A 60,948-nucleotide genomic window follows, 5' to 3' on the forward strand; every position below is an offset into this window, starting at 1 on the left:
ATAACAAACTTCTCTGAGCTAAAGGAGGATGTTCGAACTCATCGCAAGGAAGCTAAAAACCTTGAAAAAGGATTAGGCTCATGGCTAACTAGAATCAACAGTGTAGAGAAGACCTTAAATGACCTGATGGAGCTGAAAACCATGGCATGAGAACTACGTGATGCATGTACAAGCTTCAGTAACTGATTCGATCAAGTGGAAGAAAGGGTATCAGTGATTGAAGATCAAATTAATGAAATGAACCAAGAAAAGAAGTTTAGAGAAAAAAGAATAAAAAGAAATGAATGGTGCCTCCAAGAAATATGGGACTATGTGAAAAGACTAAATCTACATTTGATTGGTGTACCTGAAAGTGATGGGGAGAATGGAACCAAACTGGAAAACACTGTTCAGGATATTATCCAGGAGAACTTCCCCAACTTAGAAAGGCAGGCCAACATTCAAATTCAGGAAATGTAGAGAACACCACAAAGATACTCCTCGAGAAGAGCAACCTCAAGACACATAATTATCAGATTCACCAAGGTTGAAATGAAGGAAAAAATGTTAAGGGCAGCCAGAGAGAAAGGTCAGGTTGCCCACAAAGGGAAGCCCGTCAAACTAATAGTGTATCTCTCAGAAGAAACTCTACAAGCTAGAAGAGAGTGGGGACCAATATTCAACATTCTTAAAGAAAAGAATTTTCAACCCAGAATTTCATATCCAGCCAAACTAAGCTTCATAAGTGAGTGAGAAATAAAATCCTTTACAGACAAGCAAATGCTGAGAGATTTTGTCACCACCAAGCCTGCCTTACAAGAGCTCCTGAAGGAAGCAGCAAACATGGAAAGGAACAACTGGTACCAGCCACCACAAAACATGCCAAATTGTAAAGATCAGCAATGCTAGGAAGAAACTGCATCAACTAATGGGCAAAATAACCAGCTAACATCATAACGACAGGATAAAATTCACACATAATTAACCTTAAATGTAAATATTAATGATATTAACCTTAAATGTAAATGGGCTAAATGCCCTAATTAGAAGACACAGACTGGAAAATTGGATAAAGAGTCAAGACCCATCTGTGTGCTGTATTCAGGAGACCCATTACACATGCAGAGACACACATAGGCTCAAAATAAAGGGATGGAGGAAGATCTACCAACAAGTGGAAAGCAAAAAAAAAAAAAAAAAAAAAAAACAGGGATTGCAATTCTATTCTCTGATAAAACAGACTTTAAACCAACATAGATCTAAAGAGACAAAGAAGGCCATTACATAGTGGTAAAGGGATCAATTCAACAAGAAGAGCTAACTATCCTAAATATATGTGCACCCAATACAGGAGCACCCAAATTCATAAAGCAAGTTCTTAGAGACCTACAAAGAGACTTAGACTCCCACACAATAATAATGGGAGACTTTAACACCCCACTGTCAACGTTAGACAGATCAATGAGACAGAAGGTTAACAAGGATATCCAGGACTTGAATTGAGCTCTGCACCGAGTGGACCTAACAGACATCTACAGAACTCTCCACCCCAAATCAACAGAATATACATTCTCCTTAGCACCACATCACACTTATTCCAAAATTGACCACATAGTTGGAAGTAAAGCACTCCTCAGCAAATGTAAAAGAACATAAATCACAACAAACTGTCTCTCAGACCACAGTGCAATCAAATTAGAACTCAGGACTAAGAAACTCACTCAAAACTGCACAACTACATGGAAACTGAACAACCTGCTCCTGAATGACTACTGGGTACATAACAAAATGAAGGCAGAAATAAAGATGTTCTTTAAAACCAGTGAGAACAAAGACACAAGGTACTGGAATCTCTGGGACACATTTAAGGCAGTATGTAGAGGGAAATGTATAGTGCTAAATGCCCACAAGAGAAAACAGGAAAGATCTAAAATCTGCACCCTAACATCACAATTAAAAGAACTAGAGAAGCAAGAGTAAACACATTCAAAAGCTAGCAGAAGACAAGAAATAACAAAGATCAAAGCAGAACTGAAGGAGATAGAGACACAAAAAAACGTTCAAAAAATCAATGAATCCAGGAGCTGGTTTTTTGAAAAGATCAACAAAATTGATAGACCACTAGCAAGACTAATAAAGAAGAAAAGAGAGAAGAATCAAATAGATGCAATAAAAAAATGATAAAGGGGATATCACCACTGATCCCACAGAAATACAAACTACCATCAGAGAATACTATAAACACCTCTACACAAATAAACTAGAAAATCTAGAAGAAATGGATAAATTCCTGGACACATACACCCTCCCAAGACTAAACCACGAAGAAGTTGAATCCCTGAATAGACCAATAACAGGCTCTGAAATTGAGACAATAATTAATAACCTGTCAACCAAAAAAAAAAGTCCAGGACCAGACGGATTCACAGTTGAATTCTACCAGAGGTACAAAGAGGAGCTGGTACCATTTCTTCTGAAATTATTCCAATCAATAGAAAAAGAGGGAATCCTCCCTAACTCATTTTATGAGGCCAGCATCATCCTGATACCACAGCCTTGCAGAGACACAACAAAACAAGAGAATTTTAGACCAGTATCTCTGATGAGCATTGATGCAAAAATCCTCAATAAAATACTGGCATTCTGAATTCAGCAGCACATCAAAAAGCTTATCCACCAAGATTAAGTTGGTGTGATCCCTGGGATGCAAGGCTGGTTCAACATATGCAAATCAATAAATGTAATCCATCATATAAACAGAACCAAAGACAAAAACCACAGGATTATTTCAATAGATGCAGAAAAGGCCTTCAATAAAATTCAACAGCCCTTCATGCTAAAAACTCTCAATAAACTAGGTATTGATGGAACATATCTCAAAATAATAAGAGTTATTTATGACAAATCCACAGCCAATATCATACTGAATTGGCAAAAACTGGAAGCATTCCCTTTGAAAACTGGCACCAGACTGGGGTGCCCTCTCTCATCACTCCTATTAAACATAGTGTTGGAAGTTCTGGCCAGGGCAATCAGGCAAGAGAAAGAAATAAAGTGTATTAAATTAGGAAAAGAGGAAGTCAAATTGTCCCTCTTTGCAGATGACATGATTGTATATTTAGAAAACCCCATCATCTCAGTCCATAATCTCCTTAAGTTGATAAGCAACTTCAGCAAAATCTTAGGGTACCAAATCAATGTGAAAAATCACAAGCATACCTATACACCAATAATAGACAAACAGACAGCCAAATCATGAGTGAACTCCCATTCACGGTTGCTACAAAGGAATAAAATACCCAGGAGTCCAACTTACAAGGGATGTGAAGGACCTCTTCAAGGAGAACTACAAACCGCTGCTCAACGAAATTAAAGAGGACACAAACAAATGGAAGAACATTCCATCTCATGGATAGGAAGAATCAATATTGTGAAAATGGCCATACTGCCCAAGGTAATTTATAGATTCAATGCCATTCCCATCAAGCTACCAATGACTTTCTTCACAGGATTGGAAAAAACTACTTTAAAGTTCATATGGAACCAAAAAAAACAAAACAAAACAAAACAAAACAAAAAGGCTGCATTGCCAAGACAATCCTAAGCCAAAAGAACAAAGCTGGAGGCATAACACTATCTGACTTCAAACTATACTACAAGGCTACAGTAATCAAAACAGCATGGTACTGGTACCAAAACAGAGATATAGACCAATGGAACAAAACAGAGCCCTCAGAAATAACATCACACATCTACAACCATCCGATCTTTGAGAAACCTGACAAAAACAAGAAATGGGGAAAGGATTCCCTATTTAATAAATGGTGCTGGCCATTCAGAGGGGTCTGAGTAGGAGGGTAACCTGATTTAGCAGGATGACTTTGGCTGTGGTGAGGATATATTGAAGACTGCCAAGAGCAGAAGCCGAGAGACCAAAGAGGAGACTTGCAGCCAGCCAGGGGATGCTAGTGGCTTAGATAAGGATGAAAGCAGTAGGGTGTGAATGGTGGTCAGGTTAGATTATTTTGAAGGTGAGGCTGACTTACTCATTCACTTACTCCTATTTTTAAGTGATAGCTTTTTCTTTTAGATGGAGTCTTGCTCTGTCACCCAGGCTGGAGTGAAGTGGCATGATCTTGGCTCGGCTCACTGCAAGCTCTGCCTCCTGGGTTCATGCCATTCTCCTGCCTCACCCTCCCGAGGTAGCTGGGACTACAGGCGACTGCCACCAAGTCTGGCTAAATTTTTGTATTTTTAATAGAGACAGAGTTTCACTCCACAGGTGATCCACCTGCCTCGGTCTCCCAAAGTGTTGGGATTACAGGCATGAGCCACTGCGCTTGGCCCATACCTTTTTTTTTTTTTTTTTGAGAGAATTTCACTTCTGTCCTCCAGGCTGAAGTGCAATGTTGCAATCTTGGCTCACTGCAACCTCCACCTCCTGGGTACAAGCGTTTCTCCTGCCTCAGCCTCCCAAGGTAGCCGGGACTACAGGCGCCCGCCACCACGACTGGCTAAGTTTTTGTATTTTTGGTAGAGACGGGGTTTCACCATGTTGGTCAGACTGGTCTCGAGTTCCTGACCTCAGGTGATCCACTCGCCTTGGCCTCCCAAAGTGCTGGGATTACAGGCGTGAGCCACTGTGCCTGGCCTTAAGTGATATCTGATATATAACCCTCCAAATCATTATTAAACCTTCTTCTCTTTTCTTAAAATCTAATTAATTAATTAATTTATTTATTTTGAGATGGAGCCTCACTCTGTCAACCAGGCTGGAGTGCAGTGGTGTGATCTCAGCTCACCGCAACCTCAGCCTCCCAGGTTCAAGTGATTCTCCTGCCTCAGCCTCCTGAGTAGCTGGGATTACAGACACCCACCACTGCGTTCAGCTAATTTTCATATTTTTAGTAGAGATGGTGTTTCACCATATTGGCCAAGCTAATCTCAAGTTCCTGACCTTGCGATCTGCCCGCCTCTGCCTCCCAAAGTGCTAGAATTACAGGCTTGAGCCACTGCGCCCAGCCTTATTTATTTATTTTCGAGATGGAGTCTCCCTCTGTTGCCCAAGCTGGAGTGCAGTGGCACAATCTCAGCTCACTGTGAACCTCCGCCTCCTGGGTTCAAGCAATTCTCCTGCCTTGGCCTCCCAAGTTGCTGGGATTACAGGTGCCCACCATCACACCTGGCTAATTTTTGTATTTTTAGTAGAGATGGGGTTTTACCATGTTGGTCAGGCTGATCTCGAACTTCTAACCTCAAGTTATCCTCTGGCCTTGGCGCCACCAGGCCTGGCCTAAAATTTTATTTTTAAAAATTTTTTTGTAGAGATGGGGTCTCTATTAACTCAAATTAAATTTAAAAGAGTTTAATTGAGCAGCGAATGATTCATGAGTCTGTTTCCCAGACTGGTCTCATACTCCTGGGCTCAAGCAATCCTCCTGCCTTGGCCTACCAGAGTATTGGGACTACAGGTGCCCAGGCCCTTCTTTCTCTTTGTGTGACATAATCTTAAATTTTATCCCTTGTTAAATCAAGTTTAGTCTACAGCTGCCTCCTTGCATACTTTATTTTGGCCTAAAGGTTTCTCTGTACATCACGAACTATGGCCTAAATGGAAGTATAAACAAACTATAGTCTACTCTTGTGCCAATCACTAAGTTTTGGTCAATCAAATGCGGCTAAATGTTCAAATTAGGCAAATGCCAAGCTATAACCAATGCAGCTGTTTCTGTACATCACTTTGATTTTCCATATGTCACCTTCCTTTTTCTGTTCATGAATCTTCCACCATATGGCTCTGCTGGAGTCTCTGAGTCTACCCTGGCTCAGAAGGCTGCCCTTCAATCGTTCACTGCTCAATTAAACTCTCTTAAATTTAATTTGGCTGAAGTTTTTCTTTTATCAGATGGTGTCAGAAGTGGGATCTGAAGTACAACTTCTCACAACCCCAAGGAATGCTGAGTGACCAAGCAGGGATCGTGGGTAAGTTCTCTCTCAGAATCTCTCAGATTCCGAAGCTCCATAGATTTGTGTTTTGAGCTGTCTGAATTCTCTGAGCAAATTTCTGATCCAAACTTGGTTCGAAAGTATAACAGAAGACTGGGTCCAGACCAGATTGGATTCAGTAATGAACTGATTAACTGGCTTGGATCTAGTTAGAAGCCTCTTACATTTGACTGGGTCAGAAAGAAACGGGCAGTAAATGGCAGTATTCAGGGGTGTAAAACTTGGCTTTTAGAAATTTGCATGGATTTTTGTGCTCGACCCCTTTGCTTTTCTTGTCTGGCTCTGTTGCACAGGTTGGGGTGCAGTGGCACACACTCCAGTGGCTTGCAGTGAACCTGCCTCCCAGACTCAAGGGATTCTCCTGCCTCAGCCTCTTGAGTAGCTGGGATTACAGGCACCCACCACCACATGTGGCTAATTTTTGTATTTTTGTAGAGATGGGGTTTCATTATGTTGGTCAGGCTGGTCTCAAACTCCTGATCTTAGGCAATCTGCCTGCCTCAACCTCCCAAAGTGCTGGAGTTACAGGCGTGGGTGACTTGAGAGACCAGGTGTGCAGCTTGACCTCTTAACTCAGAGTTTTATAGGTTGGCATACTTCTGGGATCTTGTGTTACTTCTCCCCCAACCTGAGATCTTACTGGGAAGCTGCTGATTAGTTTCAGGTGTTTTGTGTCTATTAGGAGACTGCTGTTCCCTGGCACCAGCTGTGAACAATTACTACTTTAACGAAACAGTTAACAACTGCCTGACCATCACCTGATGGTCGCCCAGCACTCCTAGTGTGTCTGGAATTGGTGGGTTCTTGGTCTCACTGACTTCAAGAATGAAGTTGCGGACCCTCATGGTGAGTGTTCTTAAAGATGGTGTGTCTGGAGTTTGTTCCTTCTGATGTTCGGACGTGTCTGGAGTTTCTTCCTTCTGGTGGGTTTGTGGTCTTGCTGGCTTCAGGAGTGCAGCTGCAGACCTTCATGGTGAGTGTTGCAGTTCATAAAAGCTGTGCCTCTGGAGTTGTTCATTCCTCCCAGTGGGTTCACGGCCTTGCTGGCTTCAGGAGTGAAGCTGCAGACCTTCCTGGTGAATGTTACAGGTCATAAGGGTGGCACAGACCCAAAGCCTGAGCAGCAGCAAGATTTACTGCGAAAAGCAAAAGAACAAACTTTCCACAGCGTGCAAGGGGACCCCAGGGGGTTGCCACTGCTGGATAGGGCAGTCTGCTTGTATTCCCTTATCTGACCCCACTCACATCCTGCCGACGGGTCCATTTTACAGAGAGCTGATTGGTCCATTTTACAGGGAGCTGATTGGTCCGTTTTACAGAGAGCTGATTGGTCCGTTTTGACAGAGTGCTGATTGGTGCATTTACAATCCTTTAGCTAGACACAAAAGTTCTCCAAGTCCTCACTAGATTAGCTAGACACAGAGCACTGATTGGTGCATTTACAATCCTTTCCCTAGACATAAAATTCTCCAAGTCCCCACCCCACTCAGGAGCCCAGCTGGCTTGCCTAGTGGATCCTGCCAGTACCGTGCTGTGCGCCCGCACTCCTCAGCCCTTCCAGGGTGGATGGGACCGGGTGCCTAGGAGGAGGGGGTGGTGCCCATCAGGGAGGCTTGGGCCTCATGGGAGCCCACAGGTGGCAGGGTGGTTCGGGCATGGTGAGCTGCAGGTCTCGAGTCCTGCCCTGAGGGGCAGGGTGCAGGGGGGCACGGCTGAGGCCCCTGAGAATCTGAGAGCAGCACTGACCAGCCGGCACTGCTGGGGGATCCAGCACATCCTCTGCAGCTGCTGGCCGGGGTGCTAACCCCCTCACTGCCCAGGGCTGGTGGCACCAGCTGGCTGCTCTGAGTGTGGGGCCCGCCAAGCCTGCGCCCACCTGGAACTCACGCTGGCCTGCGAGTGCCTTGCGTAGTTTTCCTGCCCACACCTCTCCCTCCACACCTCCCTGCAAGCAGAGAGAGCCGGCTCTGGCCTTGGCCAGCCCAGAGAGGGGCTTCCACAGTGCAGCAGTGGGCTGAAGGGCTCCTCAAGCATGGCCGGAGTGGGTGCCTAGGCCCAGGAGGCACGGAGAGTGAGCGAGGGCTGCCAGCATGCTGTCACCTTTCACTAGTGTGTGTGCATGTGTGTGTGTCTGTGTGTATGTGTATGTGTGTGTATCTGTGTGTGGGGAGCCCTCTCCTGCCCTGCTCATACCTAACTAGCTACCCACTGTTGCAACACTTTTTGGTTTGATATCTGTGTGACTTTTGCCATTTATTGATTCTCTTTCCCTCCATGAACAACTTCTGACTTCCTGTCTTGAATTTTCTTTTCTCTGAGCACTGGGAATGTTGCCTTTGGTAAAGTTCAAAGATAAGAAATATTTGCTGCTTGTTCTGGCTATAGTCTTATAATAAGATATTTGGTTCAAAGTCAACTGAATTAAAAGCAGATATTCGAGCTATAGGTATATTGACAAGACCTTTATATATATATTATTTTTTATTGTTATTGTTTTTGTTTTTCTTTTTCTTTCTCTTTCTGGATCTTCTGGATCTTGTTTTTCTGGGGAAAAAAAAAAGATTTTTATCTGTTCAGACAACTGAATTGATTTTCTCCATTTTGTCTTCTTGCCACTCTTGATGCACACATGAGAGGACCTAAGATCATTTCTTTCTTTTTTTTTTTTTGGGAAGGAATTTAATGCCCAGGCTGGAGTGCGATGGTGCGATCTTGGCTCACTGCAACCTCTGACTCCCAGGTTTAAGCAATTCTTGTGCCTCAGCCTCCCAAATAGCTGGGATTACAGGCATGCGCTACCACGCCTGGCTAATTTTTGTATTTAGTAGCGACGGGGTTTCACTATGTTGGTCAGGCTGGGCTCAACCTCCTGACCTCAGGTGATCCACCTGCCTGAGTCTCTCAAAGTGCTGGGATTACAGGCATGCATCACCATGCCCGGACAGATTTAAGATAATTTCTTTTTTCTTTTTTTTGTTTTTTTTGAGATGGAGTCTTGCTCTGTCGCCCAGGCTGGAGTGCAGTGGTGTGATCTCGGTTCACTACAACCTCTGCCTTGTGGGTTCAAGTGATTCTTGTGCCTCAGCCCCCTGAGTAGTTGGGACTACAGGCATGCACCACCACACCCAGCTAATTTTTGTATTTTCAGTAGAGACAGGGGTTTCACCAGGTTGGCCAGGATGGTCTCGAGCTCCTGACCTTGTGATCTGCCCTCCTCGGCCTCCCAAAGTGCTGGGATTACAGGTGTGAAGACCTAAGATAATTTCTAACAGCCCAGACTCTTTGGGAAAATCAGAGGAAGTGCCACAGACCCCATTTTGGGAAAAATCTTTTTTCCTCATGAAACCCCAGGAATTGAAAGTAGATAAATCCCTTGTATTAGTCCATTTTCATGCTGCTGATAAAGACATACCTGAGACTGGACAATTTACAAAAGAAAGAGGTTTATTGGACTTACAGTTCCACGTGACTGGGGAGGCCTCACAATCAAGGCAGAAGGCAAGGAGAAACAAGTCACATCTTATGTGGATGGCAGCAGGCAAAGACAGAATGAGAGCCAAGCAAAATGGCTTTCCCCTTATCAAACCATCAGATCTCATGAGACTTATTCACTATCATGAGAACAGCATGGGAAAGACCTGTCTGCACGATTCAATTACCTCCCACTGTGTCCCTCCCACACCACATGGGAATTCAAGATGATATTTGGGTGAGGACAGAGCCAAAACATACCATTCTTCTCAAAACATAAAGCTAAATACACTAGCCTAGGAGCTTGGCGTCCCAGGCTCCACACCTAGTTGGGTGTCCTCCTACCCCCACTGAAAGGTAAGACTCCCATGGGGGATGAACTGATCAAAAATGGGTTGATTGGCTTTGGGTTGCTTTGCAATGAAATGTACAGTAAAATCATTGCACTGTCTTGTTCCACACCATTTCTTTTTTGGGGATCCAGAATCCGGCATAAAAATGGGACCCTGAATTTTTGGAGATCTGTTTGCTTTCCATCTGTGCTTGCTTATTAGGCCCTAGAAATTGCATGTTTTCCTAGCCCTGTTCCTCAAAGGACTCCACCCTGAATCCAGTAATCCAATTAAGAATCTCAAAAACTGACAAATGAAAAATCTTACAACTACTGGATCTTCTTCTGTCTATATATTTATGTGTTGTGTGTGATGTTTATATGAAAAAGTTCTGATTAATTGGGTTAATAATAAGAAGCACTTAAATCAAATATTTTGTCAGAAAAATTGTTTTCATCCGTTTTCATGCTGCTGATAAAGACCTGAGATTGGATAATTTATAAAGAAAGGCCGGATGTGGTGGCTTACACCTGTAATCCTAGCACTTTGGGAGGCCAAGGCAGGTGAATTACCTGAGGTCAGGAGTTTTAAACCAGCCTGGCCAATATGGTGAAGCCCCGTCTCTTCTAAAAATACAAAAATTAGCTGGACATGGTGGTACATGCCTGTAATCCCAGCTGCCCAGGAGACTGAGACAGGAGAATTGTTTGAATCCAGGAGGCGGAGGTGAGCCAAATTGTGCCACTCTACTCCAGCTTGGGTGAAAGCGATGAGACTTTGTCTCAAAAAAAAAAAATTATAAAGAAAAATATGTTTAATGGACTCACAGTTTCATATGGTTGGGGAGGCCTCACAATCGTGGCAGAAGGTGAAAGGCACATCTTACATGGCAGTGGGCAAGAGAGAATGAGAATAAAGTGATAGGGTTTCCCGTTATACAACTATCAGATCTTGTGAGACATATTCACTACCATGAGAACAGTGTGGGGGAAACTGCCCCCATAATTCAATTATCTCCCACTGAGTCCCTCCCACAACACATGGGAATTATGGGAGCTACAATTCAATTGAGATTTGGGTGGGGACAAGCCGAGCCATATCATTTCACCCCTGGCCACTCGCAAATCTCATGTCTTCAGATTTCAAAACCAATCATGCCTTCCCATCAGTGCCCCAAAGTCTTGAGTCATTTTAGCATTAACTCAAAATTCCACAGCCCAAAGTCTCATCTGAGACAAGGCATGTCCCTTCCACCTATGAGCCTGTAAAATCAAAACCAAGTTAGTTACTTTCTAGCTACAATGGGGGTACAGGCATTGGATTAGTACACCCATTCCAAATTGGAGAAATTGACTAAAAAGAAGGGGCTAAAGGCCCCATGCAATTCCAAAATCCAGCAGGGCAGTCGAATCTTAAAGTACCAAATGATCTCCTTTGACTTTGTGTCTCAAATCCAGGTCATGCTGATGCAAGAGGTGAGTTCCTATGGTCTTGGGCAGCTATGTCCTTGTGGCTTTACAGGGTACAGCCTCCTTCCTGGCCGTTTTCACAGGCTGGTGTTGAGTGCCTGTGGCTTTTCCAGGTGGATGGTGAAAGCTGCTGGTGATACCATTCTGGGGTCTGGAGGATGGTGGCTCTCTTCTCACAGCTCCACTAAGCAGTGCCCCAGTGGGGACTTTGTGTGCGGGCTTCAACCCCACATTTCCCTTCCCTAGCAGAGATGCTCCATAAGGACCCCACCCTGGGAGCAAACTTTTGCCTGAACATCGAGGTGTTTTTGTACATCCTCTGAAATCTACATGGAGGTTCCCAAACCTCAATTCTTGACTTCTGTACACCTGCAGGCTCAACACATGGAAGTTGCCAAGGATTGGGGCTTACACTCTCTGAAATCATGGCCTGAGCTGTACCTTGGCACATTTAGCCATGGCTAGAGTGGCTGGGATGCAGGGCACCAAGTCTCTAGACTGCACACAGCAGGGGTCCCCTGTGTCCTGCGCATGAAACCATTGTTTCCTCCTAGGCCTTAGGGCCTGTGATGGGAGGGGCTGCTTCAAAGGTCTCTGACATGCTCTGGAGATATTTTCCCCGTTGTCTTGGTGATGAACCTGTGGCTCCTGATTACTTAGACCAATTTCTGCAGCTGGCTTGAATTTCTCCTCAGAAAATGGGTTTTTCTTTCCTTTTCTTTTTTGAGATGGAGTCTCAGAAAAGTCTCAGATGTCGCCCAGGCTGGAGTGCAGTGGTGCAATCTTGGCTCACTGCAACCTCCACCTCCTGGGTTCAAGGAATTCTCCTGCCTCAGCCTCCCAAGTAGCTGGGACTACAGGTGTACGCCACCACAACTGGCTAATTTCTTTTGTATTTTAGTAGAGATGGGGTTTCACCATGTTGACCAGGCTGGTCTCAAACTCCTGAGCTCAGGCAATCAGCCCACCTAGGCCTCCCAAAGTGTTAGGATTACAGGCATGAGCCACTGTGCCTGGCCAGGTTTTTCTTTTCTATTAGATCATTGGACTGCAAATTTTCTGAACTTTTAGGCTCTGTTTCCCTTTTTAAATTGAATGTTTTTAACAGCACCCAAGTTACTTCTTGAATGCTTCACTACTTAGAAATTTCTTCCACCAGATACCCTAAATCATCTCCCTCAAATTCAAAGTTCCACAAATCTCTAGGTCAGGGGAAAAATGCTGCCAGTCTCTTTGCTAAACGTAACAAGAATCACCTTTACTCTAGTTCCCAACAAGTTCCTCATCTCCATCTGACACCACCTCAGCCTGGGTTTCATTGTCCATCCATGTCATTATCAGCATTTTGGTCAAAGCCATTCAACAAGTCTCTAGGAAGTTCCAAACTTTCTCACATTTTCCTGTCATCTTCTGAGCCCTCCAAACTGTTCCAGCCTCTGCCTGCTATGCAGTTCCAAAGTAGTTTTCACATTTTTGGGTATCTTTACAGCAGTGCCCCACTCCTGGTTCAATTTACTATATTAGTTCATTTTTACATTGCTGATAAAGACATACCCAAGACTGGGTAATTTGTAAAGAAAAAGAGGTTTAATGGACTCACAGTTCTGCGTGGCTGGGGAGGCCTCATAATCATGGCAGAAGGTGAAAGGCATGTCTTACATGGTGGTGGACAAGGACAAAATGAAAGGGGTTTTCCCTCATAAAACCATCAGATCTCATGAGATATATTCACTACCCTGAGAACATTATGGGGGAAACCACCTCCATGATTCAGTTATTTCCCACCTAGTCCCTCCTATAGCACATGGAATTTATGGGAGCTACAATTCAAGATAAGATTTGGGTGGGGACACAGCTGAACCATATCAAAAATAAAAACTGTAATTAATGCCTTTTAGTTAATGTAACTTTGAGAAATGAAGAGTTTTAAATATTATTGGCAAAATAAAGCTATTTGGTCTAAATTATGCAGGTCAGGTATTAGGTTTGCTAAATGCTTTAAGGTCATAAACTGCTTTGTCTTCTGAAAATTGTTCAACTTACTTGCTTTGGAGCCATTACATTCTAGGTAAGCCCTGGGGACATGTGGAATTAGCCATGCCCCCTGGCTATGCTGGAATAAATCAGACTTTATCTGCATTTCTTTCTGGTGTCCTAGCCTCCACACCTAGTACATAATTAAAGTAACTTACCAGGTTTTTCACCAAAGATAAAAATTGCTAAGAGTTAACATTGTATGACATAATTGAGACTACTGAAAAAACAGTTTTACATGCAAGGTGTGTGAGGAAAGTAAAATGCAATTTTGGCAAAAGATTATAAGAAGGCATGGGAATGTGGGTTTTTGTGTATGCCTAAATTAAATGATTAAAGGATTGTTTTAAGTTAGATAGGATAAAGCTTGAGCAAGTTGTGGAAGGTTTATAAAACATTAATATTGTAAAAGAAATTCTGTGTGGGAGCATATCAGCTAAATTTAAAGGGGTATTATTTGATTTTTCCATAAATTGAACATTGGAATAAGCACAACAGGGTTTTCTTAGGAACTGATCTGCTCTTTAACAAAAATTTGTAAAGGGTTTTAAGAGGCTTATGAGACTCTTACGTTATGGTCAAACTGATTAAGATTAGATAGATTTGTCTATAAGGTTTTATTAAAAATTGATGTTGACATTAATAGTACACTAATGCAAGGGTGAAATTTGACTTTCTCACACATATGTGCACTTATGTTTATTGCAGCACTATTTACAATAGCAAAGACTTAGAACCAACCCAAATGCCCTTCAGTGATAGACTGGATAAAGAAAATGTGGCACATATACACTATAGAATACTATGCAGCCATAAAAAAGAATGAGTTTGTGTCCTTTACAGGGACATGGATGAAGCTGGAAACCATCATCCTCAGCAAACTAACACAGGAACAGAAAACAAAACACTGCATGTTCTTACTCATAAGTGGGAGCTGAACAATGAGAACACATGGACAGAGAGAGGGGAACATCACACACCAGGGTCTGTTGGGGGGTGGGGGAAAAGGGGAGGGACAGCATTAGGACAAATACCTAATACATGCGTGGCTTAAAACAGATGATGGCTTGATAGGTGCAGCAAACCACCATGGCACATGTATACCTATGTAACAAATCTGCACATTCAACACATGTATCCCAGAATTTAAAATAAAAAATTAAAGAAATAAAAGAAACTTGGCTTTTCTCTTGAGTAAGATTTTCATGTATATTAAAGAATAATGAAAGTTTTTTTTTTTTTTTTTTTTTTTGGGAGATGCGGTCTTGCTTTGTCACCCAGGCTGGAATGCAGTGGCACAATCTCAGCTCTCTGCAATCTCTGCCTCCCAGGTTCAAGCAATTTTCCTGCCTTGGCCTCCTGAGTAGCTGGGATTAGAGGTGTGTGCCACCACATTTGGTTAATTTTTGTATTTTAGTAGAGATGGGGTTTCACTGTGTTGCCCAGGCTGGTCTTGAACTCCTGAGCTCAGGCAATCCACCCACCTCAGCTTCCCAAAGTGCTGGGATTACAGGTGTGAGACACCACGGCTGGCCATGAAAGATTTTTGTTTGTCTTTTGAATAAACTATAGGAAAGGGAAGGGAAAGGCAAGACACAGAGTTTGGGGAACTAAATCTTCCCTCTATCAATGAGTAGAGGTTTTTGCCTTTTAAAAATTGTTGAGTTACCATTTTGGCAAAATGAATGACTTACAGTGACCTTGATATGGTTTGGCTCTGTGTCCCCACCCAAATCTCATCTTGTAGCTCCCATAATTCCCACCCACGTGTGGTGGGAGGGACTCGATGGGAAGTAATTGAATCATGTGGGCCGTTCTTTTCTGTGCTGTTCTTGTGTTAGTGAATAAGTCTCATGACATCTGTTGGCTTTAAAAACTGGAGTTTAATTCCAGCATTTTGGGAGACCAAGGCAGGTGGATCATGAGGCTAGGAGTTTGAGACCAGCCTAGCCAAGATGGTAAAACCCTGTCTCTACCAAACATACAAAAATTAGTTGGGAGTGGTGGAGGGCATCTGTATTCCCAGCTACTCAGGAGGCTGAGGCAGGAAAATCACCTGAACCTGGAAGGCAGAGGTGGCAGTGAGTTGAGATCATGCCACTGCCTGTAGCTTGGGTGGGAGAGCAAGACTCTGTCTCAAAACAACAACAACAAAAACAGCAACAAAACCAAAAACCAAAAAAAAAAAAAAAAAAAAAAAAAAGGGGAGTTCGCCTGCACAAGTTCTCTGTCTTTGCCTGCTGCCATCCATGTAAAATGTGACTTGCTCTTCCTTGCCTTCTGCCATGACTGTGAGACTTCCTCAGCCACATGGAAATGTGGGTTCTCCATTAAACCTCTTTCCTTTGTAAAGTGCCCAGTCTCAGGTATGTCTTTATCAGCAGTGTGAAAATGGATAAATACAGACCTGTAATTCTATTTTGTAACATTAAGTCTTTTAAAACTTTAACATATTTGACAGGCTTCCCAAAATCAAACTTTAGCTTCAAAATTAAGTATTTTTTAACCTCTAACTTTGGGATGCTATAGAGTACCCCTGAAGCATCCAAAAGAGAGGAAAACAGAATTGTTTAGTTACATGGGAAGCATTGTTAAAACAAGAAATAATGTCTATCTTTCTTCATCTTATATTTTAGTGAATGTTATTAATACATGTTCCCAATTCATATGGGATTTCTAAAATTCTAATATATCTGAGTATATGCTATCAATAATAATTATGGCTATTATATTAAGATATTGTAGACCACAGAAATTTCCCTGTCAATTTTGTCTTTAAGAAAATTTAAAGTCATTTCCATAGTTAATTGCTTAATTCTGATGCAGTTTCTGAAAGCTTCATAAGCAGGCAAAATCCTAGAATATAGTGTCTTTTAGGAGGTTTGTGAAAGGATGAAAGGAGCCTGAAAAGCTCTCTTGAATACAGGTTTCTGATGACTTTAGAAGCATATCATTTGGACTGAGTAAGAATTCCTGGATCTTTAATGAAAAGATTGACTGGTTTATAAAATTGCTAACCCAAGTAGAACAAAAAATATTTGAAAACCAAAAGAATACTTTGTCAGATTTTCATGCTAAATCAGCCAATACTGAAATAGTTTAAATATACAATTTGAATGAATTCCATGATCTAAGTCAAATTACTTTCGATAACCCATCAGTTATCAGTGCTATGCCCCTAAATTGGAAAAACAACTAGTATTCAAGAGGATGTAAGTCCAGTTAAGCAGGCACTCACGGAGAACGGGGACGTCTGCCTTGTCCTTTCTGAGTCCTTAAAGCTTTTGTTATTAAAAGCTCTTCATTCTATGACTCATTATGGAAAAGATAAAATGATCCAAATTAAATACATATTGGTGTGGTGTCTTGTAAATTGCTAAAATAGTTTATGACCAATGTTTGGTTTGTCAAACCCACATCCCGGAAGACAATCAAACCTTCAAGTACATTCTGCTACCTGACGGGCCATTTAAACATTTATAGAGAGAATTCATTCAATTGTCATTTTCAATGCATGTTTCCTGGTTGTATAAGAGCTTTCCCACGGAAGAAGGCTGATATTCTAACAGTAGATTATTATGCCACTGGTAAAGAAAGCCTTTTATAAGGACAATCAAACCCTTCAAATTCTAAAACCTGAAGATTGGATGTTCTGAGAACAACAGAGAAAGACTGCCCTTGCCTTTCACACTGCAGCAAAACTTTGGGACTACGAATCTCAGGTTCACAATCTTGCAACTGAGAAGGGTCCCTCCACACTCTTGTAGAGCCATTGGAAAGCTTAAGGTAAAGCCAATCAGGGAAGTTTCTCCCCAGAAGAAGATGACATGCTTGATGTGAACAGCTTTTTCCTAAGACCACAGATCCAGACCTCTCTACTATCATGTGACTCGTTGAATATTTTTTTCCCTTGCTTATGCCTCTATGAACAACAGAAGTGAAAAGGGCGGCTGGGCATGGTGGCTCATCCCTGTAATCCCAGCACTTTGGGAGGCCAATGAGGGCAGATCACTTGAGGTCAGGAGTTCAAGACTAACCTTACTAACATGGTGAAACCCTGTCTCTACTAAAAATACAAAAACTAGCCAGGTGTGGTGACACACGCCTGTAGTCGCAGCTACTCAGGAGGCTGAGGAGGAGAATCACTTGAACCCAGGAGGCAGAGGTTGCAGTGAGCCGAGATCATGCCATTGCATTCCAGTCTGGAATGGTGACAGAGAAAGACTCTGTCTCAAAAAAAAAAAAAAAAAAAAAAAAAAAAAAAGGGGGGGGATCTGTTAGTATACTCTTACCTGTGAAGGATTTTGTAGTGAGCCTTATACATGGATGACCTTATACCTTGAAAGATGGAAGATGAAGGCCCAATGTAGGTGAGAAATTTTAGTGGCATATATGTTACTTCATAATCAGTCAGAAACAGAACCTTGGTTCACCTATCCCCTCTTAATCTACATCATGGGTTAAAGAGAACGTTGCCAGGAGGTCTTCACTCTTCTAGAAAAGGGCTCATTCATTAGGTCCTTTTTTCCATGGTTTGGAGTAAAAGAGGCATTGATTAGAAATGTATCCCTCATGATAGACTCTACATAAGATTCTACTGTAACAGATATGATTACACAACAGACTTTAAATTATCTCATGAAAGTTATGCTAAGTAATAGAATTGCTTTAGATTACTTACTGGCTAAACAGAGAAATACCTGTGCAACTGCTGACACTTTGTAGCGTAAGGAGAAATACCTTGTCTTGGGTATGATAGAGATTCAGTTGTAGGGGATTAATGAAGAGGCTGCTTAGTTAAGCAAGTAGACTGTATATCTAGCTCATTTTTTGATCTATTTGATTTTAGGAGTTGGTTTATGGGGACCCTGAGTAAAGAACGTACTGCAAACTCTTGGTATTATCCTCATGATTGTCATAAGAGTAGTCTCCCTGGTGTGCTGTATTCTCTCAAAAGTTTTAAATGTTTGCATGCAGCCATCACTAAAATGTCAAATGGTCTTGCTTCAATGGAATGACAAGGGCTCAAAGAAATGTGTGACCACAGGCCAGGCATGGTGGCTCATGCTTGTAATCCCAGTACTTTGGGAGGCCAAGGCGGGCAGTTGCCTTGAGTCCAGGAGTTCGAGACCAGCCTGGGCAACATGGCGAAACCCCGTCTCTACAAAAAGTACAAAAATTAGCTGGGTGTGGTGCTGCACACCTGTAGTCCCAGTTACTCAGGAGGCAGAAGTGGGAGGATCACTTGAGCCTAGGAGGTGGAGGTTGAAATGAGCCGAGATCACTCCACTGCACCCCAGCCTGGGTGACAGTGTAAGACCCTCTCTCCAAAAAAAAAAAATTTTTTTTTGACCACGAGGGCACCATAACCTGTGAATGACATACTGATACTGGAAATCCAAAATGATGGCAACTGAGAGTGATGCTAAGTTTTGATCCTACTCTCACCTAAGCGAGGACCAAATGGGGAAATTTTTAAACAAAATTATGGAAAGCCATTGTTTTGGACTGAGCTCATGCACTAGGCCCAAACAGACCAGACCAAAGCAAAATGAAGTAACTTGTTCTAAATGTGACAAAATCAAATTAAGACTTTAAGGAAACACATAGATCCCAGAAGAGACCAGGTTTTGTTTTTTCTCCTGTAAACAGAACATCTCAGCATAAGGAAGTACCCTCTACCCTAACCCTTAAAAAAAAAACCCCAAAGTCCTTGTTCCCACCTTGCAAAACCCACTGTTCTACTGTTTCCCAGTGGGTCTCAAGACCAAATAAGCACTTTTACGATGGTGATTGTGACATCAATGACTAAAGTTTCAGTAAATGTCTCAAAATTGAGAGGATGACTAAAACGGGGGAATTGTTAAATCAAGTTTAGCTTAAAGCAGCTTCCTTACATATTTTAAGTTCAGCTTAAAGGTTTCATTATGAGCTATAGCCTAAATGGAAATGTAAACAAACTGTAGTCTATTCTTGTGCCAATCACTAAGTTTTGACCAATCAAATGTGGCTAAATGTTCGCCATGCTGTAACCAATGCAGCTGTTTTTGTACCTCACTTCCATTTTCTGTATGTCACTTTCCTTTTCTGTCAGTAAATCTTTCACCATGTGGCTGGGCTGGAGTCTCTGAGCCTACTCTGGTTTGGGAGGCTGCCAGTTTCGGGAACCGTTCATTGCTCAATTAAACTTTAGAAGATTTAATTCAGGCCAGGCACAGTGGCTCACACCTGTAATCTCAGCACTTTGGGAGGCTGAGGCGGATGGATCATTTGAGGTCAGGTGTTCAAGACCAGCATGGCCAACATGGTGAATCCTTGTCTCTACTAAAAATACAAAAATTAGCTGGTCATGGTGGTAGGTGCCTGTAATCTCAGCTATTTGGAAGGCTGAGACAGGAGAATTGCTTGAACCCCAGAGGTGGTGGTTGCAGTGAGCCAAGATTGTGCCACTGCACTACAGCCTGGCCAATGGAGTGAGAAAAAAAAAGTAATTTGGCTGACGTTTTTTAAAAATCACCCTTCTGCCCATATTTCTTAATTTTTTTTTTTTTTTTTGAGATGGAGTCTTGCTCTGCCGCCCAGGCTGGAGTGCAGTGGCCGGATCTCAGCTCAGCTCACTGCAAGCTCCGCCTTCTGGGTTTACGGCATTCTCCTGCCTCAGCCTCCCGAGTAGCTGGGACTACAGGCGCCGCCACCACGCCCGGCTAGTTTTTTGTATTTTTTAGTAGAGACAGGGTTTCACCGTGTTAGCCAGGATGGTCTCGATCTCCTGACCTCGTGATCTGCCCGTCTCGGCCTCCCAAAGTGCTGGGATTACAGGCTTGAGCCACCGCACCCGGCCTATTTCTTAATTTTTTAAAAAAGCAGTTTACCCACCAAAGTAGAAAAAAAGGGTGAGTTCATATATCTATTTCAATCTATGATAGCAATACATCTGTAGTGAGAAAGGCCTGCATTTATGCTGGAGTGGTTATTTTCTGAGGACGATTATTATTGGCCATTTTGTGCAGATACTGTTTCATGCACATCATATCAGTTTAACTAAAGAGCTTGAAACAAATTCACTATTTTCCCATCCTGTCCTAACTTTCATTTTTGTTGTCTCATCAACATCAGCTTCCTTAATGCCATCAAAATAAAGTCTCTGAATTTTCTTTTGGTAGCAGTGGGCTTTAAAAACATTTTTTAGGCTGGGCACGGTGGCTCATACCTGTAATTCCAGCACTTTGGGAGGCTGAGGCGGGTGGGTCACCTGAGGTCAGGAGTTTGAGATCAGCCTGGCCAACATGGTGAAACCCCATAACTACTAAAAAAATACAAAAATTAACTGGGTGTGGTGGTGTGCACCTGTAATCTCAGCTGCTTGGGAGGCTGAGGCAGGAGAATCAGTTGAACCAAGGAGGTGCAGGTTGCAGAGAGCTGATATCACATCACTGCACTTCAGCCTGGGCAACAGAGTGAGACTCTGACTCCAAAAAATTTTTTAAAAAAAAATTTTATTTAAAAAATTGAGATGGTGTCTTGCTCTTTTGCCCAGGCTGGACTCAAACTCCTGGACTTAAGCAGTCTTCCCATCTCAGCCTTCAGAGTAGCTGGGATTGCAGTTCTGGCCACCATACCTGGCTCAGCAGTGGGCTTTTGAAGGAAGAGTTGTGCTTTTTCTTTCATTAACCATGCTGGGCTGCATGACTGGAGGATGTATTCCTGGTTTCAGGAGTCCTCTGTGAACCTCTGTTTAGCCTTTGGTTCCTCTGCAAGGCTTCCTGGACTCCAAGGTTAGTGCCTGAGAAGGGCTGTCACAAAGCTTCACAAAGAGTTCCAGGCCTACATTTATTTTGATTGCTCTAATTTTCTAGACATTTTCCTTATTTTTCTTCCTTTTTATTTTGAAAATGTTCAAATCTATGGAAAAGGGTATGGAAGGCAGAATAATCATCCCCCAAAGAGGTCCACATTCTAATTTCTGGCACCTGTGGATACGTTATCTTAGATGGCAAAAGGGACTTTGCAGATGTGGTTAAGTTAAGGATTTTGAGATGAGAAGAGTGTCCCGGATTATCCAGGTGGGCCCGGTATAATCTCATGAGTTCTTTAAAGGCAGGCAAAGGGTCAGACAGGGGTACAGAAGGCAGGCAGAGGATACAGAAAAGAAAATGTGATGATCAGAGCAGAGGTTAGAGTGATGTGTTTTGAAGATAGAGGAAGGAGTCACGAGTTAAGGAGTGTGGGTGGTGTTTGAATCTGGAAAAGGAAACATTCTTCCCTGAGCCCTGAGAAGAAACATAGCTCTTCCAACCCCTCTCATCTCCACAAGGCTCATTTTGAATTTCTGACTTCTACAACTTTACAACAAATGTGTGTTCTAAGACACCACGTTTGTGGTAATTTGTTAAGAGCAGAACAAGAAACAAAGTCTGCAGCTTGTAGCTGCAGCGAACGCCGAGAATGAAGTACTCAGACAACTCCAGCTGAGCGGGGTAGGTAGCGGCTCTTCTGAAAGGGTGCTGCTTTAAGCTCTGTCAGCCAAGTATTTATTGAGAGGGCTTGTTAAACTACAATTTAGACAAGCAAGAGACATCCGCTAGGTAAAGATTTGCGGTCTGGTCATGACGCACATACAGCCTTGTGTGTTACATCTAAAAGCACTCAGACCACATTCCTAGGAGGATTTCAGCCCTCCTTACCACACAACTCCTTATCACACAGCTCCTTATCACACATTCCGTTTCTTGATCTGTTTTCAGGATTAAGGAATTTCAGTCTCATGCACAAACAACATACACACAGTGCCTCAGTATTTTTCCATGCCTCAACCTCAAATGCCTTATACATAAGCTTGAATATGTTGCTGTGCACCCCCCACATCTACTCCTTCTTTAATTCTTAAAGCATGCTGGTTATGTAATGCAGTCGTAGATGCGGGGGGCGGGGGGGGGGGAGGGGGCAGCACAGAGCCATTTGCAGATGCCTAGCAAACAGATACAGAAAAGAATAAGTATAGTGACCATCACCCAAATGCGTATGTTTAACTCAGACAACTAAATGTTCAGGTTCAACCATTGAAAACCTTGTAATTGCTGAAGGATATTTGTTTGTAATTACTGTGATCATTCTTTAAGTTGTTTCTTTAACTCACACTCAAGAGTAGAAATTTGAGAGGGTAAGTGGTCCTGATAAGCCCTTTGTAGGTGTGCCTTTACTCTCTCCCAAGTATATTGGGAGCTAGTATATGGCAGAGGTGTGACACAGATGGAATTATATTGCCAATCACAATGTAAATTTTGACGAGTAATGAATACCTGCTGCTGATCCTCCAGCCATTCAACAGTGGCTTTAAGAGCCTCCAGGTGAAACAAAATAGTTTTATCAATGTTTACTTATTCTTGAAATCCAAAGGTTACTTTGTATACCATGTGGTTCACTACTGAGGCTGTATGAATAGATTCTGTCAGAGAAACAGCTGTGGTAGCAGCAGTTGCTAGTATTGAGAGGTGAAGCTGGATGGGCTGGGTCAGGTGGGGACTTGGAGAACTTTTCTGTCTAGCTAAAGGATTGTAAACACACCAATCAGCACTCTGTGTCTAGCTAAAAGTTTGTAAATGCACCAATCAGCACTCTGTAAAATGGACCAATCAGCACTCTGTAAAATGGAACCATCAGCAGGATGTGGGCAGGGCCAAATAAGGAAATAAAAGCTGGTCACCGGAGCCAGCAGCCACAAGCACTTGGGTCCCCATCTATGGCATGGAAGTGTTCTGTCCCTTTTCAAAATAAATCTTGCTGCTGCTCACTCTTTTGGTTTGCACTACCTTTATGAGCTGTAACACTCACCACGAGGGTCTGTGGCTTCACTCCTGACGTCAGCAAGACCAGGAACCCACCGAGAAGAATAGACAACTCTGGATGCACCACCTTTAAGAGCTGTAACACTCACGGAAAAGGTCTGCGGCTTCACTCCTGAAGTCAGTGAGACCACGAACTCACCAGAAGGAAGAAACTCCGGACACATCTGAACATCTGAAGGAACAAACTCTGGACACACCATCTTTAAGAACTGTAACACTCACCTTGAGGGTTCCTGGCTTCATTCTTGAAATCAGCGAGGCCAAGAACCCACCAGAAGGAACCAATTCCAGACACAGTATAATAATAGCTGAGACAAAAAAGGCAATTAAAGTGGCCAAAAATCTTTTTTTCGAGTATGAGATAGTTCTTTTCTAAATAACTGTAGGGTGGAATCCCCTTCCCAGCTCTGGTTAAATTTACAGGGAGCCACAATTCTACATGCCATTTTAGGATCATGACATAGGTTATATTTAACTATGTAACATTTTGATGAGACAAACATGTAGCATACCAACTACTGGAAGAGAAAGTAATACTGTAAAAGGATTGATTCTGTTCTATGTTAGGAATACCCTGCCCAGACAAAACTATATAGGGGTGTGTAGTACAAATCAGGACTGTATCAGTAACATTATTGTACAAGAAGAGGGTGTAGTTGCCACTGCTATAAATGTAATCACCATGCAAAAGAACTCATTCAAAAAAGGGAAGACCTAGTCTCCAAATTTGGGTAATAGCAGGGCTTAAAGCTTGCTTCTCTTTTAGTTGTAATATTGGTCCTGAAAGCCCATACTCTGACCAGGTGATGGAACTATTGGAGGGACTCCCAAATCCAATAGTCTGATTTGCAGACATAAGACTACCGTGGCGACCCCAATCAAGTAAGGTGCCATTATTAAACAGAGGCCCTTGTCGTGGCGCAGGTTGTCTGCAGGCGGATCACACTGGACAGCCTCAAGCTTATATTGCCAGTCCCTTCTCAAATAGCATATAAGAAGATCAGGCACTTGTGTAGCTTCATTAGAGACCATAGTGAGATTAATGGTAACAGCAGAAATAAAGGTCAAGTTTGCCAGCTTGGCATTCCTTTTGAGCTGGAAGTAAAGATACTCCAGAGGAATGAGAGTAATGTGCTTATCGTGTGATATTGTAGAAAAACAAAGAAGGGGGTTGCTAGACAATAAAGTCAAGGAGTCATTGAGTTTAATCCATCCCAAATTTTCAGTTAAGGGGTAGGACAGGGGCATCTATCGACCTCTCATCCAAGAAGTATCCTTAGATGACAAAGGTAGATCAGCATCCCACCGTGTAATAACATTTAAAACAGGGGGATTCAGAATATGATTCCAATAAATATGTTCTTGAGCTGATCCCACTTGGCAAAGGACAAGAAACACCAGCCACCCCAGCATCCATGTCTGTCTTAGTTTCTCAGAAGCTTCCCCAATTACCACCAGATACATAAGAAGCCAATTCTCTGCAATTCCAGGGACTCCCATGGCAACAAGCCGGATAGTTGCCTGTTGATCCAATTTCTTTAGCTGTCCTCAGGTAATGTCAGGTGTCTTCTGCGTCATCACCCTCATTGCTGGTCGATTCTCCAACGACAGGTCTTTCATCATCGAGAGGGGGTTGTTCAGTGGTCTCTTATCTGTTCTCGAGGAGAAAGCCCCATAAGCCCCCTTTTTTGTTTATTAAGATATACTTTAAGAGTTTGATGAGCTCACTCAACATTGACCTGACTGGTTGAGTTATAAGGAATGCCAGTCTTGTGTTGTATGTGCTAAGGTTGTAAATGCATATGTAAATCGAGCACTAAGATGGCAACGTCTATTATCAGTTTTTATAGTTTGTGGAAGGCCTAAAGTCATAAAAGATTTAAAAAGATGAGCAATTTCATCTTTAGTTTTCTCTATAGTCAGGGCAGTAGCATATTTCAGGCCTCTATAAAGTGTCTACAGTAACATGTAGAAATTTGAGGCATCTAAAGGGTGGATGCTGAGTAATCAGTTTGCCAGATAGCATTAGGCACCAAACCTCGTGGGTTGGCACCAAATTCTAATGCAAAAGGGGAGAGAGAATGCCATTGGCAATCAGGACAGGTTTTAAAAATCATGCGAGCTTGAGTGAGTGCCAAAAAAAACTGTTGTTTAAGACTGTGGTTGTTCGGATAAAAAACGGAATGATCAGCTTGAGCTTGCAAAAATGTAGGAGAGTCTCACATCACTGAGCTTAATGTTAATATGTGACTTTAGACAACAATGTTTTTATATTTTAGGAAGCTTGAAGCTAACTTAATATATTATTTAAGACAATGATCTCTTTATAATTTACAATAAAATAAAGTGAAAGTTTATATTTTATATTTTTCAAAACATAAGAAGGTTTTAGTTGAAAAGACTTTTAAAAAAATATGAAAACTTTCTCTTAGGGTAAGAATTACATAATTGTATTGCCCAAGTAATACAGTGATGGAAACAAGACAATCTTTTATCTTTCTTTTCTTCAGTTGAATGCTAATTGACAATAGTCTTTTGCTTAGCTAGGAGCCTAAACACTGTTTGGGAGAAATGGGATATTTATTAGTGGGTTGCAGGGAATAAATGAAATCACCTTAGTAGAGGATGCTGCTATACTTTTATCATTGTCCACTGACATTGCTTTGAAAGTGGAAATATTTTGTGTAAAGGCCTGGGGATTTTTCACCTATATCTTAAGTATTTCTCTGGGCTGGCATCCCCTTAATCTACTCAGAAAAGTAAAATATAGGTTACAAGATATTTTAAAAATTTATTTTGACTAATGAGTTTGTTTCTAGTTGATTCACCTAATTAGAGACATTATAAATCATTTTATATGAATAAACACATGTGACTGTTGTTTTCCTGGAGACTAGGTTTCATTATAAGCATTCTAATTTGGGCCCCATTGAAGTTTTACTTTGTCTAGCGCTTCTAAACTAAGCTTTTTGGAACTCACTCACAAGTTGTATGAATTTTGAGGCTTTTATTTTGTTTACCTTCTGATTTATTCCGTGTGCAATGGATTTGAATAGATTTTTTTTTATAGCTCTGCTGATGTGATGTTGGTCACTACGTGCAGCTTGCAATCAGTTGATAAAATCAGTGTATGTTTCTGTGGTACTCTTGTTTAACTGTTATAAAGGAACACTGGGAGTGTCCCATGGGTATCCTCTTCTATGCCTGTATTGCTAGCTGCAAGTATTGTGGAAATAGGTGGCTGTTTATTTGAGCTTGAGCCTGAGCTCAAACAAAAGGCCCTGTTCCCAATAGCATATCAAGCTGCACTGGGATATTATTATCCAAATTTTGCAAGGGCTGCTGCATGGATAGATCACTGTACTCACTCTACCACACAGTGTATTCTGCAGCTGAAACCAAAACTTTATTACTAAAGTTTTCCAATCATGCAGAGTCATCTTATAGCCATTTCCCAGAGCATCAATCATCCCCTGGGTAAATGGTGAATGTACACCATTTTTGAGAGGTGACAATGTGCTAGCAGTCATCACTCTCCGTGCTCCTCAGCCTGGGCATCCACTCTGGTGGTGCTTGAGGAGCGCTTCAGCCTGCCACCGCACTGTGGGAGCCCCTTTCTGGGCTGTTGGAGGCCGGAGCCGGCTCCCTCTGCTTGCGGGGAGGTGTGGAGGGAGAGGCACGGGCGGGAACCCGGGCTGTGCACTGCGCTCACAGGCCAGCACGAGGTCCGGCGGGCGCGGACGCCAGCTCGGTGGGCCCCGCACTCGGAGCGGCTGGCCGGTGCCGCTGGCCCAGGGCAGTGAGGGGCTTAGTACCTGGGCCAGCAGCTGCGGAGGTTGCGCAGGGTCCCCCACCACTGTTGGCCCGCATGCACCATGCTTGAATTCTTGCGGGCCTCAGCCACCTCCCCACAGGGCAGGGCTAGGGACCTGCAGCCTGCCACAGCTCTGCCGTGGGATCCCTCGCGGCCCAAGCCTCCCAGATGGGCACCACCCCCTGCTTCGTGGCACCAGGTCCCATGGACCGCCCAAGGGCTGAGGAATGCAGGCACCGCTCAGGACTGGCTGTTAGCTTGCCGGCATCCCCAGTGTGGGATCCACTAGGTGAAGTCAGCTGGTCTCCTGAATCTAGTGATGACTTGGAGAACTTTTATGTCTAGCTAGAGGATTGTAAATGCAGGGATCAGCACTCTGTGTCTAGCTCAGGGATTGTAAATGCACCAATCAGTACCCTGTCAAAATGGTCCAATCAGCTCTCTAAAATGGACCAATCAGCTCTCTGTAAAATGGACCAATCAGCTCTCTGTAAAATAGACCAATCATCTCTCTGTAAAATGGACCAATCAGCAGGATGTGGGTGGGGTCAGATAAGGGAATTAAAGGAGGCTGCCCAGCCAGGCAGTGACAACCTGCTTGGGTCCCCTTACACGGTGTGGAAGCTTTGTTCTTTTGCTCTTTGCAATAAATCTTGCTGATGCTCACTCTTTGGGTCCATGCTGCCTTTATGAGCTGTGACACTCACCGGGAAGGTTTGTGGCTTCACTCTTGAAGCCAGCGAGACCACAAACTCACCAGAAGGAAGAAACTTTGAACACGTCCAAACATCAGAAGGAACAAATTCCAAACCCAGCATCTTTAATAACTGCAACACTCACTGCGTGGGTCTGTGACTTCATTCTTGAAGTCAGTGAGACCAAGAACCCACCAATTCCAGACACATTTCATGCGGAGTCATCTTACAGCCATTTCCCAGAGCCTCAATCATCCCCTGGGTAAAGGGTGAATGAATGTACACCATTTTCACGGATACTTTCCTTTATCTCTTTAAAAACAGTTCAAGGCAAACTCTCATGCTGTCTCCTATTGTTTTGAAAAATGACAAGGAATGCGCCAAAAAGTGCCTCAGAATCTCCCTTCCTAAGCCCCTCCTGGAGGCACCCCTCTACTAGGGAAGTTTGATGAGGAGTTATCACTGAGAACGTGTTCACCTGATCATATATGTCAGGCCTCTGAGCCCAAGCTAAGCCATCATATCCCCTGTGACCTGCACGTATACGTCCAGATGGCCTGAAGCAACTGAAGAGCCACGAAAGAAGTGGAAATAGGCTTAACTGATGACATTCCACCATTGTGTTTTGTTCCTGCCCCACTCTAACTGATATGATATATTCTCCCCTGCCCTTAAGAAGATACTTTGTAATATTCTCCCCTGCCCTTAAGAAGGTACTTTGTAATATTCTCCCCACCCTTGAGAATGTACTTTGTACGCCTATCCCAAACCTATAAGGACTTATGATAATCCCACCACCCTTTGCTGAGTCTCATCTCAGACTCGGCCCACCTGCACCTAGGTGATTAAAAAGCTTTATTGCTGACATAAGCCTGTTTGGTGGTCTCTTCACATGGATGCACATGACAATATAGATGTTCACGGACAGGGGGGTCTTATCCAAGAACCGTCCCTTGGGTGGCCTCCAATCTCCTGCAGGGGGATGGGAGGTGCTGTTGCCTGAACAGGGCCAATAGATGCAGATTTTTTTAGGGGTGGAGGAAAGGAGGGCAATGACTTTTCTGTTGGGGGAAGAAAAAGCTCTGGTCTGTCCTCATCATCACTGGAAAGTGTCCTCCTTATGCTCTACAGAAGGGAATGAAGTAGGGAGAGGAGCCCCTCCCTGTTGTTCTGTTCCTGTTTTTCTTTAAATCTTCTGAATTCCCTTCAGGTGGAGATAATAGGCAGTCTGAGTCACCACAATCTGGCTTATAAAGAGGGTACAACGCAGAGCGTACCAGAGCCCAGGTGGTCAAAATGGTAACATTAGTAAAATGGCCCTGCTTAAATCCTCTTTTCAGACAGTGACCCACCTGCTTCCGTAACTCTAAGTCTAATGTTCCTTGATCAGGGAACCAAGGGCATTCCTGCCGAATAAAAAGCATAAGCTGATGCAAAGCTTCGGAGTCTAAGGTGCAGTGGATAGCCTTAATTGTTGCACCGTTTTAAAAAATACTTTCTGCTCTTTGGTCAATTCCTGACCCATGATAACTCAACCCCTGGTATTATATGCATCAGTCCCATCCTCCTGAAACGGGTTGTGACTGTCCTTTACTGGTATTCCCCAAAGATTGATGAGTTTTCCTACTCCATGCGTAATTTCAACGCAGTTATGTTGGGGTCACCACTTGCAGCTTGTAGCTACAGCGAACGCTGAGAATGAAGTACTCAGAGAATTCCAGCTGAGTGGGGCAGGGATTAGCACTTCTGAGAGAGTACCACTCTAAGATCTGTCTGCCAAGTATTTATTGAGAGGGCAACAAGCCCTCTCTAAATTGTAGTTCTAATTGTAATTGTAGTTGTAGTTGTAATCTAAATTGTAATTGTACAAGAACTACAATTTAGACCACTAAGAGACATCCACGAGGTAACGATTTGCAGCTGGGTCATGAGGCACATACAGCCTTGTTTATTACATCTAAAATCACTCAGACCACATTCTCAGGAGGCTGTTTTCAGTGCTCCTTATCACACAACTCCTTATCACACAGCTCCTAATCAGACATTCTGTTCCTTGCCCTGTTTTCAGGGTCAAGGAATTTCAGTCTCATGCACAAACAACATGCACAGAATGCTTCAGTATTTTTCCATGCCTCGACCTCAAATGCCTTGTAGAGAAACTTGAATATGTTGCCATGCATCCCCAACAAGGTGCAAAAGATTGGCAATGAACTAGACATTTTGCTACATTTGTTTTCTCTCTCTCTCTCTCACTATGGTTTGTTGAAGAACTTAGAAATGAGTTGCAAGTGTAACCCTTTTTTTTTTTTTTTGACAGAGTCTCCCTCTGTCGCCCAGGCTGGAGTGCATTGGTGCCATCTTGGCTCACTGCAACCTCTGACTCCTGGGTTCAAGTAAGTCTTACGCCTCAGTCTCCCAATAGCTGGGATTACAGGAGCCTGCCACCATGCCTGACTAATTTTTTGTATTTTTAGTGGAGACGGGGTTTCAGCATATTGGCCAGGCTGGTCTTGAATTCCCGACCTCAGGTGATCTGCCCACCTCTGCCTCCCAAAGTGTTGGGATTACAGGCATGAGCCACTTCGCCCAGCCTGTGACACTTTACCTTTAATTATTTAAACATTAATCTCCTACACAATACAAATATAATTCAAGAAGTTTTACACTAATAAAATACTAGTACTTAATAGTAGCTCATATTACATTTCACTAATTATTTCAATAATGTTCTTTATAGCTTTTTTTTTGATCCAGAATCCAACCAGGGATTATGAATTGCACTTATTTGTCATGTGTACCTAGGCTTCTTTAATCTAGACTAGTAACTGAGATTATTTTTGGTCTTTAATGATATTATCATTTTTGAAGAGTCTGGGGGGTCAACTATTTTGCAGAATGTTCCTAAATTTGGGTTTGTCTGGCTGCTTCCTTCAGGTTATTAGTTCCAGGCTAAACATCTCTGGCAGGAATATATGTTGTTGCTGTTATGTCTTTCTCAGAGCATCTAGGGGATAGACAATGTTGGCTTGTCAACCCTGGTACGGTAGGACCTTACCTAGGACATGCTCTGTACTGGAAGAAGAAGGGCTGCCTGGTTAAGGAGAAAAAGTGTGTGCATTATACAGAGGAGTCTTGGGGCAGTAACTGAAGTTTCAAATTCTTTGATTTTCTTTTTTTTTTTTTTTTTTTAAGGTGTTCTCCCTGCCAACGTGTCAGCAGCACAAAAAGATTGACTTAGCAATGTCATTTGAGCATCAGCAACCTTTGTACCTCCATAGGCTTGTTTATACAAATAGTACCCCCTTATTCACAGTTTTGTTTCCTATAATTTCTTTTCTTCTTTTTTCTTTATTTCTTTTCTTTCTCTTTTTGAGACGGAGTCTCACTCTGTTCCCCAGATGAGTACAATGGCGCCATCTTGGCTCACTGAAACCTCTGCCTCCCAGGTTCAAGTCATTCTCCTGCCTCAGCCTCCTAAGTAGCTGGGACTACACCTAAGCTACACCTAAGTAGCTGCCACCACACCCTGCTAATTTTTGTATTTTTGGTAGAAAGGGGGTTTCACTATGTTGGCCAGGCTGGTCTCGAACTCCTGACCTCAAGTGTTCTGCCCCCACTATGGCACCCCAAAGTACTGGGATTACAGGCATGAGCCACCATGCCTGGCCTTGTTTTCTATAATTTCGATTACCTGAGGTCAACCACGGTGTGAAAATAGGTGAGTACAGTGCAATAAGGTAATAGAGAGAGAGAGAAACCACATTTATGTAACTTTCATTACAATATGTTGTTATAATTGTTCTATTTTATTATTATTTTTTGCTGATAATCTCTTAGTGTGTAATTTATTTTTTATTTTTATTTTTAATTTAATTATTATTATTATTTTTTTGTGATACAGGGTCTCACTCTGTTGCCTTGGCTGGAGTGCAGTGGCGCAATTTTGGCTCACTGCAACCTTTACCTACTGGGCTCAGGCAATCCTTCTGCCTTAGCCTTCTGAGTAGCTGGGACTGCGGGTGCAAGCCACAATGTTAGGCTAATTTTATTTAGTTTTTGTAGCAACGAGTTCTGATTGTGTTCCTTAGGATGGTCTTGGACTCCTGGGCTCAAACAATGTGTCCACCTTGGCCTCTCAAAGTGCTGGGATTTCAGGTATAGAGCCACTGTACCTGGCCTCTGTGCCTAATTTATAAATTAAACTTTATCATTGGTATGTGTGTATAGGAAAAACACACTACATATAGTGTTGGTACTATCATTGGTTTTTGGGTATCCACTGGGGTATTGGAACATATACCCTGAAGATAAGAGGGAATGACTATATTTCTTCTTTTTCTAAAATGAGAAATAAGAATAAAATTATGATATTGGCTGGTGTGGTGGCTTATATCTGTAATCCTAGCACTTTAGGGGGACCAAGTGGGAGGATTCCTTGAGCCCAGGAGTTTGAGACCAGTCTGGGCTGCATAGTGAGACTTCATCTCTACAAAAACCTAAAAACATTAGGCGTGGTGGGGTGTGCCTGTAGTCCCAGCTGCTTGGAAGGTTGAGGTGGCAGGATTGCTTGAGCCCAGGAGTTTGAGGCTGCAGTGAACCATGATCACACCACTACACTCCAGCCTGGGCAACAGAGTGAGGCTCTGTCTCAAGAACAACAACAAAAAATTATGATATTCACTTTGGCAGAAGATTAAGATGTATAACAAAGTACAATTGCATCACACTTTTGTCTAGTTTTTCATAAAATTTTGACTGGAAATATTGTCAATATGGGGTTCCTTTGAGATGATTTTTTCTTGTGGTCAAGAATTTTAGATCTCTCTCTCTCTCTCTCTCTCTCTCTCTCTCTCTCTCTCTCTCTCTCTCTCTCTCTCTCTCATACACACACACACACACACACTTCATTGAAGCAGAAAGGAATTTATTTAAGAATCTCAGAACTATTCTAGAATCAGTGTAAAGTGGGAAGCCTGGCATGGCATCCTAGGCTTGGAAAATGGTCTGGACCTCAAAGGAGAGTGAACTTCAGGGAACACAACAGTGGTTGGTCGCAGCTCCAATTTTTTCAGGATGCTGCTGCTGGCTCGATGTCTGTCAGTCTCTCTGAGGCTGCTCTGGGCTGCTGATGCTGCCACTCCTGTGGTCGTTACCAAACTGACTCTCTGACTTTGTTTGTCTGTCTCAAGATTTAGAATTCTGGGCTGCAACTCCAACTGACAAAGCCTAGGTCATCAGTCTGCATCATGAACTGTCCGGAGCGGTACAAGGGAGAATCAGGACCTTCAGCTTCCTTAGTTAGAGGTGGGGCTCTGCCTCCTTCCAAGTCTTACATTTTACAGGGTGTGAGAGAGATTCCTCCAAAAGAAGAAAGGTGTTCTGGTGTGGGGTAGCCAGAAAAGGCACGAAGGTCCACTCTACTCAGCCTCCAAAGGAGAAGGGTGTAGGCTTTTCCATGAAGAAAGTAATTCTTAATAGTGTCTCCAGATAAAGGATCTCTGGCTGTGGGAAAACTGCAAATGAATAGTGAACATAAAACATGTGCCATGTCACTATTCTACCAGTAAGTGGGCATTAAAACAGAAAGATGCCCTAAGAGGATTTTGAACAGGGGATGGATGTAGCCAGAACGCTAGCTTTCCAAGGGAGAGCCCCTTCGTTCAAGTCAAACTTTAACGAAGCATATAACCTATTTGTAATGTCTCAACTTGTAAGTGATGTGGATTACAAAATAAGAAAGTGCTGAAGTAATGGAATTTTTATTTTCAATTTAATTAATTAATTTTTTTTTAGCCAAAAGTTTTATTTTTTATTTTTATTTTTAATTTTTATTTTAGATTCAGGGGTACATGTGCAGATTTCACGTGTAGGTAAATTGCATGTTGTAGGGGTTTGGCGTACAGATTATTTTGTTACCCATGTAATAAGTATAGTACCGGATAGATAGTTTTTTGGTCCTCACCCTCCTCCTACCCTCCACCCTCCAGTAAGCTGTCGTGTCTGTTTTTCCATTCTTTGTGTCCATGTGTACTTGATGTTTAGCTCCCATTTATAAGTGAGAAAATGTGATATTTGGTTTTCTGTTCCAGTGTTAGTTTGCTTAGGACAATGGCCTCCAGTTCCATCTATGTTGCTACAAAGGACATGATCTTTTTCCTTTTTGTGGACTGCACAGTATTCCATGGTGTGTATGGGCCACATTTTCTTTATCCAGTCTACTGTTGATGGGCATTTAGGTTAATTCTATGTCTTTGCTATTGTGAATAGTGCTGCAGTGAACATATGTGTGCATGTGTCTTTAGTAGTACCATTGATTTTCCTTTGAGTATGTACCCAATAATAGAATTGCTGGGTTGAATGGTAGTTCTGTTTTAAGTTCTTTGAGAAATTGCCAAATTGCTTTTCACAGTGGCTGAAAAGCAATTTCCAAATTGCTTTTCACATTCCCATCAGCAATGTATAAGCATTCGCTTTTCTCCACAACCTCAACTACATCTATTATTTTTTGCTCCTTAGTTATAGCCATTCTGATTGGTGTGAGATGGTATCTCATTGTGCATTTCTTTAATGATTAGTGATATTGAGCATTTTTTCATGTTTGTTGGCCACATGTATGTCTCTTTTTGAAAAGTGCCTTTTACATCCTTGCCCACTTTTTTGTGTGTGAAGTTAAGAGAGATTTTATTCTTTGAAAGAGAAGAAATACACTTGAATTCCAGTATAGCTCAGTAAATATCAAGTCACTACCTTCAAGCCCACCACAGGTTTCTTTTCTTTTCTTTTTTTTTTTAATACTTTAAGTTCTAGGGTACATGTGCACAACATGCAGGTTTGTTACATATGTGAACATGTGCCATGTTGGTGTGCTGTACCCGTTAACTCATCATTTACATTAGGTATTTCTCCTAATGCTATCCCTCCCACCTCTCCCCACCCAATGATAGGCCCCAGTGTGTGATTTTCACCACCTTGTGTCCAAGTGTTCCCATTATTCAATTCCCACCTATGAGTGAGAACATGCGATGTTTGGTTTTCTGTCCTTGTGATAGTTTGCTGAGAATGATGGTTTCCAGCATCACCCATGTCCCTACAAAGGACATGAACTCATCCTTTTTTATGGCTGCATAGTATTTCATGGTGTATATTTGCCACATTTTCTTAATCCAGTCTGTCATTGATGAACATTTGGGTTGGTTCCAAGTCTTTGCTATTGTGAATAGTGCCGCAAAAAACATACGTGTGTATGTGTCTTTATAGCAGCATGATTTATAATCCTTTGGGTATATACCCAGTAATGTGATGGCTGGGTCAAATGGTATTTCTAGTTCTAGATCCTTGAGGAATTGCCACACTGTCTTCCACAATGATTGAACTAGTTTACAGTCCCACCAACAGTGTAAAACTGTTCCTATTTCTCCACATCCTCTCCAGCACCTGTTGCTTCCTGACTTTTTAATGATTGCCATTCTAACTGGTGTGAGATGCTATCTCATTGTGGTTTTGATTTGCATTTCTCCGATGGCGAGTGATTATGAGCATTTTTTCATGTGTCTGTTTGCTGCATAAATGTCTTCTTTTGAGAAGTGTATGTTCATATCCTTTGCCCACTTTCTGATGAAGTTGTTTGATTTTTTCTTGTAAATTTGTTTAAGTTCTTTGTAGATTCTGGATATTAGCCCTTACTCAGATGGGTAGATTGTAAAAATTTTCTCCCATTCTGTAGGTTCCCCATTCACTCTGGTAGTTTCTTTTGCTCTGCAGAAGTTCTTTAGTTTAATTAGATCCCATGTGTCAATTTTGGCTTTTGTTGCCATTGCTTTGGATGTTTTAGTCATGAAGTCCTTGCCCATGCCTATGGCCTGAATGGTATTGCCTAGGTTTTCTTCTAGGGTTTTTATGGTTTTAGGTGTAACATTTAAGTCTTTAATACATCTTGAATTAATTTTTGTGTAAGGTGTAAGGAAGGGATCCAGTTTCAGCTTTCTACATATGGCTAGCCAGTTTTCACAGTACCATTTCTTAAAAAGGGAATCATTTCCCCATTTCTTGTTTTTGTCAGGTTCATCAGAGATCAGATGGTTGTAGATGTGTGGTATTATTTCTGAGGGCTCTGTTCTGCTCCATTGGTCTATATCTCTGTTTTGGTACCAGTATCATGCTGTTTTGGTTACTATAGCCTTGTAGTATAGTTGGAAATCAGGGAGTGTGATGCCTCCAGCTTTGTTCTTTTGGCTTAGGATTGCTTTGGCAATATGGGCTCTTTTTTGGGTCCATATGAACTTTAAAGTAGTTTTTTCCAATTCTGTGAAGAAAGTCATTGGTAGCTTGGTGGAGATGGCATTGAATTTATAAATTACCTTGGGCAGTATGGCCATGTTCACGATATTGATTCTTCCTATCCATGAACATGGAATGTTCTTCCATTTGTTTGTGTCCTCTTTAATTTCGTTGAGCAGTGGTTTGTAGTTCTCCTTGAAGAGGTCCTTCACATCACTTGTAAATTGGATTTCTAGGTATTTTATTCTCTTTGAAGCAATTGCGAATGGGAGTTCACTCATGATTTGGCTCTCTGTTTGTCTGTTATCAGTATATAGGAATGCTTGTGATTTTTGCAGATTGATGTTTTATCCTGAGACTTTGCTGAAGTTGCTTATCAGCTTAAGAAGATTTTGGATGAGATGATGGAGTTTTCTAAATATACAATCATGTCATCTTCAAAGAGGGACAATTTGACTTCCTCTATTTCTTTCTCTTGCCTAATTGCCCTGGACAGAACTTCCAATACTATGTTGAATAGGAGTGGTGAGAGAGGGGATCCCTAACTTGTGCTATTTTTCAAAGAGAATGCTTCCAGCTTTTGCCCATTCAGTATGATATTGGCTGTGGTTTGTCACAAATAACTCTTATTATTTTGATATACGTCCTATCAGTATCTAGTTTATTGAGAGTTTTTAGCATGAAGGGTTGTTGAATTTTGTCAAAGGCCTTTTCTGCATCTACTGAGATAATCATGTGGTTTTTGTCTTTGATTCTGTTTATATGATGGATTACGTTTATTGATTTGCATATGTTTAACCAGCCTTGCATCCCAAGGATGAAGCCCACTTGATCATGGTGGATAAGCTTTTTGATGTGCTGCTGGATTTGGTTTACCAGTATTTCATTGAGGATTTTTGCATCAGTGTTCATCAGGGATATTCATCTACAATTATCTTTTTTTGTTGTGTCTCTGCCAGACTCTGGTATCAGAATGATGCTGGCCTTAGTAAAATGAGTTAGGGAGGACTTCCTCTTTTTCTATTGATTAGAATAGTTTCAGAAAGAATGCTTCCACCTCCTCTTTGTACCTCTGGTAGAATTTGGCTGTGAATCTAACTGCTCCTGGACTTGTTTTGGTTGGTGGGCTATTAATTATTGTCTCAATTTCAGAGCCTGTTATTGGTTTATTCAGGGATTCAACTTCTTTCTGGTTTAGTCTTTGGAGGCTGTATGCATCCAGGAATTTATCCATTTCTTCTAGATTTTCTAGTTTATTTGCGTTTATTTCTAGTTTATTTGCGTAGAGGTGTTTATAGTATTCTCTGGTGGTAGTCTGTATTTCTGTGGGATCAGTAGTGATATCCCCTTTATCATTTTTTTATTGCATCTATTTGATTCTTCTCTCTTTTCTTCTTTATTAGTCTTGCCAGCAGTCTATCAATTTTGTTGATCTTTTCAAAAAACCAGCTCCTGGATTCATTGGTTTTTTGAAGGGTTTTTTGTGTCTTTGTCTCCTTCAGTTCTGCTCTGATCTTAGTTATTTCTTGCCTTCTGTTAGCTTTGGAATGTGTGTGTTCTTGCTTCTCTAGTTCTTTTAATTGTGATGTTAGGGTGTCAATTTTAGATCTTTCCTGCTTTCTCTTGTGCTACAAATTTCCCTCTACACACTGCTTTAAATGTATCCCAGAGTTTCTGGTATGTGTGTCTTTGTTCCTATTGGTTTCAAAGAACATCTTTATTTCTGCTTTCATTTTTTTATGTACCCAGTAGTCATTCAGGAGTAGGTTGTTCAGTTTCCATGTAGTTGTGCAGTTTTGAGTGAGTTTCTTAATACTGAGTTCTAGTTTGATTACACTGTGGTCTGAGAGACAGTTTGTTATAATTTCTGTTCTTTTGCATTTGCTGAGGAGTGCTTTACTTCCACCTACGTGGTCAATTTTGGAATAAGTGTGATGTGGTGCTGAGAAGAATGTATATTCTGTTGATTTGGGATGGAGAGTTGTGTAGATGTCTATTAGGTCCGCTTGGTGCAGAGCTGAGTTGAAGTCCTGGATATCCTTGTTAACTTTCTGTCTTGTGGATCTGTCTAATGTTGACAGTGGGGTGTTAAAGTCTCCCATTATTATTGTGTGGGAGTCTAAGTCTCTTTGTAGTCTCTAAGGACTTGCTTTATGTATCTGGGTATTTCTGTATTGGGTGCATATATATTTGGGATAGTTAGCTCTTCTTATTGAATTGATCCCTTTACCATTATGTAATGGCCTTCTTTGTCTCTTTTGATCTTTATTGGTTTAAAGTCTGTTTTATCAGAGACTAGGATTGCAACCCCTACTTTTTCTTTGTTTTCCATTTGCTTGGTACATCTTCTTCCATCCCTTTATTTTGATCCTATGTGTGTCTCTGAACATGAGATGGGTCTCCTGAATACAGCACACTGATGGGTCTTGACTCTTTATCCAATTTGCCAGTTTGTGTCTTTTAATTGGAGCATTTAGCCCATTTACATTTAAGGTTAATATTGTTATGTGTGAATTTGATCCTGTCATTATGAATGTTAGCTGGTTAGTTTGCTCTTTAGTTGACGCAGTTTCTTCGTAGCATTGACGGTCTTAACAATTTGGCATGTTTTTGCAGTGGGTGGTACCAGTTGTTGCTTTCCATGGTTAGTGCTTCCTTCTGGAGCTCTTGTAAGTCAGGCCTGGTGGTGACAAAATCTCTCAGAATTTGCGTGTCTGTAAAGGATTTTATTTCTCCTTCACTTATGAAGCTTAGTTTAGCTGGATATGAAATTCTGGGTTGAAAAGTCTTTTCTTTAAAAGTGTTGAATATTGGGTCCCACTCTCTTCTGGCTTGTAGTGTTACTGCTGAGAGTTCCTCTGTTAGTCTGATGGGCTTCCCTTTGTGGGTAACACAACCTTTCTCTCTGGCTGCCCTTAACATCTTTTCCTTCATTTCAACTTTTGTGAATCTGACAATTATGTGTCTTGAAGTTGTTCTTCTCAAAGAGTATCTTTGTGGTGTTCTCTGTATTTCCTGAATTTGAATGTTGGCCTGCCTTGCTAGGTTGGGGAAGTTCTCCGGGATAGTACCCTGAAGAGTGTTTTCCTGCTTGGTTACATTCTCCCTGTCACTTTCAGGTGCACCAATCAGACCTATATTTGGTCTCTTCACATCGTCCCATATTTCTTGGAGGCTTTGTTCTTTTCTTTTACTCTTTTTTTCTCAAACTTCTCCTCTCGGTTCATTTCATTCATTTGATCTTCAATCACTGATACTGTTTCTCCCACTTGATCAAATCGGCTACTAAAGCTTGTGCATGCATCACGTAGTTCTCGTGCCATGGTTTTCAGCTCCATCAGGTAATTTAAGGTCTTCTCTACACTGTTTATTCTAGTTAGCCCATTTGTCTAACCTTTTTTTCAAGGCTTTTAGCTTCTTTGCAATGGGTTTGAACATCCTGCTTTAGCTCGGAGAAGACTGTTATTACCGATCTTCTGAAGCCTTCTTCTCTCAACTAGTCAAAGTCATTCTCCATCCAGCTTTGTTCCGTTGCTGGCAAGGAGCTACAATCCTTTGGAGGAGAAGAAGCACTCTGATTTTTAGAATTTTCAGCTTTTCTGCTCTAGTTTCTCCCCATCTTTGTGGTTTTATCTACCTTTTGTCTTTGGTGATGGTGTCCTATAGATGTAGTTTTGGTGTGGATGTCCTTTCTGTTTGTTAATTTTTCTTCTAACAGTCAGGACTCACAGCTGCAGATCTGTTGGAGTTTGCTTGAGGTCTATCCAGACCCTGTTTTCCTGGGTATCACCAGTGGAGGCTGCAGAACAGCAAATACTGCAGAAGGCAAATGTTACTGCTTGATCCTTCCTCTGGAAGCTTCATCTCAGAGGGGCACCTGTCCGTATGAGGTGTCAATTGGCCCCTACTGGGAAGTGTCTCCAGTTAGACTACTCGGGCATCAGGGACCCCCTTTAGGAGGCAGTCTGTCAATTCTCAGATCTCAGACTCTGTGCTGGGAGAACCACTACTCTTTTCAAAGCTGTCAGATAGGGATGTTTAAGTCTGCTGAAGTTTCTGCTGCCTTTTGTTCAGCTATGCCCTGCCCCCACAGGTAGAGTCTACAGAGGCAGGCAGGCTTCCTTGAGCTGCATTGGGCTTCACCCAGTTCGAGCTTCCCACCTACTTTGTTTACCTATTCAAGCCTCAGCAATGGCAGATGCCCCTACCCCAGCCTCGCTGCTGCCTTGCAGTTAGATCTCAGACTGCTGTGCTGGCAGTGAGTGAGTTTTGCTAGCTCCACGAGTGAGCTAGCTCCGTGGGTATGGGACCCTCTGAGCTGGGTGTGGGATATAATCTCCTGGTGTGCCATTTGCTAAGACCATTGGAAAAGCGCAGTATGCGGGTGGGAGTGTCCCGATTTTCCAGGTACCATCTGTCACGGATTCCCTTGGCTAGGTTTGGGAAATCCCCTACCCCTTGCACTTCCTGGGTGAGGTGATATCCCACCCTGCTCAATGGACTGCACCTACTGTCTGACAAGCCCTAGTGAGATGAACCCTGTACCTCAGTTGCAAAGGCAGAAATCATCCATCTTCTGCATCGCTCACACTCGGAGCTGTAGACTGAAGCTGTTCCTGTTCAGCCATCTTGGCAACTCCCACCCCTGCCCACTTTTTAATGGGGTGTTTTTTTCTTGTAAAATTGTTTGAGTTCTTTATAGATTCTGGATATTAGACCTTTGTTCAGACACATAGCTTACAAATATCTCTCCAATTCTGTGGGTTATCTATTTACTCTGTTGATAGTTTCTCCTGCTGTGCAGAAGCTCTTTACTAAATACTGTAATTAGGCCCCATTTGTCAACTTTTGTTTTTGTTGCAATTGGTTTTGGTGTCTTCATCATGAAATCTTTTCCAGGACCTATGTCTAGAATGGTATTTCCTAGGTTTTTTTCTAGGGTTTTTATAGTTTTGGGTTTTACATTTAATCTTTAGTTGATCCATCTTTAGTTGATTTTTGTGTATGTGGTATGAGAAAGGGGTCCAGTTTCAATCTTTTGCATATGGATATCCAGTTATCCCAGCACCATTTATTGAATAGGGAGTCCTTTACCCTTTGCTGAGTTTTGCCAACTTTGTCAAAGATTATATGGTTGTAGGTGTGTGGCTTTACTTCTGGGCTTTCTATTCTGTTCCATTTGTCTATGTGTCTGTTTTTGTACCAGTACCAGGCTGTTTTAGTTACTGTAACATTTCAGTATAGTTTGAAGTCTGATAATGTGATGCCTCCAGCTTTGTTCTTTTTGCTTAGGATTGCTTTGGCTATTTGGGTTCTTTTTTCATTCCATATGAATTAAATTAAATTAAATTAATTAATTTCTTTGAGACAGAATCTTCCTCTGTCACCCAGGCTGGACTGCAGTGGTGTTATCTTAGCTCATTGCAACCTCCACCTTCTGGGCTCAAGTGATCCTCCTACCTGAGTAGCTGAGATTACAGGCATGTGCCACCACAGCTGGCTAAGTTTTGTATTTTTAGTAGAGATGGGGTTTTACCATGTTGCCCAGGCTGGTCTCAAACTCCTGACCTCAGGTGATCTGCCCACCTCAGCCACCCGAAGTGCTTGGATTTCAGGCATGAGTCACCATGCCCAGTCAAGAATGTCATCAGTAGTTTGATAGGAATAGCATTGATTGTGTAAATTGCTTTGGGCAGTATGGTCATTTTAACAATATTGATTCTTCCTATCCATGAGCATGGAATGTTTTTCCATTTGTTTGTATTGTCTCTGATTTCTTTGAGCAGTGTTTTGTAGTTCTCGTTGTAGAGGTCTTTCACCTCCCTGGTTAGCTATATTCCCGGGTAGTTTATTCCTTTTGTGGCAATTGTGAATGAGATTACATTCTTGATTTGACACTTAACTTGGATGTTGTTGCTGACTGGAAATGTTACCGATTTTTGTACACTGATTTTGAATCCTGAAACTTTGCTGGGGTTGCTTATCAGATCTAGGAGATTTTGGGCAGAGACTGCAGTTTCCTAGGTATAGAATCATATCATTTGCAAATAAAGACAGCTTGACTTCCTTTTTTCCTATTTAGGTCCCTTTTATTTATTTGTCTTGCCTGATTGCTCTGGCTATGACTTATAGCACCACGTTGAATAGGAGTGGTGGGAGCAACATAGTGAGACCTCATCGCTACAAAAAATTAAACAATTATCTGGTTTGGTAGTGTGTCCAGAATTGGTGGGTTCTTGGTCTCACTGACTTCAAGAATGAAGCCGCGAACCCTCACGTGAGTGTTATAGTTCTTAAAGATGGTGTGTCTGGAGTTTGTTCCTTCTGATGTTAGGACGTGTTTGGAGTTTCTTCCTTCTGGTGGGTTCATGGTTTTCCTGGCTTCAGGAGTGAAGCTGCAGACCTTTGTGGTGAGTGTTACAGTTCTGAAGGCGGCATGGACCCAAAGAGTGAGCAGCAGCAAGATTTATTACAAAGAGCAAAAGAACAAAACTTCCACAGTGTGAAAGGGGACCTGAGCAGATTGCCCCTGGCTGGCTTGGGCAGCCTGCTTTTATTCCCTTATCTGACCCCACCCACGTCCTGCTGATTGGTCCATTTTACAGAGCGCTGATTAGTCTGCTTTACACAGAGCTGATTGGTCCATTTTGACAGAGTGCTGATTGGTGCGTTTACAATCCTTTAGCTAGACACAGTGCTAGACAGAAAAGTTCTCCAAATCCCCACTAGGTTAGTTAGATACAGAGTACTGATTGGTGTATTTAGAAACCTTGAGCTAGACACAGGGTGCTGATTGGTGTATTTACAATCCCTTAGCTAGACATAAAAGTTCTCCAAGTCCCTACTAGACTCAGGAGCACAACTGGCTTCACCTAGTGGATCCTGTACCTGGCCTGCAGGCAGAGATGCCCACCAGTCCCACACAGAGTGCCCACACTCCTCAATCCTTGGGCGGTTGATGGCACCGGGTGCCGCAGTGTAGAGAGCAGCGCTCATCTGGGAGGCTTCGGCGTGCAGGAGCCCATGGCGGGGGAGGGGGGAAGGGGGAAGGGGGAAGGGGGACAAGAGGGGAGGGCGGAGGGGGGGGGTTGCTTGGCGGCTTGCAGGTACCAAGCCCTGCCCCATGGGAAGGCAGCTGAGGCCCAGTGGGCAGGCACTGCTGGGTGACCCGGTGCACCCTCTGGAACTGCTGGCCCGGGTGCTAAGCCCTTCACTGCCCTCTGGGCCGGCAGTGCTGGCCGCCGCTCGGAGTGTGGGGCCCACGGAGCCCACGCCCACCCAGAACTGGCGCTGGCCCAGGAGTGCCAGGTGCAGCCCAGGTTCCCGCTGGCGCCTCTCCCTCCACACATCCTGGCAAGCAGAGGAAGCTGGCTCCGGCCTCGGCCAGCCCACAGAGGGGCTTCCACAGTGCCGTGGTGGGCTGAAGGGCTCCTCAACTGCTGCCAGAGTGGACGCGGAGGCTGAGAGGCGCCAAGAGCAAGGGCCGCTAGCATGTTGTCACCTCTCAGTAGCATGTGCCTGTAGTCCCAACTACTCAGGAGGCAGAGGTGGGAGTATTGCTTGAGCCAAGGAGGTCGAGGCTGCAGTTGGCCGTGATTGTACCACTGTACTCCAGCCTGGGTGACAGAGCAAGACCATGTCTAAAAAAAAAAAAAAAAAAAAAAATCGAGTATTTGTCTTGGACATAGATACTGTTCTATTTCCTTTTGTTAAAACATCCGGAAATAAATAGTTCAATATTTTCTCTCCACAAATAAAGTATTAGCTTAACAAATATGGTGCCTCATAAACCTTTTCTTAAGAACTGTAGTGAGAAACATGTAAACGATGAAAAGGTCATGTTACTGTGTTAAGACAGTAATGGGCATAAGGGATGTGGCAACACTGAGGAGGAAGTGATCCATTCCATTACTGAGGGAGAAGAGGCATAAGTGACATTTATGCTCAGGAAATTGAGGAATGACACTGGGACAGAATGGCAAAGCAGGTATTGAAGCAACAGAGGAAGTTTGTCGTGGATCAGTGATTCCAAAATGTAGTTTGGGGGCCCGTGATACTCTAGAATGAACCCCCACCACAAGAGTGTTTTCACTGGTTTGTAGCAAAATGAGAAAAGTAAGAAAAAATATTATTTTTCATAAAACTAAATTTATTCAAGCTGAAAATTTATGTTTATTTTGAGACTATGTCTTTCCTGTGCTGTCATTGATATATATATTCGTGAAATCAGGTGTTTCTATATATAAGCATCAAGCAATTAGAAAATAAAATTTCAACAATATAGCATTTATAATAGCATCAAAAAATGTCACACACTGCCAAGCGTGGTGGCTTATGCCTGTAATTCCAGCACTTTGGAAGGTCAAGGTTGTAAGGATTGCTTGAACCCAGGAGCTGGAGAGCAGCTAGGGCAACAGAGTGAGATCCCATCTCTACAAAAAATAAAACAATTAGTTGGCCGTAGTGATATGTACCTGTGTTCCCAGCTACTTAGGAGGCTAAGGTGGGAGAATCACTTGCCTGGGTGACAGAGTGAGACCTTGTCTAAAAAAAAAAAAAATCAAACACTAAGGAACAAATAAGAAACAATACACAAAATCCCTGTAAGTGAGAGGTGACAATGTGCTAGCAGCTCTCACTCTCAGCACCTCCTCGGCCTGGGAGTCCACTCTGGCGGTGCTTGAGGAGCCCTTCAGCCTCCCACGGCACCGTGGGAGCCTTTCTCTGGGCAGGCTGAGGGCGGAGCCGCCTCTGCTTGTGGTGAGGTGTGGAGGGAGAGGCGTGGGCGGGAACCGGGGCTGCGCGCAGCGCTAGCTGGCCAGTGCGAGTTCTGGCAGGCCTTGCAGGCGGAGCGGCCTGCTGGTCCCACGGCCCAGGGCAGTGAGGGGCTTAGCACCCTGACCAGCAGCTGCGGAGGTTGCGCTGGGTCCCCCAGACCCCAGCCTTAGCTGCCTCCCCACGGGGCAGCGGTCGGGACTTGCAGCCCGCCGTGTCTGAGCTCACCGCCCTGCGGTGGGCTCCCTCATGGCCTGAGCCTCCCCTACGGGCGCTGCCCCCTGCTACGTGGCGCCCGGTCCCATTGACAGCCCAAGGGCTGAGGAGTGCAGGCCCAGCTCTGGACTGGAGGGCAGCTCTGCCTGCAGCCCTGGTGCGGGATCCACTAGGTGAAGCCAGCTGGGCTCCTGAGCTGAATGGCGATTTGGATAACTTTTATGTCTAGCTAGAGGATGGTAAATACACCAATCAGTATTCTGTGTCTAGTTCAAGGTTTGTAAATACACCAATTGGTACTCTGTATCTCGCTAACTCTGTGTCTGGCTAACCTAGTGGGAACTTGGAGAACTTTTCTGTCTAGCACTCTGTACCTAGCTCAAGGATTGTAAAGGCACCAATCAGCACTCTGTAAAATAGACCAATCAGCCCTCTGTAAAATGGACCAATCAGCAGGATGTGGGTGGGGTCAGATAAGGGAATAAAAGTAGGGCACTGGAGGCAGCAGTGACAACCCTCTGGGGTCCCCTTCCACACTGTGGAAGCTTTGTTCTTTGTTCTTTGCAATAAATCTTGCTGCTGCTCACTGTTTGGGTCCACGCTGCCTTTATGAGCTGTAACACTCACAGCAAAGGTCTGCCGCTTCACTCATGAAGCCAATGAGACCACCAACCCACTGGGAAGAATGAACAACTCCAGATGTGCTGCCTTTAAGAGCTGTAACACTCACCATGAAGGCCTGCAGCTCCACTCCTGACAGCAAGACCACAAACCCACCAGAAGGAAGAAGCTCCAGACACATCTGAACGTCTGAAGGAACAAACTCCAGACACACCATCTTTAAGAACTGTAACACTCACTGCGAGGGTCCGTGGCTTCATTCTTGAAGTCAGTGAGACCAAGAACCCACCAATTCCGGACACATAAGGAAGATGTTACATGTGAAAAAGCAATAAAAACACAAATAAATGAAGAAACAGGCCACACTCAATATTTTAAAGACATAAATTATTTCTAAAATGATCTACAGATTCAATGTAATTCCAATAAAATTCTAAAGGGTATGTTTGTGTGTGTGTGTGTGTGTGTGTGTGTGTAGAGGCAAACGACCAAGAATAACCAAAAAAAGAACAACAAAGTGAGAAGCCTTGCTCTACTGGATATCAAGACATTTTATAAATCTAAAATATTTGGGCCAGGCACGATGGCTCACACCTGTAATTCCAGTACTTTGGGAGGCTGAGTTGGGTAGATCACAAGGTCAGGTGTTCGAGACCAATCTGACCAACAAGATGAAATCCTGTCTCTAATAAAAATACAAAAATTAGCCAGGCGTGGTAGTGCATGCCTGTAATCCCAGCTACTCAGGAGGCTAAGGTAGGAGAATCGCTTGAACCCGGGAAGCGGAGGTTGTAGTGAGCCGAGATCGCGCCGTCGCACTCCAACCTTGGCGACAGAGAGCGGCTTTGTCTCAAAAAAAAAAAACAAAACAAAACAAAAAACAAAAACAAAAAAAAAAAACACACATATATATATATATGTGTAAATAAATAAATAAAATATTTGGAACCATATGGTATGCACACAAGGAAGTGCTGCTTTCCATTACAGGCCAGTGATTACTTTTTGGGAAGGAGCTCTGTTATCTGGAAGCAGCATATGGAAAGCTTCTGGGTGCTGCCAAAGTTTCATTTCTGGGCTAGGATGATAATTACACATCCTATTTGGCTTTTTTGAAATTCATTAAACTGCATATTTAATGTCATATCTTTTTCTGTATGTGTAATTTTACAATAAAGCTTCTCCAAGTCACTTGGAGATGTAGATGTGGAACTGGAGTGAGTTGGTGGGGAGGGGCTTTCTTCCACACGCTTACATCTTTGTGCACATACATACTGTCACATATGTACCTATACTCCCAGCACTTTGGGAGGCTGAGGCAGGAGGATTGCTTGTGCCCAGGAGTTCAAGACCAGCCAGGCCAACATGGTGAGAACCCGTCTCTACAAAAAATACAGAAGTTAGCAGGGTGTGGTGGTGTGTGCCTATAGTCCCAGGTACTTGGGAGGCTGAGGCGGGAGGATCACCTAAGCCTAGGAGGTTGAGGTTGCAGTAAGCTGAGATTGTGCCACTGCACTCCATCCAGCCTGGGCAGTAGAATGAGACCCTGTCTCAACATAAATAAATACATAAAATAAAGAGAAGCTGCTGTCAAGCAAGACTGGATATTGCCCTCTCTCTCAATTTTCTATTTCCTGAAGTAATAGATTTACTTTTTAGAAAAGCCACTTTGAGATGGGGTTTCTATTAGTTACAGCTAAAAAGAACCAGACTAAACTAAATCAATGTCCAGGGCAGTGGGGTTTAGAGGAAGTTGTGTGGGGAACAGATTCAAGAGAAAGTAGGGGCAGAATCAATGAGATGCAATCACTGACTGGATGATGATGGTTAGAAGGGGTACTGTCCCTAAAATAGATGTACCGTTTTCCCAGTCTATTAGATGGCATCATGTACCACTAAGGATGAGATGCATAATGATATTAAAGATGTCAAAATACCAAAAAAGTGTCTTAGGATCAACTAAAGAAATTACCAGAACTATAAATTTTCTTTCTTTCTTTCTTTTTTTTTGTTTGCAAATATGTTACTGTTTTATTAATTAAGCCATTAGGTTTTCAGGTGGCTAGTTACACAGTAATGAACAACTGAGGGGGTGGTGAATTTTTTCTCTAGATCTTGAGCCCTTGTTGTTAACTTTATATATGCGTATTTACTACTGTAAACTGTAAATTTAGAGACTTTATTTATTTATTTATTTATTTTAGACGGAGTTTCACTCTTATTTCCCAGGCTGGAGTGTAGTGGTGCGATCTCGGCTCACTGCAACCTCTGCCTCCCGGGTTCAAGCGATTCTCCCGCCTCAGACTCCCGAGTAGCTGGGATCAAAGGCACCTGCCACCACACCCAGATAATTTTATATTTTTAGTAGAGACAGGGTTTCACCATATTGATCAGGCTGGTCTTGAACTCCTGACCTCAAGTGATCCACCCACCTCGGCCTCCCAAAGTGCTGGGATTACAGGCGTAAGCCATCGTGCCTGGTGAGACCTCTATTTCTAAGATAATTAATCATTTTCTGCATACACAGAGCAAATAGCTTCTAATAGATTTTAAATTTACAAAAGTATAACTTTTTTTGCAGTTTTTCTTCTTGGGTGCTATTTTATTTTCTTCTATCAATATATGAGTATTTTGTGCAAATCAGTACTTTGAACCAACAAATAGTAAATATTAGCTTAACAAAAAAGATATTCACAATCTTCGTAACAAAAGATTGCAGTATTATTAATGCTATAATGACATTATGTTTTAGGTGTATGATATTACTGGGGAAGAACTGAGCAATTCTATTATAGCTGCAGGGTGGCATTTGAGAACTTCATGACATAGGAACAGGAATAAGACAGGAGGTTCGAAGCATCAGAGAGGTTTCATATTGATTCAGTTTCAAATGAAGTCTGTAGTAAATTTTCCCTAGTTTGTGGCAAAATGACAAAATTAAAGACAAAGTAGTGAGTCTTTGTGTGAAGCTAAATTTATTCAAACTAAAGATTTACACATTTTAAAAAAATCTTTTATTCTTTTTTTGGTGTGTTTTGTATCTCTTTCCCCTCTATTCCTTTTTACCACATTATTCAGAAATGATCAGTTTCCCATCTTGTTAAAATTTCCTTTTTCTATTTCTATGAAATGATAAGTATGGCCAATGTTTGATTTCATTTTATTTATTTATTTATTTAGAGATACGGTCTTGCTCTGTTACCTAAGCTGGAGTACAGTGGCATGATCATAATTCACTGAATCTTCTATCTCCGGGGCTCAAGAACCCTCCCGCCTTGCCTCAGCCCCGCCTGAGACTACAGGCAAGTGCCACCATGCCATGCTAATTTTTTAATTTTTATTTTTAGTAGAGAAGTGGTTGCCCTATGTTGCCCAGGCTGGTCTCAAACTCCTGAGTTCAAAGTGATCCTCCTGCCTTGGCCTCCCAAAGCATTGGGATTTGAGCCAATGTGCCAAGCCAGCAGAAGCTTAATTTAGAGAAAGTTTTTATTTTGCACAAAAGAAAGGCACAAAAACCCAAAATCAATGCCAACTCTTGTTAGTCTCTTCGTCTACTCGTTTTGTTTTCATGGACTTTGACACAGGTTCATGAAACCCCCAGATCCGGGAACAATGCTAGTAGGCGATATTTAGGATTGGTTTTTTTTCTTCAGAACCTGTTAATTCCACTGTGTAAATTACCTCCCTGAGATAACAGAAACTTCCCCAGCACTGGGCATTGTGCCAGGGGAGGGTGAGGCTGGAAACCTGGGTTTGACCCTGCTAGGCTTTCTCCATAAAGGTTTCAGCCCCTCATTCCACATCAGGAGTGTTTTTGGAGAAAGCTGCACTCTGTTAAGCTCCAGGCTGCAGTGTAGAGAGAGAGTGAAGGAGCTCTCTGTAACCAAGTAAAGTGCAGCTGAGACTCCGACAAGGTCTGTCAGTTGGGGGAACCCTGTTTTCAGCTTACGTCTGCTTTTGGTCTCAGAGGTGTGTGAGGTTTAAACAAAAGGCAAGGGCTTTTGGAGTCTTTGTAGGACTGGACAGGGGTGGGACAGGGATGTAGAGAAAAATGATGGGCAAGACAGTGACCTTCATCTTGCTTTCTTTAGATTACGATGAACCAACTCAGCTTCCTGCTTTTTCTCATTGCGGCCACCAGAGGGTGGATTACAGGTGAGTCACGCTGCTAGGGACAGAGTTCCTTCAGCTGGGTGGCTCCTGGGATCCTGGTCTCTCCCAGGACACAGAGCATGTCTTTGAGATGCACAGAGGCCGGCTTGCATGTAGACTGAGTGCTGATTTCTGGTCTCTGGTGGGATCTGGCCTGTGGCAGTGAGCGTGTTGCTTGAGGCATGTCCTGGGTCCAGGCTCTGTGCTTTTGTGTGGCCCTGAGGGGGCTGTGATAAGAACTGTGCCACCTCCCAGCCACTGCCCACTCCTGTGGTCTTGGCTGTGGGATTTCCATGGGAACTACGTGGTCTGCTTTGTGCCTGGAGAACATTCTCTTCACAGTCTTCCTCTCTACAACGAGAATAACAATGACATTTAAAAATTTGTATTTTCCTTCACTGTGTAAATTTTTTTTTTTTTTTTAAAGAAAAGGCTGTTTCAAAATATCTTCTTCATCTTTGCAAAATCACTGTTTATTAACGGTGTGTTAGGTATGAGAAAACTGAGATCAGTCACCTCTGACCTCAAAGCTTTTCCCCTAGACTGTTCGAATAGTTTGCACTTTTTGGAGTAGAGATTAGTCTCACTGCTCCTTACTTCACACCCCATGTTTCACCCATATTAAGCAGTTTGTAGTTCTACAGCTGGGCCACGCTGTATCTTTTTTTTTTTTTTTTCTCTAGGCCTGTGGATATGCTGTTTTCCCTGCCTTGGATTCTCTTCCTACTGATAAATCATGTTTATTCTCTCAGAAGAAGCTACGATGTCACCTGGACTGAAGGTCTTCTGTGACTAAGACATGAGACAACCCCTCTTGCCTCCTTCTCCCAGGCAACTGCCCTGCTCGCTGTCTGGCCTTTCCATTCTCCATTCTTACCTCAGAGTCTTTCTTTCGTTCTCTTGAGTTTGTCTTTCTTCTACCATTTATTCTTCTCAATCCAATTTTCTGTTGACTTGTCAGCAATTCTCTCTAGAGGCAAGCTCTTGCTGGGGAAGTTTAATGTCTTTGATTACTCAGTGCTTAGGGCAGGCAGGACCCAGTACAAGGGCAGGTCATGTGGCGGGAGGCCCACATTAAGCCTGTGCTGGCTGTCGCATCGGACGGGCTGAGTGGATGTGACGCTGATGGGTTGAGTGGATGTGACGCTGATGGGCTGAGTGGGTGTGACACTGGCTGTCTCAGGCCTTACCACCCTGGCATTGAGGTTCTGTTACAGTGGTGGAATGAGTGTGACTGCTGATAGGAGAGGCTAGGTTTTGTGTCAGACCAGGAATGAGAATCAAACTCTCTATATTCCGTAGATGAGGCTAACACTTACTCCAAGGAATGGACCTGTTCTTCGTCTTCATCTCTGCCCAGAACCTGCAAGGAAATCAAAGACAAGTGCCCTAGTGCATGTGGTGAGTGATAAACACTCAAACAGAGCTCAGTGAGGGTATCAGGATTGTGTCTTCTGGGAGTCATTTTGTCTTTTAGTTAAAAAAATTGTGGTAAAGTATATGTACACATATTACAATTTGCATAATATTTGCCATTTTAAGCAATAGTAAGTGTGCAATTCAGTGGCATTCGTTACCTTCAAGGTTGTGCAACCATCACTGCTATCCATATGCAGAACTTTTTTATTACCACAAACAGAAACTCTGTACTTAGTAACTAGGAGGGGCCGGATGCGGTGGCTCACAGCTGTAAAGTGCTCACCCAGCACTTTACGAGGCTGTGGCAGGTGGGTGTGGTGGTGCACACTTGTAATTCCAGCTACTTGGGAGGCTGAAGTGGGAGGATCGCGTGAACTCAGGAGGCAGAGGTGGCAGTGAGCCGAGATGGTGCTACTGCACACCAGCCTGGGCAACAGAGTGAGGCTCCATCTCAAAAGCAAAAACAACAACAAAACAAAACAAAAAATAACATGGAGTTATTAAGCAATAACTCCCTTCCCTCAGTCTCTGGTAGCTGCATTCTACTTTCTGTCTGTATGAATTTGCCTAGTGTAGTTACCTCATGTAATTGGAGTCATACAGTATTTGTCCTTTGATGTCTGACTTATTTCATTTAGCACAGTGTTTTGAGGGTTTGTCCATGTTGTAGTATTTCATTCCCTTTTATCCATTGTTGATACATATATGCACACACACCATGTTTTGTTTATTCATTCACCTGTTGGTGAATATTTGAATTGTTTCTTCTGTTTGACTCTTGTGACTAATGCTGCGATAAACACTGGTGCAAAAGCATCAGCTTGAGACCCTGTTTTCAACTGTTTTGGGGACAGAACTGCACTGGAATTGCTGGGTCATATGATAATTCCATGTTTAACTTTATGAAAAATGTCACTGGGATTTTATACAATTCTATGTTCTGCCTCAGTTACAGGAACATGATCTTCTGAACTCAGGGAGGCCCCAGTAGCCCTGGGAGCACTGAGTGATGTGACTCAGGACAGGAGCCTTTAGGCCATGTTTCTGGTTTCTAGGGCCTTTCTTGTCATGGGGCTGAGCTGAACCCTCAGCTCTCAGACAGTGAGGCTCTGGGCTGATTCTCTCTACAGATGGCCTGTATTTTCTCCGCACTGAGAATGGTGTTATCTACCAGACCTTCTGTGACATGACCTCTGGGGGTGGTGGCTGGACCCTGGTGGCCAGCGTGCACGAGAATGACATGCATGGGAAGTGTACGGTGGGTGATCACTGGTCCAGTCAGCAGGGCAGCAAAGCAGACTACCCAGAGGGGGACGGTAACTGGGCCAACTACAACACCTTTGGGTCTGCAGAGGCAGCCACAAGTGATGACTACAAGGTTGGTGCCACTTCCCACCCACTAGGGTGAGGGTGAGGAGTGGAGTGTGGCTGACCACAAGCCTGCAGGGGGGAGGGCTGGAAGGTGGGGATGTGGGGAAGGGCTGAAGAAGAAGAGAGAAATACTTGCACTTTTTTTTTCTTTTCTTGAGACGGAGTTTCACTCTGTTGCCCAGGTTGGAGTGCAATGGTGTGATCTTGGCTCATAGCAACCACTGCCTCCTGGGTTCAAGTGATCCTCTGCTTCAAAAGTAGCTGGGATTATAAGTGCTCACTACCACACTTGGCTAAGTTTTGTACTTTTAGTAGAGACAAGTTTTCTCCATGTTGGCTGGGCTCGTCTCGAATTCCTGACCTCAAGTGATCTGCCCACCTTGGTCTCCAAAAGTGCTGGGATTACAGGCATGAGCCACCACGCCCAGCCAACTTACATGTAGAATCACAACTTCCTCCTAACAAGGCCGTTAGGGCCCTGGGTGTGGTGGGATCATCTGCTGGGAGTGGGGTGTCTGAGTGTGGCTGGCCATCTGCTCACCTGGAGTCCAGAGCTCTCAGTCCAGCTGAGGCTGCATGTGTGGACCTTCTACCTCCTGGGACCTCCTGGCCCAGTCAGGCTCAGTGTCTGTTGCTTTCCAGAACCCCGGCTACTATGACATCCAGGCCAAGGACCTGGGCATCTGGCATGTGCCCAACAAATCCCCCATGCAGCACTGGAGAAACAGCTCCCTGCTGAGGTACCACACTGACACTGGCTTCCTCCAGACACTGGGACATAATCTGTTTGGCATCTACCAGGTACAGAGGGCTGCTGGCTGGGACTGGTTTTCATGGGTGTTCAGAAAGCAAGTGTTAGAGGTTGGGCAGGAATCATTTTTCAATGGGCCTGTCTCCCATGTTCTTCTAACCTGTATTTGCTAATGGCTTCTGTTGCTTTTCTTAGGAATTCTGAGCCAGGCAAGAGAAAAGATCTATGGGAGGAGTGGGGGCCTGGGGGAGGGATAGCATTAGAAGAAATACCTAATGGAAATGACGGGTTAATGGGTGCAGCAAACCGACATGACACATGTCTACCTATGTAACCAACCTGCACATTGTGCACATGTACCCTAGAACCTAGAGTATAATAATAATAATAATAATTAAAGACCTATGGGAGAGGACAGCGGGGGCAGGAAGAGTGTGGGTGGGCTGGGGAGAAGGAGAGAGAGAATGAAGTGGTCTAGGCTGCCGCAGAATCACAGCTCCTGAGTAACTGGCAGCAGTACCAGGGAAAGATTCTTATTTTGACTGGTTTTGAAGTAATCTCAGTTACTGAGAAAGCATTGTTTCCCTTCTATGAATGGCAGCATCCCAGGAGATGCTGGTAATGGCAAATCTGTTGTCTTTACTCCATGACTTTTTCTTTCTTTATAGAAATTCCCAGTGAAATATGGAGTAGGACAGTGTATTACTGACAACGGCCCGGCGATCCCTGTGGTCTATGATTTTGGTGATGCCCAGAAAACAGCATCTTATTATTCACCCTATGGCCAGCATGAGTCTTTGATGATCCTCTGAACTCTTAGTAGGAAAGGGAATACATTCAACTGTGCTAGGTAACAGTTATGCCTCTGACTGAGGCCTGGTTCTCTTCTGTAATGTTCCCTGTGTTGCCTCACTTGTTTTGCATGGCTGCCTTTGAGATCTGAACTGTTATTAACGTCATTTTAGGAAACTGAAGCACTGAGAGATTTAGAATCTTGCCAAGATCACAAGGCATATGTGGAAGAGTTATCAATTAGGGTGAGAAATTTGGCTCCAGACTTTTTTTTTTCTTGAGATGGAGTTTCACTCTTGTTGCCCAGGCTGGAGTGCAATTGTGCAGTTTTGGCTCACCACAACCTGTGCCTCCCAGGTTCAAATGATTTTCCTGTCTCAGCCTCCCAAGTAGCTGGGATTACAGGTGCCTGCCACCATGCCTGGCTAATTTTTGTATTTTTAGTAGAGATGGGGTTTCACCATGCTGACCAGGCTGGTCTCCAACTCCCAACCTTAGGCGATCCACCCGCTTTGGCCTCCCAAAGTGTTGGAATTACAGGTGTGAGCCACCGTGCCCGGCCAGGCTGCAGACTCCAGACTCTTCACTCCTAACAACCCACTCTCAGCCCTGCAGGAGCTTGTTAGGACCAGGCCAGGCCATGTGTATAGAACAACCAAAAAAATGGCAGGACTTTTTTCTATTGTGAGTTTATTTTGTGTGAAGCCAAAGTTGGTAGTATAGTTTGCTTCACAGAGCCTGAGCATATATTATAGAACTCAAAGCTGTTATTGTTTACATTTGGGAGTCGAGAGTTTAAAACAAAGGAGAAAAGAAAAATGTAAATAGGAACAGAGTGAATACATCTGTTAACTGCTGAAACTCAGTTCTTGTAGATGTTCAGTGGTGATCTTCCCGCAGAGTTGAATTTCTCTTCACAAGCCTCTGGCAGATGAGGAACCCTCTCTGAGGACCAGCTCTTGCTCTCTGGGGTTGGGAAAAGTTCCCTCTTAGCTAAGTTTGAGGCCAGGATGCACCAGCCATTGGCCACAGAGGTGCTGGGCTCCACCAGTACGGCTGGAGTGTTGGGCTGTAGCCTGAGCTTTGGCATCGAGAATCTCAGGGCTGGCCTAACAAAAGTGATTTCTAGCATCTTCCTTGAATGCTGTTTTGTGCCTCTTGTTTTCAGGGGAGTTCACTGCGGGATTTGTTCAGTTCAGGGTATTTAATAATGAGAGAGCAGCCAATGCCTTGTGTGCTGGAATGAAGGTCACTGGATGTAACACTGAACACGTGAGTCTCTGTGGGGACCACAGGAACCTGTGAGTAAGGTCGCGTTCGTCAGTGTGTGTTGGTATGTGTGTGTGTGTTGAGTGTGGTATGACTGGTGTATGTGTGTATGTGTGTGGTTGTGTGACATTCTCTTGCTCATTGCTGGGCTTCAGGGGCCAGGGCTGTGGGACCCTTTGTCCAGGTGTACACATCCTGTCCCTCTGAGGACCAAAATCAAGGAGTGAGGCTTCAAAGAACCATTGCTGGGTGCTCAGGCTTTGTGAGAAAACACTTAATCGCTTGGAGGTGGGGTGAGGTTTGTGTGCGGAAACATTCTGTAGTAGTCTTTAGAGCTGAGATTCCTTGCGAAACACAGGTGTTATTTTTCTTCATCTGAGATTTATATTTCAGAGAAAACCTGGGCCTCCCCAACCCTAGCCATGGTTTGCCTAGATACACACTGCACTGGAGAGTTGCTGGGACTGTCCTGGACATCACCTTCTAGAAACCTCACTCAGGCCATCCCTTGTGTGGTTGAAATGTTAAGGTTCAGGAATCCCGAATGGTGGGATTGATAAATTCCAGTGATTTTAAATGGAATACCAGTTGTATTAGTCCATTCTCTCACTGCTATAAAGAAATACTGGCCAGGCATGGTGGCTCACGCCTATAATCCCAGTACTTTGGGAGGCAAGGCAGGTGGATCTCTTGAGTTCAGGAGTTTGAGACCAGCCTGGGAAACATGGCGAAGCCTTGTCTCTATAAAAAATACAAAAATTAGTCAGGTGTGGTGGTGCATGCCTGTGGTCTCAGCTACTTGGGAGGCTGAGGTGGGAGGATCCGCTTAAGCCTGGGAGGTGGAGGTTGCAGTGAGCCAAGATCACACCACTGTACTCCAGCCTGGGTGACAGAGTGAGACCCTGTCTAAAAAAAAAAAAAAAAAAAAAAAAAGAGAGAGAGAAAAGAAAAGAAAAAGAAATATCTGAGACAGGATAATTTATAAAGAAACGAGGTTCAATTGGCTCATGCTTCTGCAGGCTGTACTGTAAATATAGTGGCTTCTGCTTCTAGGGAAGTCTCAGGAGGCTTCCAAACATGGCAGAAGGCAAAGATGGAGTGAGGTGTCTCCTGTGGCAGGAGCAGGAGTGAGGGCAGGGGATGTGCTACACACTTTTTTTTTTTTTTTGAGACAGAGTTTTGCTCTTATTGCCCAGGCTGAAGTGCAATGGCACGATCTAGGCTCGCCACCACCTCTGCCTCCCGGGTTCAAGCGATTCTCTTGCCTGAGTCTCCCAGGTAGCTGGGTTTACAGGCATGAGCCACCACACTGGGCTAATTTTGTATTTTTAGTAGAGATGGGGTTTCTCCATGTTGGTCAGGCTGGTCTCGAACTCCTGACCTCAAGTGATCTGCCTTCCTCAGCATCCCATAGTGCTAGGATTACAGGCATGAACCTCCACGCCCAGCTGGTGCTACACACTTTTAAATGTCCAGATCTCGTGAGAAGTCACTCACTATCATGAGGACAGCATCAAAGGACTGGTGCTAAAATCATTCATGTGAAATCACCCCAATGATCCAATCACCTCCCACAAGGCCCCACCCCCAACACTGGGGATTACAATTTGACATGAGATTTTGTGGGGACCCAAGTCCAAACCATATCACCAGTTGAATGCAGAGGATGAGCAGGGAAGTCTAGAATAGCATGGTTCTCATTTGGGTGAGTGTCATTTATGAAGTCAGAGTGTCTGGATGATGAATAGGTTCTGGCTCAATGAGGGATATAATTAACTTTGTTTTGGTCATTTGGGGCTTGAGATGCCTGTGTAGATATCCAAGCTGGATTTTGAGGTCTTCAGCACAAGACGTATCTCGACAGGAGATGGAGATTTTGGGGCCATCAGTGAATTTTTAGTAATTGAGGCCACAGTGGTCATGCAATTTATAAGCGAGAGGGAGATGGGTCCTCCACTAGGGAGCAGTGCTTAGAGGATTTATGAAAGAAAAGTACAGACAGGGGCTCTGAGCATGAGTGTTTAGAAGAGTTGAAAGAAAATCAAGACAATAATGTCACTAAAGCTAAAGGAAGAGAGTTTTTTTTTTTTTTTTTTTTTTTTTTTTTTCTTTTGAGACAGGATCGTCACCCAGGCTGCAGTGCAATGGCGCTATCTAGGCTCACTGCAACCTCCACCTCCCGAGTTCCAGCAATTCTCTTCCCTCAGCCTCCTGAGTAGTGGGACTACAGGTGCCTGTCACCTCACCCGGCTAATTTTTTTTTTGAGAGGAGTCTCGTTCTGTCACCCAGGCTGGAGTGTAGTGGCACAATCTCGCCTCACAGCAAGCTCCGCCTCCCGGGTTGATGCCATTCTCTTGCCTCAGCCTCCCAAATAGCTGGAACTACAGGCACCTGCCAGCACACCCAGCTAATTTTTTTTTTTTTTGTATTTTTAGTAGAGACAGGGCTTCACTGTGTTAGCCAGGATGGTCTCGATTTCCTGATCCACCCACCTCGGCCTCCCAAAATGCTGGGATTACAGGTGTGAGCCACCACATGTGGCCCGCACCCAGCTAATTTTTGTATTTTTTGTGGAGACAGGGTTTCATCATGTTGGCCAGGCTGGTCTTGAACTCCTGGCCTCAAGTGATCCACCTTCTTCGGCCTCCCAAACTGCTGGGATTATAGGTGAGCCAAGGAAGAGAGAGAGATTTTTATGGGAAGGATAGATCAACACTGTCAATGGAGAGTCTGATGAGGACCACAGAAATGACTGGATTCGGCTGTTAAGATGGCATTGACCTCACCGGCAGATCTCTCATTACTGCCCCTTCCTCTCTTTGTTTCCCAGCACTGCATTGGTGGAGGAGGATACTTTCCAGAGGCTAGTCCCCGGCAGTGTGGAGATTTTTCTAGTTTTGATTGGAGTGGATATGGAACTCATGTTGGTTACAGCAGCAGCCGGGAGATAACTGAGGCAGCTGTGCTTCTATTCTATCATTGAGAGCTTTGTGGGAGGGAACCCAGACCTCTCCTCCCAACCATGAGATCCCAGGGATGGAGAACAACTTACCCAGTAGCTACAATGTTATGGCAGAAGAGAAACTAATAAATCATATTGACTCAAGGCTTGGTGTTTCTGTGAATTCCTTTCCTGTAGGGGTGAAGTACTGTAGGAAATTTCAAAAGCATGTGTATTGCTGTGGCTGATTGAACTTCAACTGCTTGTGTGTTTGGACTCTTAGGACTCCGGAATCCTGACAGAGAACCATGGCATCTCTAATTCCCTTTCAGATAGCCCTTAAAATAGCCAGGAATACAGGGCAAGGGGAAAGGAAGCATTTATCCTAACCCTTCCTAACTCACCCACATGGACTGATCAATTTGTATCCTCAACCTGTAGACCCGAAAGGAGAAAAGAGTCCATTTTGGAGGGTGCACCAAAGAAGAAGGAGATATATACCCAATATCGATATCTAGTATGTTCTAACCTTAGTGACTGAGCGTTCTCCTTAGGGAAGAATGGGCTGGCATGATATGATGATGGTGACTCTCCTTGGGCAGTGGCTAAACCATTCCTGGGCTCCCATCTGCAGGTGCTCATTCAGAAGGAGCCACGTGGCCAAATAATTCCCAATGGGTTATTGGTACAGATAGGATGGGGATGGCATCAGTTCTTATCCATGACTAACTATTAGGCATAATATTGTGTTTCCTCTACAATACAAATTGGATTATGACAAACCCTTCCAATTCTTCCCCACTCTAAGTGTCAATTACTTCTCACTGGCTAGAAAATGAAGTTTAAAGTTCTTAGGCCTTAGAGGAATTAGAAGAGGAAGGGGAAGAAGGGAAAGAGGAAGGGGAAGAAGGGAAAGAGGAAGGGGAAGAAGGGAAAGAGGAAGGGGAAGAAGAAGGGAAAGAGGAAGGGGAAGAATTTTGCTTAGAAAAGGTTTAGGAGGGTTAGGGTGTGGTGACTCACGCCTATAATCCCAGCACTTTAGGAGGCCAAGGTGGGCGGATCACGAGGTCAGGAGATCAAGACCATCATGGCCAACATAGTGAAACCCCGTCTCTACTAAAAATACAAAAATTAGCTGGGCACGGGGGCACGTGCCTGTAATCCCAGCCACCCAGGAGACTGAGGCAGGAGAATTGCTTGAATCCAGGAGGTGAAAGTTGCAGTGAGCAGAGATCGCACCACTGCACTCCCACCTGGGTGACAGTGAGACTCCATCTCAAAAAAAAAAAAAAAAAAAAAAAAATTCTGGAAGGATTTTCTTTGTTGTTTAAACTAGGTCTATTTAGACCTGGGTTAGAAATTGTTAGTATGCTCTCTAGAGCTTTTTTTTCTTTAGTTCTTTCTACCTTTTTAATAACTCATTTTCTGTCATCTGTTCTTCCTGCCTTCTCTCTTACCTCTTTTCCCCATTCTCTATCCTGAAACACAGATATCTCTGTCCCTCTTCACTCTCAGATGCCCTTCTTCCAACTACAGGAGGCAAACCAGAGTATGTTTTTACCTCTGGTTGGAGTTCCCCTGTATGTGACTCACCTTTTGTGTGCCAGACACTGTTGGCTGGGAGTGTACAGACCAGTGGTGGGAGAGAGAGGTGAACATTTTTTTCTCTTTGATATATTCCTTTATGAATTAATTCCAACAATATTCATTGAGTGTGTACTTGTTCCTGGGCTAAGTGCTGGGGATACGGTAATAGAGAATTGATAGAGAAGACAGATGAATCCAATTCTAAAGCTGCAGGTGGTGGAGCCCAGGAGCTCTTTAGGTGCAAGGTGATAAAAGTCTCCCATGAGAGCTTCCCGGGTAACTGTGGAAACACAGGAGAGCGATCCCCAATCCAGAAAGAAATGTTAGGGAGGACCTCTCAGAGAAGGTGGCTTTACCTTAATTCTCCCTGCCACCTTGGCGTGACCACAGAGATCTCTGAGCTGGGAAAGTTTTCACCTGTCATTGTTTTCACTGTGCCCCACATCCAGAGGGTGAAGTTTTTAAAGGTCTATGCTCTGGAAATAGATGGAATTAGTCCAAATCCTAGCTTTCTAAATGAATCTGACCCTTGAAAAATTTTTCGTGTAGCAGAGTTTCAGTTTCCTTATCTGTAAACTACAGATAAGAGTAGTAAAGTCCTCACATGTGGTTTTCATAAAAATTAGATGAAATAATTATGTACAGCCTTTAAAGGAGTGCCTGGCCTATAGTAATTGCTTGATATATATTAGTTATTGTTATTATTTTTTGAGTCAGAGTCTTGTTCTTTGGCCCAGGCTGGAGTGCAGTAGTGCGATCTCAGCTCACTGCAACCTCCGCCTCCCAGGTTCACGCGATCCTTGTGCCTCAGCCTTATGAATAGCTGGGATTACAGGCATATGCCACCATATCTGGCTCATTTTTGTATTTTTAGTAGAGACTGGGTTTTGCCATGTTGGCCAGGCTGTTCTTGAACTCCTGGCCTCAGGTGATCCACCCACGTCGGCCTCCCAAAGTGGTGGGATTACAGGCGTGAACTACCATGCCCGGCCTATGAACAATTTTACACCAACAAATTATATAACCTGGATGAAATGGACAAATTCCTAGGAACATAAAACCTATCAAGACTAAATCATGAAGAAAGAGAAAATCTGAATAAACGTATACCTAGTAAGGTGATTGAATCAG

At 43.3% G+C, this 60,948-nt stretch overlaps 1 protein-coding gene across 3 annotated transcripts; it reads left to right on the forward strand.

Annotated features, from left to right (window-relative positions):
• Positions 1 to 21,060: 21,060 nt before the first annotated feature.
• Positions 21,061 to 58,396, forward strand: ITLN1 (intelectin 1). 3 transcript variants are annotated; one of them, XM_007976460.3, is made up of 9 exons: positions 21,062 to 21,768; positions 48,715 to 49,448; positions 49,626 to 49,689; positions 50,989 to 51,087; positions 52,236 to 52,483; positions 53,119 to 53,277; positions 53,896 to 54,016; positions 55,188 to 55,291; positions 58,120 to 58,396. In XM_007976460.3, exons 3-9 carry the CDS (start codon positions 49,632 to 49,634, stop codon positions 58,270 to 58,272), a joined length of 942 nt encoding a protein of 313 aa, XP_007974651.3. In that variant the 5' UTR covers positions 21,062 to 21,768; positions 48,715 to 49,448; positions 49,626 to 49,631; the 3' UTR covers positions 58,273 to 58,396. The 3 variants fall into 3 exon arrangements, with proteins under 3 accessions (XP_072864319.1, XP_007974651.3, XP_072864317.1); XM_073008216.1 differs by having other exon boundaries at positions 21,063 to 21,768; positions 48,715 to 49,503; XM_073008218.1 differs by lacking the exon at positions 48,715 to 49,448 and having other exon boundaries at positions 21,061 to 21,768.
• The last annotated feature ends 2,552 nt before the right edge of the window (positions 58,397 to 60,948 follow it).

This window comes from Chlorocebus sabaeus, chromosome 20, assembly GCF_047675955.1.
Source record: "Chlorocebus sabaeus isolate Y175 chromosome 20, mChlSab1.0.hap1, whole genome shotgun sequence".
Taxonomy (NCBI): domain Eukaryota; kingdom Metazoa; phylum Chordata; class Mammalia; order Primates; family Cercopithecidae; genus Chlorocebus; species Chlorocebus sabaeus.

Excerpts from the sequence above, each read along its gene's own strand:
- ITLN1 (XM_073008218.1), top strand. The coding sequence starts at position 49,632 with ATGAACCAACTCAGCTTCCTGCTTTTTCTCATTGCGGCCACCAGAGGG. Across the intron at positions 52,484-53,118 it reads CCACAAGTGATGACTACAAG|AACCCCGGCTACTATGACAT; the intron begins GTTGGTGCCACT and ends GTTGCTTTCCAG. Across the intron at positions 53,278-53,895 it reads ATCTGTTTGGCATCTACCAG|AAATTCCCAGTGAAATATGG; the intron begins GTACAGAGGGCT and ends CTTTCTTTATAG.